This window comes from Pholcus phalangioides, unplaced genomic scaffold (genome assembly GCF_987345545.1).
Source record: "Pholcus phalangioides strain wild (caught in Gottingen) unplaced genomic scaffold, Ppha-v1.0 ptg000009l_1, whole genome shotgun sequence".
Classification (NCBI taxonomy): domain Eukaryota; kingdom Metazoa; phylum Arthropoda; class Arachnida; order Araneae; family Pholcidae; genus Pholcus; species Pholcus phalangioides.
In genome coordinates, this window is record NW_028301602.1 from 21,232,843 (window position 1) to 21,304,931 (window position 72,089).

Consider the following 72,089-nt stretch of genomic DNA (forward strand, 5'->3'; position numbering starts at 1 on the left):
GTTACACCAGTCATGGTTTTTATGTGTTTTCTTTTTGTAGTTTTAGTTCATCTTTTACTTCAGAAAAGGTTATCCACGTTAAAAAATAATGAAGAAATATTGAGCTAAACTTTTCTTAAGGAATATTTTGTCTAACGTTTCTCCCAGTATGATCTCTATGCAGCTTAATCACTTTACGTTTATGTTTAATCACTTTACGATCAAAGGACATAATATTGCATCCAAACACCAGTGAAATGAATTCAAACAAATTCACTGTTTTCTTTCCTCTCTCCTGAACATCCCGAAGCTTTGTTGCAACCTTGCAATTTTTTTTATTTTGGTTTTTGTATACCCTGATAGTGATTTTTTTTCTCACATATGATGTATCTGTCTAATAGGAGTGAGAGAACAGGTAGAGTGAGGGTGAAAAGAAATCTAACTATGTACATACATTCTTATCTATTATACTGACTTACTCTTTCATTTGTTTTTTCCTTCCCTTTTTCTAACGGGTTAGAACAAGGTTACTATATTGCAGATTCATCAAACAGAGCATCCAAATTTCTTGTCAATTCGCTTGTAAGTGAAGGAGTTAAATCTTGGTGTTTTTCCCTCTGCCAGGTGAACAGTGAAGAGTTTTCATTCTACTGAACAACTTATTTTATTTTAATGTTAAATTTTATAAATGTTCCTGATCATATTAATGTAACAAATTTTCGACTCATTCAAACTTATTCATGTTCCGAAATTTATACGGAATCCTTAAAGGGAAAATTCTTATACGTGTACTTTTTGTTCACACAAAGTTTTGTCATCGGTTGTGGTATGTATAATAATATTTCAATTTTAAAATTATATAACACGCTTATATGCATGTAAGATACTGTAAGAGAGCTGTGCAAATACAAAACTGATACAATACTCTTGTATGAAAATGTATAGATTACATCAGGGCTGGACAAATTCTAAGGACTAGATCACCATGGCAACTAAAAAATTGGTATTGGCGCCTAAAATTTTCGTTGTGCAGTTACTAAATTGCTGACAGCACAGAATGTTTGGAATTTATAGCAGCATATCTGCTGACATGAAAAAGTGTCACTGGGCCCTGAAGAAGTCAAAAGAAGCATTATTTTAGACTTTTTTCTACAGGTAAAAAAAAATTTTTGGTGCCTAGATTTTTTTTTTGATTTGTCCAGCCCTGTATTACATATCAGTTTTTTTTCCTTATGATAATTTGTTTTTATTTTATGATTATAGTTCGTCTTTTGATATTATTCAGTATGTTATAATTTTATAAGTTATCAATCAAGATCACAAGAAACACTGTTTTAATATTTTAAACCTTTTACATGTTAACAAATATGCTGTGTGGCAGCAGAATGTATTTATTGACACTGAGTACTTTATATACTATAATAGTTGTGTATGTGTGGTGCCATATACCTGGTATTATTGTTATGAATGTCTTTTTTCCCGATTGTTATTGGGAATTTGTGAAAATATTGTTTTGATTGATCTATTTGTTTTAGAGTGGATAAAAATGTATTTTTTCCCCTTTAATGTTGTTATAATTATAAACATTATTGAACTATCATTTTTTTTATCCGATAAGTTTGTTTTGTTTTTTTTTGGCCAGAACGACCATTTTTTTTTCGGTGTGTAGTATCTGCATTTCAAGATGTGATCTAAATAAGCTATTATAAAAATTAATGCTATTTTTAAGAATGGCTAGTCAGGTTACGGCAAAAATAAAGTGTTGTACAGAAATTCTGTTTTGCGTTTTTTTTTAAATTCTAACTTGTGTCATTCTGTTCAGAAAACTTTATTATTTTAGTGCAGTGGGACATAATACAGAGTGTCCCATAAATTAAGTAGTTTGAAAATTATAGGAAACAGTTTATTTGAATGTGGTTTGTGAAATTTATACTCGTGAAGGGATGTATTTATGGTTTGAAGGAAAAAAACGAATTTTTTCAAAGAGGGTACTGCACGTCAATTTAGGCCAGAGTGATTGAACCCAAAATTTTCTTTAATATATTCTATGGTCAAAACGTTTGTTAAGCTTCAACGACCGATTCATGGCTGAGGTTAAACAACTTCACCAATAGTGCTTTATCACCAATGTGAACATCACAATGAAAATCTTATATAAGTGTTAATAACAGGAAAATTTTTGGAAAAATGAGGTGTTAATCGCATGTCCTGCATATTATGGGACTCTGATTTGCATGTTTACAGTAATTTTTGCTTTCGTGTGGCTCCCTCTCTCAATGAAAATGTAAACTAAATTTTTCTGTAAAAAAAAAAAAAAAAATCCCCCTTCATGAGAGTAACGTTTCACAAACTGCATTCAAATATACCAATTCCTTTGTTTTTTTATGAACTTTTAAACTATTACAAATTTATGAAATACCCTGTATTAGGTTCATGTACAAACGGTCCTACTCTACTCTGACTTGAAGGGCCCAACTAGGATGTTTGATTAGTTAGCTAACATATTATATATGATATTAGTTGGCTATTGCTTAAATTTTGTTCCTTGAGAGAATGCCCTTCTTGTTCTCATATAAATCGAGCCCAGTGTACAAAGATACATTTTTATTTATTTATTGTAATATAGATGGCCTCACTAAAAAAATTCACACACAACACTATATACGCACTCAGACTGTTAGGTACACATACTCGAACTTCTGGCACAATCGGTAGTAAATTGCCCACAGGGCATTAGACTGGAGTTGTGCTCAGTATGAATGGAAAGAAAAATTTATGTGAGCTTTTTCAAAAGGAAGGAAAAGTAAATGTGTGTGAAAAAATTCTTTTGTAGAATGTGACCACATAAGACGAGTTAACGGTCGTAAATTTTCTGTCAAATGTAACATTTAAAAAAATATTGATCTTATAAGCAAGATTGGTTTTTAAAGGAATTCTTTTTTTTTTTTTTTTTTATAAAGGTGAATTAAAAAGAAAAATCATGATTCTGAAATATTTTTATAAACCCCCAAAATGTTTCTGTTTGGGATTGCAAGTAATGGAAATATTTACTTTTCATCTGCACAAATTAGGAGAGACACCTGAATATATTAAAACTGCTCAGAGCAGTTTCCTAAACACCCATTCGGCCATTAACACACTTTTCCCAGGTACCAACGATGCTGAGACAGGCCTGCATAGAATAGAATCTCAACAAGAAAGAAGCTGACTGATAGTATATATATAAGTTTATATACTAAATACTAACCATAGAGAGATATGGCTAGAAAGATATAAACGTGAGAGGCTGGTGGGGGGCATAGGCAGAGATTGACTTGGAAGTCTGGGGGGGGGGGGCAAGGTCATTATTGCTGGGGGGGGGGGGGCACGATGATGATAATGTCACTTCGTATATACATTAGATCAGTCGACTCAACCTTTGATGCTGGGGGGGGGGGACAATGCCCCCCCCCGTATCTCCGCCCATGGTGGGGGGAAAGGATGATGATCATGCCAATTCATTTAATATATATTAATGTCAGTCGGCTCTGTCATTGGGGGGGGGGGGGCATTGTCCCCGGCTCCACTCATGGTAGGCGCGAATTTGGGGTGATATATAGGGAGTGGCAATAAGTTTATTGGATCATCCCGACAGACCAATTCCCCGCCATATAATTTAGCTCCCGAGAGGGGTGATTGCTTCCCTCCTCCCATCAGGGCCGCAACTAGGGTGGAGCAGGCGCGTCCAGTGCCCCGGCGCAGGACTGGAGGGGGAGCGGGAAATCACCTTTTTCAACTGCTCTCTCTACATCACTCGGGGGGGGGGGGGGGGGCTGACAAAGTATCTAGTTGTGGCCCTGCCCTCCCATTCTTTCAGTTATTCTAGAATTATTTCTTTCATCATCAATTCCAAAATTATTTCTTATTTAATGTTAGAAGTAATCGTTTTTCAATGTTGTCAACCTTTTTTTGAAAATGACCAGTGATGGTAACCTCGTCAAGCAAAATTTCCCTCGAAAATTTCCCTTTTGACTAAATTTTTCCCACACATTCCGAAATTTGTGCTGCCATCTATTGGTGGAAATATGTGGTCAATTATTTTACACTAGAAAAGCATTGTTTGGCATTTGTATATTTTTTTCAGTAAAAATTCTTTTGTCTGACCACCTCTCAAAATTTCCCACAAACGCTAATAAATTTCCCATATGGACCAATTTTGGCTAATTTTTCCCATGAATATGGGAAATTTCCCACGAGTTACCATCACTGTCTGGGGGTCACAACAAAAAGCTTCAAGGGCCATATGCGTTGAAGGCACCTCGTTCAGAATAAAGTTGTAGTTTGCAAATTGTTTTCTAGATGGCAACACAAACACAAATATTTCGAGATTTTCGCTGAAATTTTTCAAGGATCTGGCAACTCTGATTTTCTCGAAACAATCGCAATTTTCAATCGAATTCATCGTATGTATGCTATAAAAATCTTAGCAGCATTTGTGAACCAACATCAAGTTAAAATTGTAAACAAAACGAATGGTGCCCTGAGCAGCAGACCTGTGAAAGCCGTCGATTATTTTGTATACCCGAAGAAAAAGAAACATGGCCAATTCTATGTCTCCGAGTACTTACATAAAATCCGTGCTCCACAATGGGGCGGGTCGCTATATATGCCAGCTGAAGCGTATGACTATAAAGTTCTGTAAGAATCATGGCTCATGTAACGGGTTGAGGGAGTACATCGAGAAAGACCTGATGGACTTCGTGCGAGAGAATCCCGGCGTGGTTGTATACCTGAAGCCACGTTACATCAGTATACCGAGTATAACCGCCGAATACTTGAACGGCCAAACGGCTTACGAATCTTTCCCACGTAAGTCGAGGGACGAAATCGTCAAATGGGTCGAGTATCTTCGGATGAGGTCCGGTCTTCCGATCGCCCGGTACATCAAACACCAGCAGACTTACCACCCGAGCATCCAGGGCGTGTGGACACCGTATGTCAACAAGCCGTCCTTGCTGAATGTGACTCCGTTGCCAGATCAGTCGCTATCCGAAGCCAAGACGTTCTTCCCGTCGGCGACGGAACAAGTGCTGGAACTCTCTAAGACGTTTGGTGTCGGGGATGAGGAATCAACTGGATCGGATGATGTGGCTGGCGAGGATGTGAAAAGTAGTGAAATGAAAGGATGAATCATTGGAGATGGTTATGATGATTGTAGCGAATTATTATCCCCTTGGCCTTTGATATCGTTAAAACTTCACCCTTATCCACTCAGCTGTAGCTATTAACCAGCTATGGTTCTCGCCCCTCCCCTCCTTAAACAACATTGATTTTTTTTTTTTGCAATGGGACTTTGTAATAGAAACCCATGTTTTTAGAAAATTTGGAGTCTTGTGTTTAAATATGATACACTTGTCAATGCACAAATAAATATTAAGATATATTTAAAATAAATGGAACAGATGCAGCATAATTCAGATCCCTTGGCGACTTACTTTTTTGATGCTAAACACGTCTGTGGCCTCGAGGAAAAATTGCCAAGGCTGTGACTGATTACGGACACCGGAAAAAAACTACCAGCGTAGAAAACATAACAAAAGCGGAAATCAACAATAATATTACAAATAAATTTTCTCAGCATGAAAAAAATAAAACCCGTACTCTCTTCGAAATAATCCGAGCACAAGTCACTCTAGGTATCCAGACTCTTTAAAATAATAGTAAACTAAAATAATGATATTTCTTTACGATACTGAAAACAGAAGGGCAGAAGTTATAAAAAAATAAGAATAAATATATTGAAAAAATACAACCTGACGGAAACATAATCCTAGTGAGACAAGTCAATGACACGTTTAGGCAACAGAAAATGAAATGATGCTATTACACAAAAGGAGACACCATTTCAAGTGCCCGCATTCATTGCCGTCGTAGCGCATGGGCACGGCCCGGGCTTCAAGAGAAAAGTTTTGTGATTAAAATTAGATCTGGTTGAAGTTTTCTAGAATTTGCAAGGCAGTGCCTCAGAAAAACCACTTGGCCCCGGGACCAATGATGCTCTTAAGACTGCCCTGCCCACATTACTAGCGTCACTGTGGCGATCTGGGTTATATTGCTTTGGTGGTCTGGATTGTACTGCATCTGTACTGAGGGGAAGTGGTTCAAAATGTCAAAAACTAATTCAAAGTGATCAAAAACCATATTTAATGAGTCTATGAAAAATGATCATTTCATCATTTATTTTTGAGTTGATGTATTAGTGTCATAGTGTGTTTACAAGAGTAATAGATGCAATCTTCATTCTCTATCCCAAAAACAACAAGATGGGCCTACAGAAAACAGGATACACATTATATACATGGTGAACATGGCATGTTCTGCCAAACGAAATGAGGCGATAGACGAGCCAAGTTATAACATGAACATCCTACCGACTCTGGTCTATCTCGAACTGTTTTCGAGTTACGGTGGACTTCGGAAAAAAAAATGTGTTTAGTCGGAAAAAAAAAAAAATCTGAATTTGTGAAGTTTTTGAGAGATCTACATGCAAACTAAGCACATATTTGGAAAGAGAAGAAAAAAATTCTATAACATGACACCAGTTTCGTTGAAATATCTAGGTTTAATGGTGAGTTACAGTCTCTGAAAGATTGATGAATTTCAAAATCAAATTGTTTCCAAATTTCTTCACCCCTAATTATGCAAACACCCTTCTAGCTACAATCGATCAAATTTACCAAAATATTTGTCCACTGCACCAGAGGCGCAGACAGCAGAAAACATTGGGAGGGCTGAAAGTTGCTGCTTGTGTCCTGTATGTATATGGAATTCAAACGTGTACGCAGGAGAGAGAAGGTGCATCATATGTCTTTATTTGGGGAGAGCCTTCAAGGCTCAAAGTGCTTCAGCCTGTAGGTTCCTGTGCCTATGCACTGCACCAGCTTTAGAAAGCCTACAATAAACTATATCAGTGATCCAGTTTAGGAGAAATTTAGTCTATTATGTCTATTTAGTTAGAAATTTAGTCTATTGTTTGCAATAAATCACTGAAATCTGCATTCGTTTATGTAATTTTGGTAGATTTTGTTGACTTTTTTCGATTCTCAGCTTTTGAAGCTCGCCATTAAATACAGATCTCTCTCCTGTAGATAGAGGTAATGCCATCCAAATCAGGGTTGGGTTTTTGACGTCGAAAATGATGGCAAGTATCAAAAACTGGTTTAAACAGTCAGAAATCTTAATGGATGCTTTTGGATAATATTTTGAACACAATAGGTTGATAACAGGATGAGTAACTTATTTTTTTGTGTGTAACGTTTTAGTAAAATTTTATTTAAATTAGTGTTTAAAAATGACAATAATTTATTACAATAATTAAAACAAAATATTAATTATAATTTGCAATTTCCAATATTTCAACATACAAAAGAGTTTGAAACAGTTAATATATAATGTTATGGTCCATTTTATCTAAACTACTGATTACCTGTGCTCAATTTACTAAGCAAAATGAAGCTGTTTATTCAAAATATATGTGATAGGAAATCACAGGGTTAGTTTTTGATCTCAGAAAGGTACTCAGTATTAAAACAGTCAAAAACTTATTGTCAATGTTATCATTTTTACTTTTTCACTTGGAATAAGTTATAAGAGCTGTATTTTAGCATCATATGCAATCAGCACTGCTAAATTAAAGGACATTTTAGTCCTATAATTTAGTAAATTGTAAAGATTTATCTTTTGGATGTAAGAGTCACAATAGACAGGGCAAAATGCTAAAAAAAATTTGTGGTGAACAAAGAATCATGGTGCATGTATCAGAAGAGCTGACTTTTTATCACAGAAACTCCAGTTATAAACGAGACATTTTAAACATCATGCTATCCGAAAGGTTAAATACATATGTTGAAGGTACTAAATGCATTGGACTCAGGTCATATGCCGGTGGAGATAATTTTGGACTTTGATATCTTACACACGGCCATAAAAATGAAAAAAAACTAATTTAAACTTAATCAATACAAATTACAAGAATGTCCCATCTTGGTTCCAAGTTCCTTCACTGAAGAGGAAGCAGAAAATTTGGTTAAAGCGATAACAGAGTTAGTACAAGAGGCAGTGAAAGAAGCAACAACTAAAAAAATAGCAAATCCTAATCCACTTGGTCTTCCTATGTGGTTAAAAGAGGAGATAGAGATGAAAAACTGATTAAGAAAAATTTGGCAGCGAACGAGAGATTCCTTTTACAGACAACAATATAACAGACAAGCAAGGGAGGTCGAAAGAGAAATAAGCAAAATGCTAAATCAATTTTTTTTTCGCAATGGTTAGAGGAAGCCAGCCTGGAAGATGGTAGTCTGTATGAAATTTTTCATAAATTAAAACACAGTAAACAGAAAATGCCTCCCATCAGAAATTCATCAGGCAATTTAATTTTCAATAATGACACAGGAAAAGCAGATGAATTTGTTAATGTGTACAAAGAACAATTTTCTCCAAATGAGACTGTCTCAAAACTTTTTTGACAAAACACATTTGGAGGTCCGGAATTTTTTGTCAACAAATATTCCTCTAGATGCAACAGCTTTTTTTTCTTACGATGAATTAACATCCAAATCAATTAAACTCTTAACTCCCAATGGAATGGTATTATATCCATACTTTGAACTTGCCACTTCCACTTTGAACTTGCTTCTTCAGCTAATATATTGTTCGAAAATATCGTAAAAAAAACCATAAAAGTTTTACCAAAAGCTGAAAAATCTAGAGAGGAAGCTAAGAACTATAGGCCAATAACTCTTTTAAAAAAACTTTATGTGGGAGGGACGTGAAAGTGATGAGCAGCCTTATGACATATACTTGGAGTGTATAAATGACAATAAAAAAAATTTTCACTGAATATTTTTCTGGACTCTAACCACCAATAATGTTTTATCTACTTTTAACTTAATTCATCATACAATGATCAAATACCATAATTATTCAAATTTTGTGCAATGTGTATGTGTTCGGTTTCAGAATCCTGCTCAAACATGTTCGTGGAAGGTGAAGCCAAGAAAAAAAAAATTGTGTGCGTGTGTATATACACTGCTGGCCACCCAAATTGCAACACCAAGAAAGACAAGAGATATCACAACAATATTTATTTTGTAGATAACATGTTGACCAAGCATCAAATGATTAAATTTAAAAGCTGGCAAAAGTTCAAAAGCTGGCTTCTGTGAAGTGTGGTTCCTGCCAAAATCAGTAGCCAGAGTAGCCGCCATTGTTGGAGATCACCGCTGCCACACGCCTCGGCATTGATTCAAAGAGACTTTGGATGTGTTCTTGGGGTACAGCAGACCAAGCAGCTTCCACGCGTTGCCAAAGTTGATCTGGTGTGGCAGCTGGGGATATAATCTGGGTCAATCGTTGAGAAACCATGGACCACATGTTTTCTATCGGCGAAAGATCCGGAGAGCGAGCTGGCCAGGGAAGCAATACCGCCCCATACCATAATACCCGGTGCAGGACCAGTGTGGCGGTACATAACGCAGCTGTTCAGCATCCTCTCTCCACGATGTCTCCAGACTCGAATCCGACCATCGTGGTGTTGCAGACAGAAGCGTGACTCGTCAGTAAAGACAATTTCATTCCATTGTGCCGTCCACATCCTTCTTTCATCGCACCATTGGCGGCGGAGACGTCTGTGGTTCTGCGTCAAGGGTAGACGAAGCAATGGACGTCTTGCGGACAGACCACTCTGCTGTAAACGGCGTCGAATGGTACGCGCAGACACTGGATGATGCGGTACAGACAATGTGCTGTACTATGGTTCGTGATGTGGCTGAGCGATCCGTCACTGCCATATGCACAATACGCCTGTCATCACGTGAAGTGGTGCACTGAGGTGGATGCGATCGAACACGTCGGTCCATCGTACCCTCCTGCATCCAACGATCACATATCCGCATTACAGTTGTTTAGTTTCGTTCAACACGACTACCGATTTCCCTGAAAGATAATCCACAATCTCGGTAGGCCACTATCCTTCCTCAGTCGAACTCGTATACTTGATCAAAAGATGATCGCTGTTTTCTACGAGGCATAATTGATCGTTTTTTTTGAAAAAACCACAAGAAAAACACAATTGCCGTACTTCAAATCGTCGAAATCTCCAAGCCTTAAATAGCGCTTTGAAGTGGCGCCACAGGCGCGCGTGATGTGCGTCTGCGCTGAAATTCTAATCATTTGCATATCTCACCTCCGCTAATGCATGTTGTAAATTTCATATTATTTGCATGCTTCCTTCAGGGTCTTGCATTTACGGTGGCCAGCAGTGTATATATAACCATTTTTTATTTCCTTTTTAAAAATAGTTTGGTTTGAGTTTTACATAATGTATCATGATATAAAATTAAAATAAAGTTTCTAACATTGTAATTAAACCAGATTTTTTAAAGAAAAACTTTGTTTTTCGTCTCCTGATTTTTTTTTTTTTCAGGATAATATAAAGTTCATAATTTTTTATGGACTGAAACCATTTTCCCCTCAACCTTTCAGTTGTAAAATTATTTTTAAAAAATAACGCGAAGTTAAAAAGAATGTAATTAATTAAAAATAACTTGAAAGAAAATCAAATTTAAATGCGCAAATGCACTGCTGCAGTAATATTTTTATGATTCGACAGTTCCAGTTCCAAACGGATTTTCATACCTCTCACAAATGAATGGTGCTCGGTATAAGGATTTCCTGTGGTGGCAATTTCCCGTGCGGGCGATAGATGTCTGATAAATATCTTTGCTGCCATCTTCTATAGAAAATATAGAAAGTCACAGAAATGAAACTAGTCATCAAATTCGGATGTTTACAGCAAACATATTTCATGCACCAGCTAGAGAAAATATAAATGGTTAACGTTTTAAAAGAATTGCTGCCAGACAATATTCTGACTGCGGTTCTCAACCTGTGCACTTCTCAGGGGCTCCGCGGGAACTTGAGAAAATAAATCAGTAAATTTGATAAATAAAAAAATAGATCTACAGGAGTCGGCTCTGAAAATTATTCACAAGGGCTCCTCGAGTCAAACAGGGCTCTGCCGTAGAAATGATTGATTGAAAAGGGATTAGTTAAAAAAAAGAACGAGTTAAAAAAAAGTTGACAACCGCTATTTTTAGGTGAGATAATTTATTCAGTTAAAAACACAAAAACATTTTTAAGGAGCAAAGCTAACATATTCTACAGTGTTTTTTCATCCAAAAAAAAAAAGTACTGATATATATTTTTGCAAGAAAAGTGATATTTGTTATAATCGGGCGAGAATAGACACGAAGAGGGAAACATTTCTTATGTGTACAAGATCGTTGTTACAATGTCCAGAATCCAGCCTGCATCATTCTGATCGGGAGATCTGTTAAAGTGTAGGGGGATTGTGTCAATACTAACATTTACCCTCAACCATTCGAATAAAAACTGGGAGCCAAACAAGGATACGCTCCTATAGTTCAACAGGTACAAATGTACACTGTCCGTTCTACAATTTCCAGTACAAAGAACAACTCTCCGTGTAAAGGAAACAATTATTTTCCGGATATTATGCTGAGGTGAGCTCGGAAAGAAAAGTCATCACGTCTCCGCCGGGACTCGAACCCAGGCCCTCTTGCATACCGGGCAAGCATGCTACCATCTACACTTGCCCGGTATGCAAGAGGGCCTGGGTTCGAGTCCCGGCGGAGACGTGATGACTTTTCTTTCCGAGCTCACCTCAGCATAATATCCGGAAAATAACTGTTTCCTTGATATCTCTGGCTGAGAAAAATGCCATCTATATCTCTCTCCGTGTAAAGTTTCCTTTTTTCGCCAATTCCAACCTGACTCCTCTAACAGCGTTTTCGCTATTTATACCTCACCGTAGATTATTGTTTCCTTTGTTGCGGATTCTAACCATGGATTTGTTTCATTGTTGTCTGTTAGATTAGTTTTCGATCTTTTTTCTTTCTTTTATTTGTCTCCTTCAACAAAACCCTATTGTTTATTTTTTTTTCTCATCAATATTCAGTTTCCATGTCTTTCGTACTTACAAACATCGCTCTTGAATCTTCCAATGTACCATTGACTATTTAGTTAATCCCTTGCAGATCCGTAGCAAGAAATGTATTTCGGAGGGTGCCATGCATCGAGAATAAATTTATTATTTTTCCTATTTCTCCTCTAAGGTGCCATGCCATACAGGCACGATCCTTACATTTCTTTGCAATTTGTACTCGACGCCTTCAATGTGTGATCGATAATTGCAAAAAAAAAGAAGTCTACATTTTCCCCAAGCTTGTGTTCTACACCACGCTAAATAGAGGAATCTATTTTTAGTAACGATTCCAAGAAGGCGTTTTAAATTTTAATATATGAAAATCAATTTTGCATATATATAGGTATATATATAAAATTGATTTTCTGTGGGTGTGTTCTCTATACAAATCTACAATTTTGATCGATCGTCACCACAAATTTGCATGTATACCAAATGGGACTCGACTTGAACTATCGGCTACTTTAAAAGTTCGTAAGAGTAGGGCAAATGCCCAAAATGGGCAACAATGGTTTTTGGGCCTCAACAATCACTTTCGGAATGTTTATTTTAGTTTCTGTGGTTCCCTAGCAATGCGTTTTAGGCATGCTATGTGCCTTTACAATGATTTGTCACTTTTTAATGCGGTACCATTACCGCTCAACACTAGAACGGCTGTAGCAGTCATTTTAACGGTTTTCGATATTGAAAACACTATAAACTCAACAGTATTTGACGGCGTGACGCAAGCGTAATTTTTGGTGACTTTTTATTATTTTTGCATTTCCTTTTGTGTACGAAAATTTGAAGATATTGAAGTTTTTTCTCGGGGGGAGATATCGACCTTTATACCTAGAACGACCAAGAGCAGTCATTTTGACTGCTATACGCAAATTGTTTTCTTTTTGTGGTGATGGGCGTTGATATATACTTTTGTTTTTAGGTTTATTCCCAGACGGCACACATAACACAACATATATTCAGGAGTAACATACCCATTAGAAAAATAATAATAATGCTATATATATATTTGTTGCATCGTATTACTAGGCAATCGAAAATGTCTATTGGCAGGGACAGTATGTATCCACAATCAAAACACTATCATATTTAGCTACAGTATATCCTCTGTTATTAAAGTTCAGGAAAGTGTTTTTTGTTTTCCCTGATCGTTCACCTGGCATAACTCTGCGTGCCACCATCTGTTTTGAAAGCTTCCTAGGAAACATAGGTTCATTCAGTGTGTAGAAATGGCTCTTAGAAGGATGTATTAGAACAAAATAATGATATTTCTTATAATAAATCTGAGGCCGAGGAGATTTACGATGCAGACTCTTACAACGAAGATCATAATTTATATTATATTCACACCCGAAAGAGTAATGTAGTGATTCCGGAAGTGACTATTCTCTGAATCAGATAATATTGATGAAAAGAAACATTTTTTTTAAACTGTATATCCTTTATAAATTTATTTGTGACATGAAATTTTAATAATGCCCTAAATTTCAATAGCATAAATTTACAGTGGCATAGTAATATATGTTGCCATTCATAGCATGTGCGAACAACTGAATACTGTCGGCCCGTATTCGCAGGGGTTACGTTCCGGAGATGACCACGGATAACCGAAACCATAGAATTTTTTTTGTATATCTCGTTTATTGAACATCAGGAGAAGCAGCGCCGTCTTAACGCATGGGCCCTCAAGAAAAGAGGGGCCTCACAAAAAATGAAATCCGATTGAAATTTTTTGGAATTTACAAGGTAGGGCCTCAAAAAAACCACTTGGCCCGGGGGCCCATGATGCTCTTACGCTGGGGTAGGATATGTAAAAGAGGGTGGAGAAGTTTTCTGAAAGAACATTGTGATTTCTGTTTGCCGCTCCTTCTTCATATCATCAAGTATATTTTGGAGTTTTTTTTTTATATAAAGCTTCCTCTACTAATTTTTCTACACGTGAAGAACGTACTATAGACTGTCTTGAAAATAATCTATTGCTGATTTGAACTTGCGAAGCCCTTCCGCTATGTTACACATGGTGAACTGTTCTACATTATCTTGATCTTCATCTGGTACAGCTTCAGTAGCAGTCACTCAGCTGCATCAATTCCTCTTCGGTTAATGCCTCTGTGAATTGCTATTAATTTTTTTAGCTGTTCAACTTCTATATCCATATCATTGAACCTTTCTCCCCCCACTTGTTTCGCTAACATGACAATGTCTTTTATAATTTCTTTGGAAATTTTTTATTTTCGTCAGTGATTTTTTACATTGCGTAATCCAAATCGTTTCTCAAACCCATGAAACCAACCTTGACTTGCATAAAGTTCTGATGAAATAGACGTTTCACCAGCTTTTTCCTTTATAGAGACAGGAGTAAAAGTTTTTTTCCTTTATAATATATATTATGGAATACCTTTTCTGTGGCAGTCTTGACCCAAAAAACAGCATTTTATGCACGAGGAAACACATGTATCCCGTAGGCAACGCAAAGTTTTCGCTGCCATAAGTGCAGCTACAGCCTCGGCTGTGATTGAATTTCAGATTCCTTTTTCTTTGATATATCTCACCGTAGATTCCATAATGGCGAGCAACAATTGATTTACTTTCTTCCAAGCATTTAATATAATCAATATATCAAATTTTTTTGTAATTTTCATTTTTTTTTTTGTCTTTTCAAAACATTATCAGTAGCACTAGAAAAATGAGCCATCCTAAACACGTACAACTCAAATTTTGTAAACAAAACACGTGCATGATTATTTCTGAGTGTTGGCAACCCCCCTTCCCCGCTGATATGGGGGTCGACTGTAGTGTGAATAAAAAAAGACCGTGACATACATATAAGGTGTGCACCAAAATGGAGTAAATGCAATGTTTTTCTTTCTCTTTCATGGTAAATCTTTCCTACAGTTGCCTTCTGAATTTTTATATTTAAAGTTGGAAGTCATTTTATGGACACCCTGTATGCTTAAGAAAACAAATTTCAAAATTAACCATATGAGATAGTGCTTGTGATTTTTTTTTTTATTGTAAAAGTTTGTTAAATATATTGCACTAAAAAGATGCAGCAGCATAGGTGGAGATAGACTTGGAAGTTTGGGGGGGCACGATGATGTCAATTCGTATATACATTAGATCAGTCGACTTCAAATTTGACACTATCTCCGCCCATGAGCAGCAGTCAAAATGACTGCCAGTGGCCCTTCTAGTGTTAACCGTACATACACATTCCTCTACTGAATTCCTTCCAAATCGGCACGTGTTGAAGAATGTGTGCTCCGAGTGTATGTCTTTCTCTAGCATATTTATGTTGTTGAGTTGCTCTTGTTTCGTGTTCATGCTGCTATCTGTTTTTCATTTTTTGAAGTAAAGATGAAAATGCTTTAGAAAAAAAACAAGGATCCCAAAATTTCTGAAATTTTGTAGGAATATTGATACATCTCTCTAAAATAAACTGAAAATGTGAATATCTAACCATTTGTTAGAATTTTGAGTTTTAAAAGATTGAAAAAATTTCAAAAATTTGAATTCAACATTTAAAAATATTTCCTCTCCATTAGCCAATCAAATTTATTTCAATATATATATACATGCCGAATAAAAATTTCTACAAAATTTCAGACTTTCGTACAGTACTTTTTGTTCATCTTACGGATGTGCTGCAAACCATCATAAATTAGATCAGAGAAAAACATGTTCAAAGTTAGCTCCTTAGGGCATAAGCTTTATAACAATGAAAGCAAAATTGTAATTAATCTACACAAAAGTCGTGGCTTAAAGCACATTCGCACCAGTAGATGGTTAATGCTAGATAGGGAAGGGTATGTAATGCAAAAACTGCATTGTGGTTCTCTAGATGTTCAAAGTTTATATTTTGGATACTTTTACACCGTCATCCATTACTTCTGTTTTACACTGAAGTGCCAAAAGTCATGGGATACCTCTTATAATCGTGTGGGACCTCCTTTTACCCGGCAAAGTGCAGCAATATTAAGGGGGGGGGGGGTATCCCATGACTTTTGGCATCAGTGTATTTTGGAAGAATCGATTGATATGAAATTTTTCGCACTTGACTTGAAAAATTATTTTCAATTGCATGAAATATTTTTTAAACTTTTTGAAGCCTCAGAGGTTGTGACACCCCTTAATATAGCGTCTTTCAGAATTATGATTCTGCGTATTCAGAGTGAATGGAGCACACCATCAAGTTTCGAGTGGGTCTCTAGCGAGGATAACTCTCATCAAGCTGTTAATCAAATATAGAGGTTGTCTTGTGCTAATGCAACCTTTATCTCGTCAACTATGTCAGAGGTACAATTTCAATTTAAAAAATGCTGAAAATACATTAAATTATGCTACTAGTTTTGAGAAGTTAAAATACGTCACAAAATAAAATTTTTTATATGATCTCTTGTCCTGTAACTTCAAATTAAAAAATTGTTGCCCTGTATCTCTCTCCTGAGGGCAATAGGAAAAAAAAATATATATTCAGAGTTTTTAAGTACAAAATATTCATTGAGATATTTGAATTTAAAAATTAGGGAAAAGAGTGTTGCCATTAGTTTGTTCTTTCGTAATTTTTCTCAATTTTTGAATACAAGTATCTTAGTGAATATTGCACTTGGAAACCTGGAATTTTTTCTGCGAGCCTCAAGAGGCAGGACAAGGGGACTATAAAAAAAATTTATATTTTGAGACACTATTTTCACTCTTAAAACTAATACAAGGTAATTTTTGTGAATGCTTTTGAACATTTTTTAAATTTGAATCGTAGCTCTACAAAGCCTGCGTTAGCGCTTACAAGACACCCTTGTATATCATGTTCAAAAGTTCTGAAACTTATTTTATCACAGAAGAATGTGTGCAGATAGAACCTGCTTATTTGGTGTTTCCTTCAAAGTAATTACCCTGAGCAATTATGTATTTTTGGCATCGTTCATAAAAAGATGTAAATACGGATTGCAAGCCTTTTTATTGTCTCACATCTTCCAATATCTTAGTCGCTGTTTGCTATACTTTGGAACCTGAGAATCATTGCCCTTTAAGCCAATTCTTTACCTGAAGAAAAAGGTACACAGAGCAAGATCACGGGAATAAACTGATTGTAAAAGTTTCGGAATGTTTTGACAGATAATCTGACACCAGGAGGGACCTACGAGTCCTTAAATGTCTGCATAATTTGGTGTGACAAATGCGTCCAGATCATTGGAAAGCCAAGTTGTGAGGGCTCATCATGATAATACGCTGGCTTACAGGCCCATGGTATAAGATTTACCTGTCGAACACATTCCGATACTTCCCCAAACAGCTTATTCCCTTGATCTTGAAGCCCCTGTGACTTTTTCCTTGGATAAAGAATTTGCTTAAGGGCAACAATCCTCAGGTTTCAAAGAAGAGCAGCGTAAAGGCACTGGAGGAGAAGGCTTACAATCTGCATTTACATCTTTGTACGAACAATGACAAAATTCATAAAATTGTACAGGGTAGTTACTTCAAAAACACCAAATAGGTTCTATCTGCATTCATTTTTTTTATAATCAAATAAGTTTTGGAACTTTTTGAATGTAGTAATAGTTTTTTTTTTTGACATAATAAATTGATAGCACACATAAATTAATACACAACAAAAAAAACATGCAATTTATTTGAAAAAAACTAATCAAGGCACTCGTGTATGGCAGGCATAAGGCAGTGCTAAAAAAAGTGCACTTTCATTAAAAATAGACAATCGTTTATTTCACTTCGACAATGAATAAGTTTTGAGGCAGGAAAATCAGATTTTCTGAGCAGTTTGCATGATTTTTCTTCTTTTTTTCCAGATTGATGTACATATTGAGAGTGGGGAAAACATCAATATTTGTTTAATTTTTCTTTTCACATTTCTCTTCCTCATTCATGCGATATATAATTTTGAGCGAATAAATTGATTGGGAAAAAATATATAATATGCTTCAAAATATGACATGCTAAAAATAAACTGACATTTATATAAATTTCTTTTTTTCGCTACCCTTATTTAAAAACAGATGGCACTAAAAGGCACGAAGGAATATAAAAAAGGGGGGGGGGGATTAGGAGACAGTTGTCTTGGCACCACTTCAATAGTACATTTTTTTGCAGGATCTCAATCCTTTTTGGCAATCCTTGGATATAACTGTTGAACAAACAAAAATACATTTTTAAAAACGAATATATATGTTCAAATCTTTTAGCTGCTCATTTTTTTTTTTTTGTAAAAACTTTCATTTTCCACAAAACAAGAAAAGCCAAGCATAAAATGCTTTTTTTGTTTACATTGGTTATAAAAAAAAGAAGAGTAGATCAACTTTACCCAAGAATATTAAAAAGTCACCAAAGAATAAAGCAAGTACACAAACTTCTAATGCATTTCAACACATACACAATGAATGTTGTCTTCAGAGGAAAAAATATTGAACTACTAATCATACTGACAGAAGATCCCACTTGGGTTGGATATCCAAATCTTAACTCATGGTTGCTCAGTGGAAAAGGGTACGCTTGTTCAGAGAGGCTGCGTGTAAGACTAATGCAGTGTCCTGATTGAGTGCTTGCGAAAAAAAGGCATCCGATTGGTCTATTCTAATTTTCTCAGAATTCCTGCTCGTAATGAATCTAAAGGGCTGTTTACACTGCTTTAGTTGGCAAGTGATTTAGTGGGTAAGTGAAATAAAAACGGTTCTATTTTTTCCAGTTAAGTAGACCTATGCGCATGCGCCAGTGGGCGTGACCTGCTGCTCTTGGAGGGGTTTTTTTGCTCTCTCACGGATTTCATTTTGATCTCATGCATGAACTAGTTTCGCTAGAATTCCGCGGAAATATTGGATGGTGAAGTGGCCAGAGGAGACAACCTTCAAGTTTGTTGAAAAATATCTTTGCCATGGACGTTTGTTGAACTATAGAAATGAAAACTACCTTAACAAACAAGCTAAAAATTAATCAATGTTGGAAATAGTAAAAGCTGTGGAATATTCAGTCGACGTGCTGCCAGGAGTTGAAAAAAAAATTGAAGGTTAAAAAATATATCGGGTGTGGAAGATTTATTATATATTAAAAACTGGACGGGGATATTTCTCTCATCCAGAAGGAATTTGCTGCCATCTATTGTAAAAATACATAAACAAATATTTAACAAAGATAGTATGTGCATTAAAATGCATTTGCATTAAATTTAAATAATAAAATTTCAAATAATTATGTTTAATGAATTTTTATTATTTAATTTTAACCCTTAGAATTTCCTACAAATGCCAAGAATCTTCTCACATAATTTTTTCAGCTTACATAATAAATAATATCTTTAACTTCGATTAAAATATCACATAATCGATATTTACGTCAATAATAACAATAATAATTATGCAGGGCTTAATATTTATGAAAATGAATATTATTTAAATGAATCCCACACCAGTTCCCACACATTTTCCATTTGTATAGTAGAACCTTAAATATTTCAGAATGAGCTATACACATTGTATCCACCATTTCCTTTATTATTTTATACTTTGTGTGTGTGTATTTCCTAGCATATAATGTAACCAAGGACCAGTAAAATGTCTGAAACAATTCAACAAACATTCAACAACACTCACAACATGAACAAAGTAACTATGGGTTCTGTATTTTAAAGGACATTTCTGTATTTTTATCTGTTTCAACTTTAATTCAATTATTGATTTTTTTCTTCTTCAAATTATGAAGTTTATTTTGTGAAGGGAATATACTTTTACCAAAAAATAATGAATGAAGATAATTTTCAAAAGCTATAAATAAATAAGGGGGAGTGCACGAGCATTTCGGTCTGCAGGCCACAAACTGGCATATACATGCTGGCCAACCTTTTACAGAACATTCCTGTTAATTTTGACATTCTCACTTTTTTTTTTATAAAAATGTTTTTAATGAAGCTTATTTTTGTTTTTATTTTCTTAAAGGCTTTATTCTTTACTGAAATCGAGGATTAGGATAATAGTCGTAACTATAATTATCAATCTATTAGTTTATAAAGTTATTTTTTGGTCCTAAATATCCTTATATCCATCTTGCATATTTGCAAAACTAACAATTTTTTGTGGATTACATTGCGATTTGCAGAAGCTCTTTCCATCATCGGTGATTTTTCTGTGATTGCAGAGATGGCAACTTTGCTTACACTTTTGACATCTTTTATGGCAATAACTGGTTTTTCCAGTATTTTTGTTTCATCAAAGAAATACAGTCAGCTTAGGTACATATTGTTATGCATATATATTGATACTTTTCTATTGCAAAACCTTTCTTAAGCCAAATTATACTCCTTGGTGGGCCGAAGGTTGTACACCCTTGCTATAAATTATATATTGTATCACTATGACACTTACGGCTACAACTAATATACATATGTTTATCAACACTTTTTTCAATAACATTACATTCAATTTTATTACAATTTCCAAAAGCCATTAATTTACCACTCATTAGTAATTTTTTCAGGCATTTCATAAACAATTGGTGATTATGACAATGAATGAATTAACGCCAGAACTTTGCCACTAGATTTATACTGTTGCTGAGATCTCTTCTTTTGTGGCAGAGTCTGGAACACTTTATTTTGTGTGGTGATTAAAAATGACAATGTTTTTAGTGTCGATTGTAATGTATTTTGCTGTATTCAAGATCTCGATTTTTCTGAATGAATATGGACACCTACAGTCATGATGAACGTGTTTTTTTTTTTGTGAAATACATTTTTGTTTACTGTGATTTTTAGCAGCACTTTGGTAATTTTAGCACCAATTAGCAAATTTGTTGAAAATTGAATTTTTTTGGCTTTCATTACCGATATCCCGTATTTTGTTGGAAGACATACAACATTCAATTCGAAGAGATGATTACTTTAAGTATAATTTTCATTTGAACCTATAAGAATATTACGAGTATCAATTAAAACAATTGAATTGCGATTGTCACTGACCAGAGGTTGAGAAATGCTGTTTTATTGAATTAATACTGTAAAAAACATCCTTGTATATATCCCATTGTATTGCAGCTAAATGACATGAAAATAAACCATACATCTGCGCACAATTACCAGCTCCCATGCTTGCAAAACAAACATTCTCCCCCCCCACATTTCCAGCCAACAATGCATTAAAATAAAAAATGTATGAGTAACAAGGGCAACTGATCATCAAAATTTGAATAAATTCATTCACTCACCCCAAACAAATTTCTAGGAACATATCCTTCTTGATCATTGAGCCTGGACCACCACCACTCGCTTTCTTGTTCATCGCCATTCCTGAGGATTTTAATGCTGCTTCCTTCTCTGAACGATAGCTCATCGGGATTGAGACCCTCATAATCATATACAGCGAAAACAATACCGTCATTCACAATGCCCATGCTATCTTGGAGACCTGAGGGTAGGAAAAAAAAATTGATGGTATTAATTTCTCACTATTGACATTAAATGTCTAACTGCACCCACAAATCCATAAAATTGATGAAAGCTGTAATGAAAGAAAATAATCTCAATCTTTTCTTTTTAACTGAACAAAAATAAATCTGATGCCTTTGGAAGTTTGCAAATTTTTAGCTCCAAAAAAAAAAGTTAAGGTTTGTTATGTCTAGCGACTTAGTAATTAAGATGCAGGGTTAAAATTTTTTCCCCGAGCTAATAACATTTTAAATTTTGTTTTAATGCAACTTCAGGTTTTTTGATTTAATGTTCATATTTCTTAATGACCTCCTTCCTTAATGAGATACAATATACATTCTAAGGGAGTGTTTCCCCTGGGGGTAATAGGAGAGTTTGGGAGGCTGTAGAAGCTTTGGATTTAGCATACATCCTATGGGTTGGATTGAGTTGGGGGGGGGGGGTCAATGAGAATAAAATTTTTTTTTAAGAGGGCGATGAAGCAAAAAGAATATGTTCTAAGTTCTATGTTCTAAAAAAATTAATGCATTACTCACAAACAAGTGAAAATTGGATTAGAAATTTCTATTCAATTACATTACAAAAAAATGTAAAAATGATTTATTTAATAAATTTGGAAATATTAAATTCGGATAGAAAATTTACCAGTTGTAACTTACATATTTTAGTGGAATGGATTGCAGTCAAAAATAAATTCAGATAAACTTGAGAGACAGAAATTACGATATTAATTTAAAAAATCACCATAAAGGTATTCGGAACAGCTGTCAAATCCTTCATCCTCTTCTTCACATTTCTCTGCAGCAGTCTCGTGATCACTGAGAGTGGTGGCGAAAATACATGCTCCTCTCTCTACTAGAAATTTCACCATGGGCAAATTGTTACATGATGCAGCACAATGCAAAGGTGTCCTGAAAAAAATTTAATTTAAATGATGCATGATCAACTTTCCTTTGTTACTTAAGAAATTTTATATCATAGGCTAGAAAATGCACAGTTCTGTGAATGTGAAATGCACTAGAAAACAGGACCGTTTAAATGTTGAGTTTTTTGTTCAGCGAAGTAAAACCTTGATTACTCAACATAACTGAAACAAGTTTACATAATAAAGTCTAAATCACAGGATAATCATACATGCATCAATTCAAAGGTCAAATATCCTCTAAACCAGGGATGCACAACCTTTAAAGTTGCCTAGAACAGATATGCGATATTGCTACTGCTCGCGGGCTAGAAACTGATATACAAGTATGTATAGTAACCATACGATTTTCATTTTATGGGACGTTGCCTCAATTTTGATGTCCCAACTCTTTTAAATATAAATGTCCTATTTTTATGCATTTTTATTCTTTATTGAAATTTAAAAAAATTACAAAAACAATCTTAATTCTTAATTAAAAATCTTGGCCTATAAAATTATCATATAATCAATAGTCATTCATATATTCATAGTAAGTCATATATTCATAATTATAAAAATCATTTATTAATAAATTCATTCAATCATTCAGCTAAATCTTTATAGCCATAAATATTAATTGTTTGTTAATAACAACTATATATTAATAGTCATGAAAAAACTGTCGTATAAATTCATTATAGTTATAAATAATATTAATATTTCAATTATGGCTATGTGGTAAGGTAGGTGCTTCCTGAAATTGTTACAAAATCTTTCGGAAAAGCAGGCTTTTCTATAGGAGAAATCAGTGCAAAGTTTGAATTTCCAAATGATGTATGCAAGCTGCTTTCTATGATTGTAGTGCTGAGGACAACATAAACAATGTACAAACTGAACCTGACATATAGACACACTGATTGAAAACCCTCTAGAGCAAGCAAAAAAAAAAAAGATTATGGAGATGGAATGAATGTTGTCGTTTCCAGAAGAAAAAACCAGTGTATGGTGAAGTTTTATAACATTTATATACAGATGCTGTCAAAACCTTGAACTGCAGAAATTTTGCTTTATAGCAGCATAATGACTCAGCATTTTTAGTATGATTTCTGAAACAAAACTGTTTACTGAAAATTAGGCAGCAAATGGTATGAACTGCATACAGAAAACTCTGTCATTGACCACTGGAAAAAATATAAATTTATTTACAGTACTGCTTTTATTTTTTTTTGTCTTAATTGCAATGTGAATATTTAATGCATTTAACGGACTGCATATAGTGTAATGTTGAAGTAAATATATGCATTTATTTTTAATAAATAATGTATCATATCAAGTGATAAATATTTAATTAATCATTATATATACTTTCTATATTATAATTATTTTATCTATTTTTAAATTTTATTTTTTTACTTAATTTTCAATTAATTTATTTTCATTTTATTTAAATTTTTTTTGAAATTGTTACATAATTTTACACATTTGTCATCTGAACCTCTATTAAGGAGAAACCTGTGTTCAATGGAAAAAATCTTGTCCCTTAAGATTCCATTGAAGACAGGTTTTACTGTATTTCAATTATAGTCATAAATAACAGTTATATAGTCATTATTCATCTCACATATTTGTCTAACTAAACACTTCTTTCTCATATTACAGTTTAATCTATGATTAGAAGTGCTTCCTTTCGCACAATTGGTAATTTTTCAGTTATAAATGCCTAATTTGCTTACTTTTGACAACTTTTTGGCGATGATCCTATAAGGATCCTAGCCTGATTTACAAATACAAAGGCCACAACAGGCAAATTACCCAATGAGGTGGCTGAAAAAAATGCCCATAAAAAATATGGATGCCAAATATAACCAAAATACAACAACCCAATATGAAGCATATACCACAAAAGAAATATTACCCAAATTTTTATCATGGAAGTGGGGTTAGCTAAAGTATATATTGTGTTGTGTGTATGGATATTTTTCTACCGGAAAACCTTTCACTGGCCAGAGGTTGTGCACCCCTCTAAACTAATTATAATCAACTATGCATTCAATATGGAAAATTCAGTTATCCTTTGCTTTCCTACTTTGCATCACATTTCTTTTTAAACAACATTTTTTCTACGAGTTGAACTGTTATTGCTGTTCCAACCAAGCAATGCCCTCTGAAAAATCATACAAAGTAAGCACTGTTGTCACTGAAATGTGAACTAGCATGGCCTTTAAGAAGTCAAAAGTCTTCATTTTCATCAAGGGAGAATTTTAGACATCTGTGGATAATTTCCATATTCCTTAAGAAAAATAGACATTGGTTAACCCTCAAACTGCTCTCATCAAGAATTATGGAATACTAAATTGCAGATGATTCATGATATAGGGAAGGAAAGGAGATTTTTTCTCATAAATACAGAAAGAATTTTTTCAGACTATTTGTGCAGCTTAAAGGTTAATTGAGTTTTTGATAAATAAGGGTCTGATAATAGAGCTCCTATACTGCAATACATCTTTTTTTGCACTTGAATATATATGTAGTGGATCCCACTGACAATATTTTTCAAAACCATCATGAAAAATGCAAGCAGGAAAATGCTCCAAACAGGTTCTTGTATGTGTTAGTAAAAGTTGGGATCCCAAAAATAAATGGTACTAAGTGGGAAAACATTCTAAGTGAGATCGTTATAAGCGCGATCTACTGTGCTAATAATTTCAGCTCCTTGTGAATGTTATCTGCTGATTCTTACATGGAAAAATGGAAACTTATACCAGAAGAAAACTGTGTTTACAAACTCTAGGACAAGAAAAAGAGGAAAATAAGAGTTATAACAAACTTACCAGCCATCACTATCTTGTGCATTCACATCACAGCCAAACTCAACAAGAAATTTCACTACATCAAAGTGACCAGCACAAATGGCATTATGGAGGGCTGTGATACCTTCATCATTAGCTGCACTGGGATTAGGAACCTGTGCAAGATGATTAATAACAATGAGAAATGATAAATACATCAGAAAAATATCAAAAGTTTAATCATTATTCACAGGGAAAATACTGAAGCGAATAATTACCCCCCCCCCCCCATAAAGTTTCATTATAGTTTTTATGCAAAACAAGAACTTGTATACAGTTGAGTCCCAATTTAACAAATCATGTGGAGACAGACGATTCCATTTAGAAAAGTTGGGAATCAGTGATGATAAATACACTTAACTGGTACTAATAAAAAAAAGATTAATTTAAGGTTCCACTGCACATGGAGAGTAATAAGACATCCATAAATTTTTTTATGGGTATTGTATAATATTTTATCATGTATATACTTTTTATGATTGCATTTCTCATTGGGTTGCTGTATTTTTGAAATGTGATATCCATATTTGTTATGGGCATCTTTTTCTCAACCACCTTGTTGGGCATTTTGCCTGTTGTGGCCTTGTATTTGTTTTGCATTGTATTGTAATAAAAACATGTTAAAAAACCATAAATACATGTACAGTAGTCATTCGATAATCCATACATGTGCTAGTCTGGTTCATTTCCTTCGTGCATGCAACAGGAAAACATGCCACTGCATCTGCACAGAATTTTATATTACTTAAATGGGCTTTTTCAAATAACTTCCAGTAATCCAGCGATTTCGGTAATCTGGCCAGGGTTGGCAGGTTTTTGACGCATGGCAGTTTTGATGGTTTAAACTGTCACGTCAGAAACCTCAAATATTGTTTTTCAATATAAAAATTTCCATTGGAAATACACGTTAATTGCATGTAATGTTTAAAATGGCTATATATATATAAAATGTGTTATACAAAGAATAGGCCCTAAATATACTTAATAACGATTGTGAAATACTTTTCTATTCTCTACAGAATTATTTTCTACAATATATGTTTAGGAAAATATAAAATTTGAATAGAGCACAGCATAAAAGCTAAAGGAAAAACTATGGAACTATTCAATTCCAGATGATTCTCGACCTTCCAAAATTTCTTCAATTGCTTATATATGTGTATTAATATAAAAAACATGCTGTACTCTTTTCATAACAAATAGGTGTGTTAAGAAATGTCATATATGTAATGTTGATTTCTGTTATTATTAAATTATCTAGATGATTGCCGATACTTAAAAGAATATCCTTATTGTGCATAACAGTAAAATATATTTAGCAATCAAAATACTCAATTGTCTGACTCAAATATCCTTTAATTTAGAGTGCTGGCTTGTATGGCGCTTAAGAAACTCTTGTAACTCATTCTTAGTGCAAAAGTAAGAACAACTAAGCTTGACTATGATATGGTATATTTACTGGCATTTATATGATGCAACGTTTTCTCAACTGAAGCTGTATTTAAATGTGCAAAACAATGCTTTGGGTATATTAAGTCCAGCCAGCTCTGATTTGATTGAAAATACTCTTTAAAATTCTGAATTTATACAATCTAAGGTAAGAAATTTTTAGGTAAGAATAAATTCGTTTAGTCAGTGTATTGACAGATGCTGCACGAAAACTTTTAATATGGAATAAAATTTTGGGCAGATCAGAAAATTAAAAATATCGAAATATATATTTTATACAGATTAATTATAATTCAAAATATAACTCTAATCTACCTGAAAAAAGTGTTCTTTTAATTTATCTATCAGGTTGAAAAACTATTTGACAAAATTGACAATAAGTTTTTCACTGTTTCAATACTGTGTTTCTGAGGTCAAAAACTAACCCTGATCCCTTATCACACATATTTTGAATAAACAGCTCTATTTGACTTAGTAAATTGAGCAAAGATGATCAATAATTTAGATAAAATGAACCATAAAATTATGTATTATCTGTTCTAGAATCTGTGCACCGAAAAATTCAAAATTGCAAATTATAATTGGTATTTTGTTTTAACTATTCGCAATAAATTAGCATTTGAAAATTAAGCATTCTAATATGCAAAAAAGGTAAGTCATCATGTTATACACCTGTTGTGTTCAAAACATCCAAAAGCATTCATTTAGGTTTTTCGACAGTTTGACACTTGAAACCAGTTTTTGACGCATGTCGTGCCAAAAACCCAACCCTGAATCTGGCACACCCTGATTCTACATGCATTGAATTAGTGAGATTCTAGCCCATTGTATACTGTTTTATAAGAACTTTTCTGAAAAAATTCTTTGATATTCAATTTAATTTTCTGAAATTTCCCCGAGTATATATGCCTTGTTTTGACTAATCACATTAAGACTCGAGTTTTCTGATAACATCTGAAAAAAATCCTGGTTGTATGCATGATGACCAAATGTCCCATTTGGTTGAACAGGACAACTCCATTTACCTTTCCCAGGGGTAAGGTAGATACAGGTTTCAAAATGTTAAATTGTGCATTTTTTATATTACTTATTCTAAAACCAGATTTTTCCCCCCCTTTAAACTAAACTTCCAATTTTGTTCAAAAAAATTGTGAGTTCCAATGCAACTCTCTAATGTGTATCACAAAAATTTGATATTTTTTATAATGTACGTTCTAAGGAACTATATAAATGTGGTCACAGTTAAAAAACCTGACCACGAACTGATGGACTCACGCATTCCTTCACTGAGGAAAAGCCATTGCAAAAGCCACATTACACGTATATGGATCATAGTAGCTGTTACGGCCGAATTAGGACATGTTGAACCAAGTAAGGAAATTTTTTATCAATAACAGAGCTTTCTAACCTCCTGTATAACTTGAGTATGGTTTAACCTTAGCTTCAAAATATGTAAAAAAAAAACTTTCGGCAAGAAAAAAAAGATAACAAACCGTAGTCCTGATAACTATAAAATTTTTCCCCGTGTTATGATATTGGTCTGTTCCGTTCTTAGCAAAAATTAATTATAACAATACCTAAATGATAACATTATACATGATTCTAATAAGCTGTGACAACAGTATTAACATTAGTTAATGCATCCCCTGTGGATCAGAAAATGTGAGAGTGAGGCATTTCTAAGGAAAAAAAATGAGATGAAATAATTCACCTACTTCACGGGCAGTTTTTTTAACTAACTCAAGTTCCCCTTCGAGAGCTGCATCTAGTAGAAGGGCCAAAGGATCAAAACTGACCCTCCTTGGACTGCGAACAGATCCTTCAGTTTTGAGGTTGCCTTTCATTCTTCGGAAAGCTGCACTCTGGTGTAAAGGTACATCTTTATCACAATTCTTGACCTCATTCTTGAATGCTTCAGCAGAACCTTCAGAAATAAATATAACCACCTATTGATTACAAGCTTATAATTCAGATTCAATTACAATAGAATAAATTTCCAATAAATTTTTTGCATATTCAAATAAAAATATAACAAAGGTGAAGAATTAGAAGCCAATTTTCCATTTAACAAAAAGTTTATAGCCTCACAAAAAATGTGCAGTAGGGTTAGATATTTCATACAAGCAATTAAGAAATTTAATTTGAAAGTCAATATCTTAATCTGATTTCAAGTAACTACGAAATATTCCTACCATATTAATGAGCATCCTACATTGATTTCACTGGGCAAACAGCAATTTTGTTCAATTGCCCAGCTAAAATTTAATTGCACATCATAACTTTCCAGTTTAGAAAATGCAAGTTGAGATTTTTTGAACAGATCTGAATTCTGGACGAAAATAACATACCAGGGGTTTTGAACCTTTCAGCATCACGGGCCAGATTGAAAAGGCTTGTGTGTGTGTGCCACCAACTCATACTGAGGTATTCATAATTGTAAGAATTCACACAGATTTAAAGGATTTCTCATCTAATTTACAGCGACATCTTGATTGATGGCCAAAGAGGACCATCCCCACGATATAAAAAGGGATCACAATAATTCAATACTTTTATTTGTTCTGAAATTATTTCTTTCATTCATTATAAATTTTGATTAGTTCCGAAATTCATTTCTCTTTTCACCATTTCTGGAAAAATTTGATTAAATTACTTCTTTCAATCTGAAATCATTTTAAATGTGATTCTGTAAATATTTATTTCAATAATTCTGAAAAACTATTCCTTTTCAATATTTTAAAGTTACTTCCTCCTCTTTCAATTTACCTTGAAATTATTTCTGTCAATGAATCTCGAAAGTATTTCTTTTACTTAAACTTGGAATTATTCCTTTCAATATACTTTATTTTGAATAAATCTATTGAAATTATTTCGAATAAATATTGAAATTTCTTTCAGTAATATTGCAGTATAACACTCAGTGGTCTGCTGCTTCAACCAAATAATTTTTTTTTAATTTGATCGTCGTTTAATATTTATATTCATAGGCAGAATTTTCTCGAGGGGTTTCAGATTTTTTTTCCCTTCTGAGAATATTTCCTTTAGATTTTTTTCCATGAGGGGTTTACATTTTTCCCTGTAAAATAACACTATAATCTTGGCATGGGGTGGGGGTAGAACCCCAACCCCCCTCTGTGTACGCCAATGCTTTTATTCATTTCCTAAAAATGGTTAACATTTAGTTAACTTTTCCACAACAAGAAGCTTGGAGGGCGACATTTGGTTTATGGGCCATGCATTGAAGAGTCCTGTCACACAGAGATATAAAAGAAACCTAAACCTTAAAAGATACATCTTTCAAAAATTGAGTTTTTTTTAGTTTTAAAAGAGTTTTTGCTACTTTTTAGTAGCAAATTTTTATCTTTGGAAAAACATGACGTCAAGCTAGCTGTCGCCAATTATTGCCAAACATTAGGGCAAATTATTTACCATTACTACACTGAAATCAAAATTACACCAACAAAAAATCGCCATCAGTCCCAAAAAAAACCCCATGATGTTGGCTGTTTAAGGAATTTTCTCTTTTCCTCGCAGAAATGATACGTTTCTTTGTGATTTGGCACAATAGCAACAATTTGCTTTGTGCATGTGGCATCATTTTGGGAGAAGAAACACTGGCAACAGAATTACACTACATCTGACATAGTGTAAAATGAAAAAGGCTTCCGTATCTTCAAATTCCTGTCATCAATTCTCATTTATCCAGTTTTTAAGCTATTCAATTTAGCCCCCCCCCCCGTCAGTTTTCTTGGTGTTTAAAAAAAGTGTTCAGCTCCTTGGTGTTTAAAAAAAAGTTTTGGGAAATATCTGGAATGAATCAAACAATTTTCCATATAGAAACCTATGGGAAATTAAATTTCAGCTAACAAATAAAATTCTGAAATGATTTATCTTTGCTAGCTAAAGTATCACTGTATTCAGGAAAAAATTTTAGTACAAGGGTCTACGATGCATGGCCCCGGAGGCCACATTTGGCCCTCTGAGCTTTTTGTCATGGCCTGCCCATCATTTTCAGAAAATGGTTGGGAAAACTGAAAGAAATAATTTCGGAATTTCCAAACTATTTAAAATTAGTAAAAAAAATAACTTAACTTATACAAATCAATGAGAAATAATTTCTTAATTTCTAATAGAAATTTCATAATCAATAAAAAAATAATTGCAAAATTATTGAAAAAAAAAAAGGATTTCAAGATATATTGAGAAGAATAGTTTTACAATTACAAAAAATGAATAATTACAGAAACATTTAAAATGATTTCAGATTAAAATTAATCAGAATTAATTTAATCAAACGTCCTTTTAAAATTGGTGGAAAAAAATTATTTATGAACTAATCAAAATTAGTCGTCTGCAGGAAGTTTCAATTCAATCAGCGGTGCCTTAAAGGTTGTAGATCTCTGACCTAGCAGATATATTTCTAAGGAAAAAAACACCATATAGTCTTTCTAAATACTTCATACTTAATTTAACTTCGTGTAAAACAAATCTTTTCCAGAGAAATAATAAAAAATAATTCAAAAGGAGAAAAAAACTAAACTAACTTTGTATTGGAACACACTCCAATGAATCACATGGCGAAGCAGAGCCGCTGCTGTTTTGATCATCAGGTTTAGCTGCAACTTTGAATCCATTCTGCACGCAGTTTTCGTCACCTTTGTCGCTGGCAGTAGAATCTATGGATTCCAGAGAATCTGGCGGATCACCATCTAACTTCACACCATTACTACTGATGTTAGCCGATATTACAGGAAAGTGGTGCTGCGGGGAAACATCAGAATCTGAACTGGACATGAACCCGTGAGCATCGATAGAATAGTCCTTGCCAAGCAAAGAATCCTCCGCTTTCTCCATGCTCAGAGAACCTGGGTCATTCATGGCACTTTTGAAAGAAGCTGACAAAATATTTGGTTCCATCAGCCTCTTGTAAGCCGTTAAAGCTGTATTCTGCTGGACTTTTAATTTCGGAGGTTCTAAGCCAGGAGTCTTCCTTATAGTCAATGGTTTTGGCTTGATTGGCAACTGCACATGGAGAGGCTTGCGTTTCACTTCAGGATTTTTTGTTTCGGTAGGAACTAGGTTTTTGTGAAAATAAGTTGATAATTCGCTCTCGGGAGGTGAGCCTTCAGTTGGAGTCAATTTCAATGCATGCCTAAACAATGATATGTTAATTAAGATATGTCAGAGCATATATGGAAGATACACATGTGCAACTTACTGCTTAAATTAAGCAAATTGAATGTTATTTAATATTGGCCTACACATCAAATACAATGCAAAAGATCTCACGACTTATATAATACTTGTGTTTAAAAGTTAGACAATGGACGTCCAATGAAAAGTGGATGAGAAAAATAGTATTCCAGAATTATTAAAAGTTTATGTAGAAAGTGTATGAATTCACCATCAGCTTTTGGTGAAATGCATAAAATTTAAATTGAAAAATATGTTGAATATCTTAATTACATAATTATATACAATAATGAAATTTCATTTGATAGCAGTAGAATCAACATATTCTATTTTAATATTGAATGAAATTTCATTCAGGTTTTCCAATAACCATTATCAAATTAAAGCTAATGCTGTAGACATAACTATTGATCTAAGTCAGATGCATTCCCAGAAGGAAAATCTGAGTCAATTTCAGCTCAAATAATTGGCGGGGGGGGGGGGATGTTTATAAGTGAGCAGATATATTTCAATTTGAAAATAGCTAAAAATGAGGGAAAGAACAATATTAAGGAACAAATTTGAGAAAAAAAATTCACAAAAATGTGAGATTTTTTAGTAGCAGTTTAAACTTGTCTACATTCTGTGAGATGTAGACGATGTCTTAACTTTCAAATGAGCAATATCTTGGTGAATATTACATTTAGAAGCATGAAGTATTTTTTGTTGGAGTAATAAAGGAAAGGGTCCCAAGATGATGTCTTCAAAAAGTTAAAAAAATTATCCCACTGATTCTACTCATTTAAATATTACATCCCATCGCTGATTTTATATATGTTTGTAGGTGAGACGAATGTACTTTTTTTTCATACTTTCGTACTTTTATGAGGATGTCACCTTGGGACCTTTTCTTTGTAAGTAGAGATTTTTAATTTAAAGTTAGAGGACATAAGAATCAGCACACACATGGCCTTATCAAAATAAATGACACATTTAAAATGTGCCCAAATTTGAATACTTTTTTTTCCTAATTCAACAAATGTTTCAAATCAATGACCCTAAAACAGAATATGCCAAAAACAGTGATATATTTCGCAGAACAATCAATGCTACTACAGAACAATCCGGAAGAATTCAAGAAAAGTGTTGAAAACACTTGCGGGAATTTTTACCACATAACAATCCAGTCAACTGAGGGCATGTTGCAGAACAATGCAAAACACTCTCCTTTGGAAACCAACAGTTCACAAGTTGTTTGAGCAGAAAAATATACTTAAATTATCACCATTGAGTGAATGTTTTGGCAATATATTCTTACTTGTCCATCATTAAAGTGAAACCTTGCTACAATGATACTCAATGTAATGATAAATTCCTTTAAAAGGGTATTTCTTTGAATCTCTTCTGGAATTGTCTACAGTCTATGTTAAACTCCTCTCAATACAACGATGCCCTTTACCTTGGTAAATTTGTCTATAGAAATATTTTAAAAATACTGCAACATTATTTTATATATCTAGTATGGAATGAGCTCTTTTAAAAACATTTAACTGAATTTTATTAATTAACTAATTACAATTTTTTTTCTGTGAATACTGAAAAGTGCATTTTCTGGTGATACTAATAATGCCCATAACATCAATTTAGTGGCATGTGATAATGCAGCCACTCGATTTACAGAGTGTCTAGTTCAAATATCAATATTCTTGAGCAGTTTCTACACTTTATGTAATAAAGTTGGAAAAGACAAGAAAAGCATATAAATATGGGTGGCCAAATTTTTGTTTAATATTGTGACCAGATGTAACATTACTGATTACTGTTTGAAATCAGACATTTGATCCAGATACCTCGTAATGATAACCCCTTTACAATTTTTTTTTCTTGATCCACAGAGTATCGTTATATCAATATTTCACTATATATGATTGATAAATATGTACACAAACATGACAATTTGTTTTAAGCATGTTAAGCGTTGGTGACAGACACGATGCTTGACAAAAGGCATCAAATCAGGCAAAATTTGTTATGAAAAAAAAAAAAAACATTTTGGTTAATGTAACAATAAATAAGCTGTAAAAAGATTAACACATACTTATGCAGGGTACACACTCACGAAAAGCATTAAAAAGTGTTAATGAAATACCAAAATGTTTGTTAGCTGGAATAACACTGCCAAGAGGGATTATGCACACACACACAAAGGGTATGCTTTTTTTTTCTCTTTTAGATATAAATTTTTACCTTGACACACAGCGATAATACAGGAGACGCCGTTTGTAGTCACTAGGGAAAAAAAGTAATAGTTCCTTAGAAAGAGACCCACCACCAACGAATAGAAACAGCTCCTTAATAGGATATTTACAGAAGTAGTGAAAGTATTTTCCTAAGTTTCACGATCGAAAAATTTAGAATTCTGAATGAGCAACATTTAGAAAAATAATGGTTAAAATATATATGTTTTAGAATCTGAATTACAACACAGTATTCATCCAATGATTTCAAATCAAATTCAAAACTGCAGTGGAACCTTGTTCACACGACATTCAAGAGATCGAGCCAAAATGTACAAATATGTAAGTCTAATAACTTAAGACTTTAAGAAAAAATGAATTCTCCCTCCCTCAGACATACAAAATGTTATAAAATTCAATGTGTTTAATTGCATCTCCACTTCTATTATAAAAAATATCATTTCAATCATACTTGAGGAAAAAAATTGAATCACATTTCAAATCACTTAAAGAAATAAAATTTAGTAGAACATTATCTTTGGGACACAACATAGGGTAAAAAATTACAACAAAATAGTCTTGCCTTGAGAAAATTTTCCATCTTGAACTCATTTCCCATTTTTTTGGCGGTAGATGATTTACAACCAGAGGCTTGGTCTTTTTGTTTTTCTGCTTTACAATAATTTCCAAAGTTGACACAGATATTTAACTGTTTTGCAAGATCAACTTCTATCATTAATTCAAAATTCCTGTAGAATTCTTCCAAAATTGTTTTTTTTAAAGAGAAAGTAATTTCTCGACATTATGAACAGCTGATCTGACACACCCAACAAGCAAAGCACAGCAACAAAAGAAAATTAGACAGGAAATGGTCAAAAGAACTTGCTGTGTGTGCCTCTTATCGGCAGACCTGTACCCTCCAATTGCTTACAACAAATGAACTTTTTATGCTCTGGGAGATAACGCTAAAACATTGGAAGAAAAAAAATTCTAAAAGGACATATGGTCGTCAAAAAATTCAAACGTCTATGGGGTTCGTCACGTCTGCACATTCTCAGAAACAAGCAGTAAACAACTCACTTGATGATCACACTAATAGTCATCACTCACTGGATATTTTCATATACGTCAGCAATCACTAAAATTTATGGCCTTTGCGGTGACGATATGAAAGAACTGTTGCAGCTATGTGTTTTCAATGCATACAAAAATTGTGCGCTTTCGATGGATATAAATGAAGTGAAAATATCAAATAATTGAGGTTTTGCATCAAATAAATTAGTAATTTTAACATCCAAATGTATAGGAACCGATTGCAATCAAAGCCAAACATTGTACAAACGCGAAAATTGCACAACTTAGCAACATATAAAACAAGGTTCCACTGTATAAATAATAAGTTTCTGTAAATTTTAAAACAAAACAATTTTTTTTAAAATTATTCCGTAACAGTAGCTTTTAAATTACTAGACTCTGGTAATAGTCATTGGCTGCAGTATCAGCTACAAGAACTAAAAATAATGTTTAAAACATTGAACATTCAACTGGACACTCCAGTTCACATCAGAGATATTGAAGCATTCCCGAAGGATGGGTGATTCTGGATTTCAGAAATATATTAAAAAAATAATAAAATCCCTTAGAAAACCATAAATCAACTTTGCCATTGGGATATAAATAATAATGAATCACATTTTTTCGATCTAGAAATTATGCGCTACATAGCATTCAAAATATATGATTGCTGTATAAAATCGTAATCGCTGTCTTGATCACTAGATGTTTAAAACTATAATAATATAATAAACGTGAAATGGAACTTTTCCCTGGTGAAAACCCCATGTTGAGTAATATTTTACATCATTGAACAACATAATTTTTATTGATAAAATCGTTATTCCAGCAATCATTACAACTGGTCAATACCTTCTACAATTTATTACATTGTGAAATAGGCTTAACATTGTTAAACGGCTCTGGACAGGTCCTCAATGTTGTTTTAATTGTCGGCAGATTTTTTGTCATGTTACAATATTACATTATTGTTTATGCAAATTAGGATTATGATTTCCTGAATTATTTTGGATAAGAAGTTTTGGAAAGCAATTTAGTTCATTGTGATAAGTCATGGCTTTATCATGCGAAATTACAGTAAAATCATTTAGATATTTTTCAATAGGATTTAAAAATCATTATTGCAACATTAAAGCTCATGTTTGGACATGACTTGCACACCATCAACTGGTATATCTCATCTTCATCCACCTCTCCATCTTCTCTTTAATATGGTGTTAGGTTTCGAAATAATTAATTTGTAAACCAAAATGTAATTTATTTGCATATATTAGAATTACATACCAATCGAAAAAGGAATTTCGAACATAAATTGAATTTCAAGGATTTTATTTAGCTCATTTTGTTCATACAGGGTTAATTGGCAGATTTTAGAATATTTTATTTTTAAAAAAAATTGATAGAAATTGAAAAGTATAAAAATGCACAAAAAAATCAATAAATCACAGCGGGATTAAGCTTAATATCTTGTTGTTGGGACTGAGCAATATGAACACATTTGTGTGAAGTGGGAACTTCTTATACCAGAAATGTTTTGATTGAAAAAAAAAAAAATTAGTAAAATAGGAACTCTCTGGAAACGAGACATCAAAAAACAGAATCCACCATACATTCATATTTCATACAGCACTAATTTTTTTTTGAAGGAATACAAAAAAAAAAAAAAAAATTGAAATTAAGTACCTGGCAGCACATTTTTCTTTACTTGAAGATTTACTTTGCAGAACGGAAAGAGCCAATGATACGTCAGATTTGTCATCATTACTTCGTTCTTTGAGAGGAGTTTGGCGAGGTGGAGGGATAGGCTTTACAGGCAGAGTTGGTTTTGGTGGTACGACTGGTTTCGAGGTAGTGATCTTTCCAGATACACATTTGTCTTTGACTTTCTTAAGATCAGCTGGTCCCTCAATGCTGTAGATGCTGGTAGTTTTCCTATCTAAACTTCCCTGTGCATTTGAATCAGTGACGTCAGATTTGCTTTCATTAGCATTATTGCTTCTACTTTCTACATTGCCAGATTTCTGAACCTATGAATACCATAACATACTTGTTAACATATAGTATTTTAATATTGCTTTTCAACTAAATTTGCAATAAAATGATTAGCTTGATTATTCGTTTAAAAAAGGTTCACTTTCTTACTGGAAATGCAAAATCGTTGCTTTTATAAGAATAAAAAATTAATACAGTGGGACCTTCATTAACGAGCAACTTGGTAACAAGCGATTTTCATAATGAGAAAAATTTTAAACAAATTTTAGCTTGATTAATGAATAATTCTCACAGCAATTTCACTTGTGCTTAAACAAGTGAAACACACTTGTTTAACAAACAATGATTCATATTATGAGTAAAAATTTTGTGCTTTGTTTACTCCGTTACACATGATCACAAATGAACAGATGGTTCACTTCATTTACAATCCCACAGTATGCGTGTTGGCTAATCTCCAGAGCGCAGTCTCCAGTCAGCATGCAACAGAATAAACCCCCTACAATTTCAGAATAAACCATTTTCACATCATGCATTGCCTCAAAATCACAAATAAAGCCTGGAATGGATGTCACCAAGAGAACCTCCCCCCGCCACTGTTCTTGAAAACTGGGCTGATCGAATCATTGAATGTGATTTTGAGGGTTCATCTCAAGAACACTAGCCACCAGTTGTCAAACAGATTGTGTCCTTGGAAAAGACGATAGGACTGGAGTTGGATGTGAGAGTATGACATTCAAGAACTAATGGAGTAATATAGCCAAGAGTTGGCCACAGATGAACTGACGAATCTTCTCAGTAACAGCTTGTGAACAGGATCTTGTTTGAAGAAGAGAGAAATGAGAAGGAATCTTCCAAATGAGATTGGACAGCTCCCATGTTTTACACATCTCTAAAGTTTTATAGAAAAGAATCACCAAGTGAAGCTGCAGCGGTGAGAGAGCAACGAATCTATCTAACGGTAATGCAATTTTTCATTTCTGCGAAATCAACAAAGCATTTTATTGATATGCACCGTGGAGCCAACCAAAAATGGCAAGGTACATGCAAGAAAAATACAATAATTAATCACAATCAAAACAATATAAATGATTATTGAGGCGGGAGAGACAAAGTTATAGGGGAAACCACCTGCGGAAACAAAAAAGTATGGTATTACAAAATGGGCCAATATTAAAAGGTCAAGAGGAAAAATTTTCAAGCTTCCACAAGACAAGCATACAAATTTGAGTGATTATGTCACCTGGCTTTTGTGAACGGTGCATTCATAGAATGCTCAAGATTATGACACTCATTATCGAACCAGGGAGATTTCAGGGCTTTATGATTGAAATCAGTTATTTTGGAGTACATATGGGAGGCAAGAGCAGCATTAATTATGAATTTTTTAAAATTATCAAAGAAACAGTCTATATCATTGATTGCACAAACCGAAAAGTAATCCAAAGAGAAGGAAGCTAGAAAAGCTTCGCAGAATTCAGGGACCCTTAGATCAGACCAGTGAAATTTTATTGCGTGGTTAGAGGAGGTTCTGGAAGGGGTGGATCCAGTGCAGGGACCCACTATTGGGAAATGATTAGAATACGAGCATTGAAGTACTTCAAAATCCCTAATGTGTGTGGATGCAAAGGAGAGGGTGAGATAATGTAATCTATTACACTAGAACTCTGACTTCGGGTGATGAATTATGACAGGTGAGTTTGTAGTGAATGATTTTGGTCGCGAATGAACCATGGGGCTGTGCCTCAATTGATTAGTAGGTGCGAAATAACTTTCAATGCCCCTATCACCTTTCAGATTCATACTCAAAAATCAGGAAAGGAACAAGCAAAGAAAGTGGAGGAATGAAGAAAAAACATGGCCAAATGGTAGGAGATCGGGTGTTGCCATCAAAAAGGAAGCAGCATTAAATATCATTAGCTTGGCTCCTTTTTCAAGTCAAATAAAAAAAAAAGATTGCAGTGAGCCAGCAGAAAACAAAGTAATTATTGATTAAATGCCATTTTTCTCATTTTTATGTGAATGAATAATTATGGAACAAATCATTAGAGTTTCCATAATTTCTTATGGGAAAGCTTGATTCGATATACAAGTGATGTATAACGAACACGTTCACAGAAAAATTATGCTTGTAAACCGAAGTTCCAATGTATGCTTCTTTCAATAAGGGTTAGTATGCAAATATTTACATTTCTTGGTATGGAAATCATGTGCTACTCCATTTTAAATAAAATATCGCCCCCCCCCACCAAAATTAGAAGCACAAATGTGTAATTTCCTTGGAAAAAAAAGAATGGGGGACATGATATTTGAATGTTTACTCTCTCTACCATGTTCTATGGAAGTTATTTCAATAAAATGTTTGGTAACATGTTTCAATGGGCATACACACATTCATGTTTCAGGTGAAACTGACACTATTAAAGTTTGATGAAAGATCTTTTATAAATCTTAAAAAAACAAAACGAATAAAGCCTATTGGTCTCACATTCGCTGGAATATTACCAATACACTTATTGGTTGTATTTTCTAAAATAACTATTATAAAACTTATCGTGTAATTCCAGCCATTACACACTAGACTTGTGAATAATAATTTCCAAATAAAAACATTGCGCTCTTACATATAATTTGTTTCACAATAAGATTAACCAACACTAAGAAAATTGACATACTTCCAAACTAGCACTAACTGATGCATATGGTTTTGGCACAGTGTTTTCATTTCTCCCTTGATGAACCGGGAGACCTGCAGCTTTGACAGTATTGCTATTACTATTGGTGTAATTTGTGAATGGTCTTGGTGCGAAATTCAGCATATTTTTCTGTGATGGCAGAGGTGGAGGCGGCGGTGGTGGAGGATGAGGCAAAGCCATGTTTGAATCTAAAGAATTTTCCGAAGAGCAAGAGACATCATCTGATTGAACATCTTCAAGATTATGTTTGCCTTTCAGTGAAAACTTTGTGTTATATGGTAACGTTTGATACTTGGGGTCACTCTTCTTCAATGAAAATTCGCAGAGGTCTCTCTGATGCGATCCGCTCAACTTGGCAGACATGTCATCTTGAGTATGGTCAGGTTCTAATGTCTCCCTCTGCATGGGTTCCACGGTAGCCACATTGGATGTTTGATATATGTGCTCCGTAGGTGAAGAAGCATATTGTCGCGCTAGTGAAACGTTATGAATCTGATTGGATAACTGCTGGTTCATGAGCCTTTTTCGTTGAAGTCTTTGCGTGAGATCAACAATTTTCCTGTCAAGTTGCCCCATGTCATGCTGCTTTTGCGCTATCATTTCTCGTTGTTCAAATATCTGCTGGCTTTGATGTTCTGATACTTTTGTCTGATACTGAAAAAAATAACATTCAGAATATGAAGTCCAATATCAATCTAAGGGAAAACACAGAATGAACTATTAATATGGGGAGGGGAAAGCTACCAACTGAGAATGACAATGAAATTTTCTAAATTCTGTACAAAAACCACACATAAACTATTGTTAAAGGGATTTTCGAAAAACAGATTTTTTCTTATTTGGAAAAAGATGACATGATGCTAGTCATCACTAAAAAACTGTGCCTGAGTGACATGGTGGTAAGATGCTCGTCTACCATCATGAAGGTTGTTGTCAGGGTCCCGGGTTCGAACCCAAGGGAGGATATAGATCAGATATTTTCTCTAAAAAACTCAAGGCGACCACTGATAGACAACGCTTTTACTTCCAACCCATCTCACTAATGGCAGTAAATTGCAATATAGCGGTATGGCCAGAGTTGGTGTTTGGTGAAGTAGTAGTCCTCACTAAATGGCATGAAGTTCCTAATCATAGACCAACAGTAGGTTGAATTACCATGCATTAACTGCAGTGTAAATGAGAGAGCCGGTCTCCCATTTGAAAAAGTCTCTCCACAGAGAGCAGGCAGACCTACTACACGATACTTACATAATATAAAAAGGCAAGAGTTGACCGTCTTTACTTCAAAATATGGAAGACAGATGGCTGCACCAGCAAGAACATGAAACAATCACAACTTGCACAACATGAAACCTTAGGGCCACACATACTCAGAACACACACATTCTGACATGAATTGATTCGTTAAAAATTCAACTAAGAATGTGTACGAAGTGCATGTATGGTTAAGTAAAAGTGGACATTAACTACTCAAATCAAAATCACGTTGACAAAAAAAAAAAATTGCCACGAGGATTAAAAAGGGTCATCACAGATACATGTCATCAATCCCACTGCTGAGAAACATGTCTTGATGTTGGCAGTTTGGGAAATTTATCTTTTACCAGACAAAATGAAGGATTTCTTCATGATTTGAGACAATGGTGACAATTTATATCATGCATGCCACATTGTTTTGGGAAGGGAAAGCAGCTGTTTTCTTTGGAAATTTTTTTTCCCAGATAATCAGGTGCACTAAACTTTACCAACTGTCACTTGGAAATTGAACATTAAGGCCAATGCAGAGCTTTACAAATCCAAAAATAACAAAAAAAATGGTGAAACTATTCAAATTTCTTGGGAGCCAAGCATAGTTTTTTCCTCAAGAAAAATGACCATGAATAATGTTTACAGGACTCAATTTCCATGTTAGAAGATCCAATGCCACAGTATCAGAAGGAAATTGTGTCACTCCAATTTACCAATCACATACAGAAAATCTGAGGCGCTAATGATGATTTACCAATTGCCATGACAACCTGGGATTTGCCAAGCCCTGATAAACAATACACCAAAAAAAAAAAAAACACAAGTAGGCTAAGAACAATAGTTAAAAATATGTGAGTGAGAATGACATCATTGCAAAATGAAATACAAACCATTAACTCTCGACGAAGATCGTCCAATTTGATCATGGAGGGAGGCACTCTCGGCATTTTGTGGTTCTTTGTCGTTCGTATATCATCAAGCTGACGGGTAAGCTCTTCCACTTTACTGACAGCCACATTAAGCTCTTTTTCTTTCTCACTAAATAAAGCTCGAATTGATTCAAGCTCTGCACCTGGAAAACATTTTTGAATTTTATAAACTATAATTATGCTATTGAAACATATAATATTGGTCTCCCAGAGCCAGTATCAATTTCGGCACCACTCCCCATAGTTTTAAATGAAAAACCAGCAAACTCAATGCCCGAGACACCAGACCCATCTGCCGTTCCCCAGTTGCGGCAGTGACTCGACCAGATGAACAAGGAAAAGAAGCCTTTCACATAAACTTACTACAGTAGAAGATTGTTACAATACAGTGACACCTTGGCTAATGAAAATATAATCACATCAGTTAACTAAAAAAAGATTTTCCATAGGTTTCTACAGAAATTAGTTTAATTTGTCTCAGGAACAGCCGAAAATTCGGAGATAAATTTCATAAAACACTAAGAAACGCTGTAGAAAAGACAAATACAGACGGAAGACTGCGATAAGTAACTTCACAATTGGTTGAACGAAAATTTAAAGGAAGATGAAAAACTGATTTTTTGCTTTTATTTCATACCATGCATGCATTTGGGTTTATGAGTCATAAAGAATATCCAGACTGTTCAGTTTGGTATTAAGAGTCTTACCAATTACCATGTACACTGAAATCATTCAAGCCTGAGGGTTCTTAATTTTTTTTTTCAATGCATTTTCTCTTATCTTAATTTTAATTGTTCATTTTACATGAAATGGCTCAAAACCTTTTTGAAGGAGAGTTATAACTGGAAAGAGATTCCGAGATGGAAATAAATTTATCTTGCTCGAATAACAATTACTCATTGCATAGCTGTCAACTTTAGAAAATGACAATTTGAAATATTTTCATGCGGATCCAAATTCCATACAAAAATAAATGTAAAAGGGATCTTTTAAAATATTTTAGGGATTTTTCAATTAGTAAAAGGGAAATTTTAGGGATATTTTTCCACTGCAAAAACAGTGACACAGTGCAAGCCATCACTTATAATGAACTAGTAGATTAAAGTCCTTTGGTTAAATTACGAAATATAATATAAATATAACACGAAATATAAATTAAAAAAAAAAAATCTCACAAACCAAAAAATTTCCGTCAGGCCCGAAATAGGACATATAGATAAAGCAGATACATGCAATCATGAAAATTTCAGATCTCAAAAGGCCGGATCGATGCTTGCGGATTGGCTAATTGTGTTTTCTTCCCAAAATTGAAATCTTTTGTGATATGATGAAATTGCGACAATTTACACAACGATTATGAAGCAGCAGTTTTGTTGGGTAAAAATTCTTGGGAATACTTTTTCCCCCTAAATGTAGAGATTTTTTACAATCACAGGTGAAATTTGGGAGATATAAGAATTTCTTGAGAGTCCGTGAGATAGAGTAGAAATTCTGGAGCTTCTTTTACCATCACATCACCGATAATGCCACTATAAAGACTCCAGCGAGCATAATTAACAAACAATTTTACTTGGTATCAAGTAACCCAGATTATGAAGGCTTGAAGCAGAATGTTTTACATTGTTCTACAACAAACCCTCAGCTGACTGGACGTGTCCTGCAGTAAAAATTCCCATTAGAATGTTTTCTACAGTTCTCTTAAAATTTCTAATGATTGTTCTGTGACGTACATCACAGTTTTCGGCATATTCTGTTTTCGGGTTAAGTCATTTTCACCTGGTCTCCACAGGTGACATCATACTGAGGATTGACTGCTTTTATAAATTTCAATAATTGACAATTTAGCTTTTCTGCAATGTTTTGTATTTAAGATACCAATTTCCTGCAATTTTTCTCAATGAAATGTAGTCACCCTATGCATCAATCGATTGGATGACAGGTTATTTAAAAACCTGAGTGTTAAGTATTTTTAACTAGAATAACAGCTAAAAAAAGAACTTTATGATAACGCATTCAATGGAAAAAATAAACAGGCATTTTATAGTTTCAATTAACTTTTTTGATAATAGCAATGTTATATGATCATTTAATACGTTTGAACTTACTCAAATTGTTGTTATTGGTCTTTTGTTGCTCAACTTGGCCATGCAGTGCTCTTAAATGTTTCAACTTCAGTTCCTGGGTCTCAACCTTTTCCTTGAGATTCTGTAGCTGCATCGGATCCACTTTCAACTCTGTCAGATGATGATGGCGCGCTTCCTGTTGCTTCAGAAATTTCAAGCGTTGCTCTTTCGCCACAAGCAATTGCTGCTGTGCTTCGATTTGATGTTGTTGCCTGGCAGCCATCTGCCGCAGCTCAGCCAGTGTCATCTCTGCCTCCTCTGGAAGCTGAAAATCACAAATAAATAGTTTGTCAGAGAAACATTCAATCTTCACTGGTAATTTATACTGTAAAACTGGATATTATAATTACTTCTACACTTGCACTCTAGACCAGAGGTGTATGCAAGGGCATCCCCCTCCCCTTCCCATTTGAAGCTAAAGATGCCTGCCTCTGATCCATTCAAAACTAGAAATGCTGCCTCTGATCCATTTGAAGCTGCAGATGCCCATTCGCAGATGAATATGCCTGCCTTTGCTCCATTTGTGGGTGGTGAAGATATCTGCCTGCTTCATTAGTAACTGAAAATGTCTGCCTCAGCTGCGTTTATAGCTGAGGATGCGTCTTGGATCAAGCATGAATAGATCCAGAGGAGGGGAGCGATCGCCCCTACCATGAATAGAATATTGGTAAATTCGGAGTGTCCCATAAAATACAGGACGATCCAACCAACCTACATAATTCACACCTCCTGACACATCGTCCGAATACGCTCCTGGTCCTAAATCATATTTTTTAAATATAGTCAGTGGCATATTTAGGCGGGGAGCCCTTAGCGGGCTTTAGCATAGAGAGGCAAGTTCAAAGGGGCAGCTAATTTGAGGCATGAATGGCTAAAAAAATTAGTAGAATGGGAGAAGGGCGGCAAATTTTATACAACCCTAAATAAATCCGCCTCTGCTGAGTAGTGCTATCTTAACACCTGGGCCTACCCAGGCACCTCAAGAGAAAGGGGGGGGGGGTATATTACAAAAATAAGATCTGGTTAAAATTTTCAAGAGCAAGAGTTTAAATTGATATGAGCAAGCACTTCTAGGTAGGCCTCAACAATAGCAATTTGCTCAAGGCCCCTTGATGCTCTTAAGATGGCTCTGCTGCTGGGACAGTAAGGAACTACAGGTCAGTGAATAGCCGCTGTGGTGGTCGAGTGGTCATAGTAATGAACTCTCATTGCAAGGACCCAGGTTCGAGCCTCACTGTCACCACAGTGGTGGTCAGCTGAAATTGGTTTTCTGTGGCTCCAGACTTTGAGGAGCAAATGCAAGCAGATCTCCCCTTTAAAAAGTCTCGTCACAGACTGCAACAGTCCTACAAATAGTACAACTATTCAGACATTAACTTATCTTTTGAAATATAGATGGCAGCACTGAAAAATCACACACAACACTGGATATGCAATCAGACTGTTAGGTACACACACTTTCACCACAATTCACTAGGTAGCAAATTACCCATGGTGGCAGACTTGAGTTGTGTTCGGTTTGAAAAAAAAGGTCAGTGAGTGACCTAGAGAAACTAAAAGCATGTGAGAGGACAAAAGAGTGCCTTGGAATGTGAGCAAGCATGTGAATGAACAAAAGAATGACCTACACAGAAATGGACCAGGTCATTGAGTGAATAAGAGTGTACATGAACATGTGAATTGGCCAAAAAAATGATTTGCCGTAACTAGGATTTTTGTATCATCTTGCTGCCCCACCGATTAAAAAATTCAATAATTTTACATTGGTGTTCTGTGTTCAGCTAAAATTTGTAGCCCCACCTATATTTTTTCCCCCTCTAGTTACTGCCCTGGATAGAGTACATGCAAATGATAAAAAGAGTGGCCTATAAAACAAGAAACCATGTCATTAAGCTACCAAAAGAGTGACCTAGAGTGTGCAAGCATGTGAGTAACCAAAACTGCATGCAAGCACACATGTGAATGACTAAAAGAGTAAGAAATAGTGTGACTTAGAGACACAGGTGTACTTGCAGGAGTGTTGGGGGGGGGGCAAGCGGGTTAAAGCACAGGGCGGCGAAGAGTAGCAAGAAAAATTAAACTGGAACATGGGCAGGGTGGCAAAACCCTAAATGCCCCTCTGAATATACACATATTTTTCGCAATCGCTTTGCGGGCAGGATAACATTCTCGCGAGGGCCACAAACGAGCTTACGCATTCGTGTTTTAAATGCATAGAGAAAATTCATGCAAGCATTAGTTGTATGCATGCATTGTTTATGCACGTTTCGGTAGCGTCAACTTGACCTACGGATACACTAATGTAATTCAATTGCTAAATCAATATCCCCGTCAAACTTTTAATTAATTTTACTTTAAAATTAAACTAGAAATGCACATATATATTATTAAACAACAAACTAAAATGCAACTTACCAAGACCATTATGTTATCAACTTAAAAAAAACAAACAAACAAAACTTCAAAATAAAGCCATCGCGCGCAAAGCGTAGAGCGGAAAATGAACGCCCATCTCTTGTGCGTGTGGACGCTGCGAAAATAATAATAAAATAAATTAAATGACCACTAACAACTGCTCATTGTTTTCGCTAAATTGCAATTATTTTTAACTATTGTCAACGCGGAAGCATTGCCTGTGATCGAGCTGGTATGCAGCACAAAAATATGCCGGGGGGTGAGGGAAGAAGAGGGAGTGTCGGGATCGTTTCATCATCATCATCATCTGGCGGGAGGAGGAATAATACGATCCCAGACTTACGATTTTATCGTAACCATATGTGTGGTGCGTCAATGTACGATATTCTTTCTTTATCTTCTGAAGATGAGATCATTCCCAGGAACAGTTTCATGAGTTACTCATCATGTGATAAGCTGCCAGTGAAATTTATTCGTGTGAGTTCCAAATCAAGAGACACGATTAGACATTATGTCAATAAAACACAGTGATCCGTTGCTGTCAGATTTTTCCATGGGCCCCCCCCCCCCCCACAAGGGTGGGACTGACAGGGCTCTGGCCCTGGGACAATTACCATCATTTCTCATTTCTTCATGCTATAAATGCACTATATGGAAGGGGTCCAACATATGTTGGTTGCATTTTGCTATAGGGGCTCTTGGCAAATACTCCCACTTTCTCACGCGTAAATCAGGCCCTGATCGCAATATCATGGTCCCCGCAAGAGTGGGGCTTACAGGGCCCCATGTGAGGAGGGGAACGATTCCCACGCTATAAATTTACTATGAAGGGATCCGGTCTGGGGAACACAAAAAAAGATCTCAGCCTAGGGGCTCCCTACTCTAGGCAGGGCCGTCTTAAGAGCATCATGGGCCCCCGGGCCAAGTGATTTTTGTGAGGCCCTACCAGACAAATTCCCTAAAATTTCAACCAGATCTCATTTTTGTGAGGCCCTTTCCTCTTGAGGCCCCCGGGCCGTGCCCATGCCTTAAGACGGCACTGACTCTAGGATGTGAGGGCCACGACCACAATGAGCGATGAACAACAATCTGCACATGCACAGTTGTAGTGAGAGGGGGACATTAGGCACTGTCGCCCCCTGGGATCATCATGAAAGTTATATCTGACTGGGAATTGCCAGAGTAAACATGCAAATTGGGAGGCAGTCATTTATAACCGAGGTATAGGGAGAGGGCTAAAAAAATATTTCGCCCAGGGGTCCATCTCTCTTAAGTGAGGCCCTAACTCCGGAGGGGGGGGGGATCCACCCTCCCGAAATGTTAGAAAATGACTGATTTATATGAAATGGTATGCTAAAGTCGAATATTGTTGTGTTACCTGTTTGGTTCCTCCTCCCTGAACTGCAGTTGTTCTTCCGCCGAAATAAATTTCTGGTGACAACCCTGCGCTCGTAGCCCCCCCCCCCCCCCCACGACGGTGGGGCTGTCAAAGCTACAGCCCTGGGAGCCTGGCATTGTTTCTTTCATTTTTTGTTTTTTCCCATTACAAGTTCACTGTATCGTGGGCCCCCGGGCCAAGTGATTTTTTGGAGGCCCTACCGGGTAAATCCTAGAAAATTTCACCCGCATCTCATTTTTGTGAGGCCCCTCTTTTCTTGAGGTGCCCAGGATGGCCCATGCGTTAAGACGGCACTGCGTGAAAGTCCTATCTGGGGGCCCCTGCTGCAAGATGCGAGGAGATGGTCATGCCTGCGCTGATATCACAACTGGGAATCAGTGCCGTCTTAAGGCATGGGCCCACCCGGGCACGGCCCGGGGGCCTCAAGCGAAGAGGGGCCTCACAAAAATAAGATCTGGTGGGAATTTTCGAGAATTTGTTTGGTAGGACCTCTGAAAAATCAATTGGCCCGGGGGCCCATGATACTCTTAAGACGGCCCTGCTGGGAATAGAACTTGGGCCGGCATGCTTATCACTCGGCTACATTTAAAAACCGACGTGAAATCGCGATTAGGAATCCCGACTGGTACGGTCACCTTTAGAACATGATAAAAAATATCAGAGCGAAGTTATCAGTATGAGCAAGACGAACAGAATCAGAATTTGGCGATACTTTGAATACCTTTCATTGGACAAAATTGTATTGATTGGCACTGCGCATAACTTTTCGATCATTCTTTACCAGACGTAGCCTCTTTTTCCCGTGACGAATAATTTTCATCAAACACTTGTGGAAAAGAATAAAAAAAATCGTTTAATTTGAAAATTTTTCATTATTATGAGCACGCGGGGCCCGATGGGGTTGGAACTGTCACACCAGGACTGCAGTGTGCGTTCTCGGGGGCCCCCTGAAAGGGGTTATTATGTAAAATAAGTGTATATTGTTCTGGAGCGCTGCATTGCTTTATTCTAGTTACGGTTCTGGCCGAAACCAACCTCTCGATGAGTATAAAAAAACAAGCCTGCCGTCAAGGGCGTAGCCGGGGGGGGGGGGGGGACTTGGGGGTCTGGTCCCCCCCCGAAATGTGAGAAAATGACCGAAAAAAGGGAAAAAGATGACCAAATCTATTGTTCTGTCACTTTGGTCCCCCCCCCCCGAACGAAATTTCTGGCTACGCCCCTGCCTGCCGTTCGGAATCGGCGATAAATTGTAGGTCCCGGTCTAATTAGCCCTCGTGTGCAGAAAATGACCGTGGTGCGACAAAAATGATCAAATGATCAAACGAAACTGAGATTTTTTTTGTCGGGGCAAACGAGATTTTGCGACGAAGTACACTTTAAAAAATTTTATAATGGCAGTTTCGGCCTTGCGTGTCACATACCCTCAAAAGATGATTCTTGATATTTGGCTCAACAAACTCTGTTAATAAAAGCTTTCTAAGAGAGCCACCTCCTGTTTCTAAAAACAATTTGGGGAGGTGGCTAATTAATGGAAGTGCAATAATTTTTCACCTATCAAAAGGACACTTTCCACAGGGCCGGTTCTCTAAGAAACTGGCTGGCCATTTTAAAGAGATTTTATTGCACACATTTTCAGTCTTCACATTCACTCATATTTTCAAATAGAATTTAGATCTGGGCCTGATTTCTGCAGCCAAAATTAAAGGGGTCGCAAATTCGTTGTAATTAATCATTCACTGACTAACATTTCAAACCTAAAAAGAGCTGGTACTTTTTGCAGAGAAAATTTATTTGATGAAATATTTAATTATGAATATATTATGTTTTTATACAGTGAAACCTGTCGAAGACGGATATTCTATGACACAAAAACTTGCTTGAACAGAAAAAGTCCCATTGATAATTAGTGCTATGGTTTATAGAAACGTCCTCTCCACTTGTCAATACAAGATTCTTCGAAAGACAGGTTATTTGTGGAGATGAAGATTACAAGGAAGAAAATTCATCACTGCCCCCACGGGAACTCGAACCCCTGTCTCTCGCTTGCCGGACGAGTGCTCTACTATCTAAGCTATGGAAGCAGATATATATATGCTCCAAGGTTGAAATATTCTATGTTGAAAGGCACCGTACATGGACGGCGTCAACAATCAACTAATAGCTCGTGAATGACAAAGGCCAACCAGATGGCCATATGCATATAGAAACGTCCTCTCCACTTGTTAATACAAGATTCATCGAAAGACTGGTTATTTGTGGAGATGAAGATTACAAGGAAGAAAATTCATCACTGCCCCAACGGGGACACAAACCCCAGTCTCTCGCTTGCCTGACGAGTGCTCTACCATCTAAGCTTCATCTACACAAATAATCAGTCTTTCTATGAATCTTGTAGTGCTATGGTGTAAGGGCATCTCAAGGAAAACTCTCTGTACGTGCCTGACTTATTTTGGACGTGTCCCCTTTGCCACGTTTTTCTTAGCTTTTTTTTTTGCCCTTCCAACTTGGATTTATCACCCCTCTTGGAGTGACAACCCGTGCGGTCCAAGAGCCGTCTTGGCTTTGATGTGAATTCTTATAGAATGGATTTAAAATCAATCTAAAATGTAAAATTACTTTAGTCTCTTGATGTTCTACTTCATACAGGTTTCACTGTTGCTGGAAAGATGAATTCAACTTGATATTATCATTAATTTTATATCATTATAAAATTTAAAAACTTATTTTCATTCCCAATGTATTTGAAACAAATGTTTTCTTCAGTCAAAAGTTCCATGTACATCAGTGGTGTCCAACCAGAGGCTTCTTTGCCACCTGGAATAACTATTATATGCGGCCTATGAACAATGAAACTAAACCGGTTTCCAAATGAGCATTCATATTTTTATATAGGTATGTCACTAAAATTCCAATTTGGTCTTGGGAAAATTTCAAGTGTCTTTTACTTTGATCTTTTTATTTATTATCATGAAGGAGAGGGGGGAAAAAAACCACTCAATTCATTTTATTTTTGACCAAGAATGTAAGTTAGAGTTTTTCGTGGTTTTTTTTATATCAGCCACTATTTGCATCTAATTGGTGTCTGGAACAGATTTTTCTCTTCCTTAATGTGGCTCAGACAACCCAAAAGGGTGGACTTTTCTTCATACACAGTGAATCATGAAAATAATTTGAAGAAAATAACTCTTCTGTATAAGAAATGTATTATGAGAATTTTTGCCACAAAACATCTTCAATTAGCAGAGGACATATTGCGGAATAGCAAAAAATTCTGCTTCGGAGAATGCCACAGAGCGAAACATTAAATACAAATACAAGAACTTTTGTACAAGCAATTTTACTTGAATCATTCAAGAATAAATCTCCATACGAACATTTGAACAAACTAAAATGTGAGTGAACTTGATATACTAATGATCATTTGCATCATGATGCATTCCTGCTAATAACATGCTTCATATTTACTTTGCTCTTCTAAGTGGAATAACATAATCTAAATTATTTCGGACTTGATATGGTTCATACGGATCATCAATGTAATATTTCCTCTTCTTGTAATTATCGGTGACCATCTTATCAAGCATCATACATTGGCTTCTTGTGCAGACAATGTGCTGCGCCTCACGCCAATTTTGACCCTCACTTTTCTTGCGCTTTCCTTTATGACAGCCACCAATCCTTCGAATCCACAGCCCATTATCAAGCCTGAAAAATCGCCTGAGAACTCCACCGCTACACCTCTTACCACCACTTTTTAAATTGAATTTTGTGATTGTTCTTGAGCTAACAGTACTAAGAGACTCACTTTTCAATCTTTCCCTGAAAAGTAGATAAAATATATTAAAAAAAAATTGGGGTGAAGAGAAATTTTACAACAAACTGTTATATGAAACTTTTAGGTACTGTATACAGAGTGCATAGAAAAGTCCCTTTATAACGTCCCTCAAATAACTCGAGAACTGTTGATCCTAGAAACATACTACCAGTTGGAAAAAGTACCAAATAATGTGAGGATCTCAGATATGCTGTTCATATTGCAAGGGTTGAATTAAAAAACTGAAGTAAAAAAATTAGATTATTTTGTCATCTTTTTTCAAAAAACCAAATCTAGAAGTTTATATTCTATTTCTACTGAGCACAACTAAAAAAAATGTTTAAGATATTTTAAGTGAATGTTTGCAGAGATATTTGAATTTGAAAATTCGTGAAAATGAGAGAGAGAACTGAATATGAAGTTCATAATGAGCTTGTCCATTATTTTGCGTGGTTCTTTCCTTCATTTACAACGATTTTGGAATTCAAAGTATCTCAGCGAATATTGCACTGAAAAATGTGAATTTTTTTTAATGGCCTCAAGAGGAGACAAGGAAACAACTTTCTAATTGGGTGTTTAAGACAGGGTGTCAGCGTAAAAAGTTAATTTTTTTTATTTTAATAACTAAACAACCCCTTACAATATGAATGACGTATATCTTACATCTACATGTTATTTGGGTACTTTTTCCAATAGGAAGAATGTTTCTAGGATCAACGATTCTCAAATTATTCCAGGATAATGGGACTTTTCCATGCGCCCAGTATACTTGCTGATAAGTTGAGATTTTTTTGTTTGAAAATTCATTTTGAAATTTGAAGGGTCGATTAATAGATAGGTCAGTTTTTACACAAAAACACCTAGATGTCTGTTGTGGTTTTGGTGGTCCATACACAAGTACATAAAATACTTCAGACAAAAGCATAAATTAACTTATTATTTCTTTACTGTCAATATTATAGGGTGATTACTGAACTCCACTTGCTACATTTTACAGACAAACCATTGATCCTAGAGGCATATTTTCAATTAGAAAAATTATCCAAACAACATGTAGAACTCAGATATACATCATTAATGTTGCAAGGGGTTGTATAGTAACTAGAATAAAAGAAAATTAACTTTTTATACGGACACCCCCTATCCCTAAAAAGAAAAAGATTAGAAGGTGATTGCTCTGTCCTTCCCTAACAAAAACATTTCCACATTTCTAAGTGCAATATTCACAGAGATATTATAGAATTTAAAAATTAGAGGAAAGTTAGGAAAGAACAGCATAAACATGAGCGGAGATATGGGAGGGGGCATTGCTCCACTGCTTCCCCCCCAGCGTAAAAGGCAGAACAGACTGATCTAATGTATATGCGTATGTATGAATCGACATCATCATTACCATGCCTCCAGCAATCATCATTGTGTCCCGCAGACTTTCAAGTTTATCTCCACCTATGAGTATAAATAAGGGATGGAAGCATTGTCTGTTAGTGTTTTTACTGTTCTCTTCCAACTTTCCTCCGATTTTTGAATTCAAATATCTTAGTGAATATTGCACTTAGAGACGAGGGAAATTTTTTTTGGGCATCAGGACAGGCAGGGCAACAACTTTTTAATTGCATTTTTTATATTAATAACTATACAACCTCTTGCAATATGAATGACGTATCTGAGTCCTACACGTTATGTGGATAATTTTTCTAATTGGAAGTATACTTCTAGGATCAATGGTTCGCCAGCAAGGGAAATTAACCATCAGGCACACTGCATATTGCATTCCATTAAAGTATTTCATGAATCAAGTGCAGCATCCACCAAAATAGATTTGTAAGCTAGGCACTACATCACTGTATATACCATACCTTTCTGATACAAAAATTAACGTTCATGCAGTGGTTACTTGGTAAGTCGAATTCTGGTAAGACAAACATCTATTTAAGTCAATGTTTTCTTGGGGCCTTAGACCATTGAATGCTCAAATTAAATGTTTTGAATATTGACCACAGAGAATTCAACTAATAAGACTTCACTGCAATCACTGAAATCCTGTACTACAAAAACAAATATTTGCTAAGAAATTATTGCTAAATGCTTAGAACTAATTACTTAAATGCAATTTAAATTAAATAAAATTAAATATTACATGGTAATGCTCATGGTAAATTCCTAGGAGACTTTTTAAAACAAAAATTCATGTAGATGGCATAGACTAGAAACATTGCAAAAGTCCAAAACTATGTTTTTGGAAATGGAAGTGTTGTAGCAAATAGGCCAAAGAACACTGATTATAAAACACTATTATAAAACTATGTAACAAAAAAAACCCTAATTATAAATTAGATAGTACAGTCATGACAGCAAAAAAGTTTGAAACCATGTTTTTTCAATATAAAATGAATTATTGGATGAAAGGCCACAAATGACAACCGGCTGTTTTTAAAAAAAAATCTAGAATCAAGCTGCAGATATAATAAACACGGAGAGAGGAAATGATCAAATTTAATAGAAACTTGATAATTTTAAAAGAACTTACAAACAAGTTTCAATCAAAAATCTGAGGTTGATGAAATTTTATTTTGTACAAAAAAAACAACAAAAACACAAACCATCTTTATATTTTAACCATGCCACCATAGGTAAACCTCTTTGCTCCAGAGGTCGGTATACATATGCCTACCTCATTTTCAATGCATTTTAAATGGTTTTAATGATTCTTTTTTCCTCAAATTAAACCTTACAGCAGCAATCTCGGAACGCATTTTGACCTACAATAAACAGAAATAGATAATTTTTTTTTTGTCATTTTTGGCTCAGGCGTGAAGAGGGTATATCAAAACCCTTGAAATTATTACTGATATCAGACTTCCAAGATTGAGAATCACCCATGAAGTTATACGAAGAAAAGATTTTTTATCATAACAATTTAAGAAAAAAGAAATACAAAATTTATATACTGCAAGATTCCTGGGACGATACAAAATCCTCTTGATAATACATGGTGATCTGGTATACCAGAGAAACACAAATGACTTCGGAACTGTGGGATTAATCCCCAAGAACCTGTGGTTAATAAACAACACATGAACATATAACAGATTGAAGTATTAAATTTAATAAATTATTCATATCAGTAAGTTATAAGAGATCAATTGAAAAAAAAAAGAATCGATGTTCCCATTTTTTTTCTTTTGAAAATTAGAGGATTTACAAGCCCTCTTAATGAGAAATACTGGTTTTAGTAAAGCATATATTTAATGATTAATAATTTGACATAATATTTAAGTGATTTTTTCCCCCAAAAAACTTTGCAGAAGCCACAAGAAATCTCACGTTTATGAGACAGATAACAGATGGCAGTAGCAATAATATTTTTCGATTATAAAAAAAAAAACTAGAAGAACAGTTTCTACTGACTCTTTCACTTTGACCCACATGCTACTACTGCCATCACAATGTGTTCAGAATAAAAGCTTTTTTTAATTTTACAATTCATAGTTTTCTGTTGTAATTTTTTAACCTAATATTAAATTATCAATTATGCTTACCATTGTGCCCATCCCTTTAAGCAACATCTTAGCATCAACAAAACATGAACTGATGTAGCGATCAGCCGAACTCACTGATGACATGCATTACATCTTCATTGGCTAACATGAAATTTGGTCAACACAAAATAATTTCTTTGGTCACTTTAGATTCTTCACTTGGATGGTGAAGTGGAATCAACCAAGACTAAAGCACTGACCTGCCGGCACTCGATACAGGAATTATTTCTGTCTCGCCCTACTGGATTTTGTACTGCCGAGTGGGAAGACGGAGTCAGACTCTAAAAATATGTCTGTATGACCTCAGGTGTATTTATGTAGAACAGGGGTGTCATTATGTAGGACAGGGGTGTCATTATGTAGGACAGGGGTGCGTTGATGACTAACTGCATAGTGACTGGGATGTGATGGGTTGCCATAGCAAACCTGGACATAATTATCATGTAAAAATATGCCAACTTAGCGATGATCATGAATCATGCCTTTACTTTTTGGACTTTAGCCAGGGATCTGCACCCACTTTGCAAACTACACAGTTCAGGCAAAAGCCGGAAATTCAGAAATTGGCCAGGTCAATTGAAAGAACAATTGACCAATTTGCAAACTGGCTAATTTTGGGCTTTGGCTGAAACATACATTGGTGTCACTAATAATACAATATCTGGATTCATGAAATTAAAATGAGGCGAGAAATTTCAGAACAGCTATAGTATAATCTAGGGGTGTGAGGCTCAATTGGACCTTGGGCCATTTATCACAATTATTCCTCAAGTGAGCTGCCAATTATTAAAAATTAATAATTAAAAATCTATCAACTAATAACAAAAATTTAGTAATTGGTAATTTAAAATTTGTTCATTAACACAGTTAAAAATTTATTATAAACATTTAGAAACGGTTCAATTGAACTCAAAGGGAAGTCAAAGAAGAATTATAAATCAATCATAAAATTTAGAGTATTCTCTTCTAAATAGCCTTTGAGCAAATACAAATTACACAAACTTGTCAGGGCATGGAAAAATATGAACCATTAGCTGATCTTTCCCTTGAAGTTGGATATTTGCCATTCAAATGTCCTGTAATACAGTAAAGCTCGTCTTGACAGTGACCCTGCCCTCTTTTATGGCCAAATAATAATTTCCCATTTGTATAACAACAGCATGCATTCCAAACCACTGATTAACTGCCGCCACTCTATTAGACTAATTTTTTTGTCCTGTTGGTATTAGCAAAAGAGAAGTTTTACTCTAATATTGCTAAATGTAGCACTCGTGTCTTATCACTAAGAAAAAAAAAAAAATCTTGATCTTCCATTTCTAGGAACAGTTTTACCTCTTTTAACAGTAAAAAAAAAATAAAGAAAAGAAAACTTTTCAAAACAATCACAAGACAACCAACAAGTTTTCAAATTTTTGTGCCCAAGGTGGCCCTTCGAACTTGCTCTCCAAGTCTTGAAGAGAAACTGCGGGAACAAGAACTGCTTGAGGCCTCGGGACTGTATCAAGTTGTACATCTTGAGAACTGTACTCTTGCATTAGAGAACGTAACTTATTTCCAACTCTTTTGCAGCAGAGGGCCAGCTAATAAATGATGCAACAGAAATATTGCAGTTTAAGAATGTCTGAATATATTTCTTTCAATTTTGCGGTAAGTTTTGAAGCAAAATTTACATTTGGCAGCCATTGCTTGATAACAGTATAATTATTCATTCATTACACTTCAATCACTGTGAGAAAAAACTCATAATACCACCTTAACGACAACCACAGTGTACAATTCAGCAAAACACAGGTAATAGCTAATGTTGACTACTTCTTCCCAAGAATCTACAGAGAGAGGATATTGAAATATACAAGCACAAAAACAGCTATAATGGAAGAGAAGAAACTTTGAAATTGAGCAGATCCTGGACGCCAGCTCTCAGAAGAACGAGAACCTTCCCCTTCAAGATCCAGCACCAGAATGGCGACAACAACCAATCAGATAGCTCCACATCTCTCGGCCAATCAGGTTCTCCCAGCATAAGAACTGTTTTCAATATGCTGCCAGCCATAGAATCCACTGACCAATAGTGTATGCCAAGCCACTCATGTACGCAAATACAACCCGAGACTCCGGAAAACTTGACTTTGATCCAGTTTATCAATTCTCCTGATGATGCCAACCGCTAGTGTTGGGGAAACGTTGCAAACTCAAATGGACGACGGTCTTCGAACCAGAACAATTTTCTTTGAAAGATGGCAGCGAAAACTTTATCAACTAAAAAACTCAGTTTAAAAAAATAGATTGCAGATGGCAACAAACAAGCACATAACAAGCACTACACAGAAACAAACTTCATGGAAGAAGAGACTTTTTTGACCAAACTCAGAGCTTTTTTAGTCCTGAGCATTGTATTATTGGCCAATTCCTAATATACAGTATATTGTTTTGTCGCCAAATTTTTATATGCGCCAAAACAGCGATATATTACCAACATAATTTAACTATGCTTTAGGACTCCCAGGTCCTAAAACATAGATGGTGCCTGATTTTCTTTTCCAGCTTATTGTTACCATTTCGTTTTTCTCAAAGCTGTTTTTTCTTTTCCTGTGGAGTTTTTTCATGCTACTTCCTGTGTTTTTCCCATATGGATTTAATGTATCTGCACCATCTACAATTTGAAAAGCCAAGAAGCAACTTCCGTATGAAGATGAGGCCTGAGTTAATGGGCTTTTCAAATCATTTTTGGGTGTTCGGGCAGTAACCGTAATGAATGCACCTTGCCATAGCCTTTCTGGTGTTCCAAGGTCAATATATTCAGGTCCTGGGGCCACTCCTTAACGGCGCGATGTGGGTGAACTTGGTGGCGAAGTCGTTTGCATGCCACGCCAGTACAAAGTACGACCTACAGGCGTTTATTGTTTTAATAACAATTATTATTATTAACATATTTAATATGTATAATTTTTTTTATTTCCACGTTTTTAATCGTCTTTTGGGTAACCCTAGCACTAAAGCGGGTTTGGCCACTTCGCGAACTGGCTGGCCAAAGCCCGGAATTCGGATATCGACGGGCCAATGTTTCATCAACGAAATTGGCTAACTCAAGAATTGGCCGATTTCAGGCTTTGGCCGCAACATATATTTGTGTAACTAATGGCGCATTATCTGGATTCACAGAAATAAAATGAGGAGAAAAATTTCAAATGAAGTTACCTGATAGTATTTTCTTTCCCAAGTCGATGATTTTTCCCACCTTGAGGCTCATCTCATCAACATGGGGGAATCTAACAACTTTAGTTCAAAACGGAAAGCTAGAAAAATTGAAAAAGGCAATGGATTCAACAAGAAAATACGAGTAATACAAGAAATTTCAAAAAGTTATGCGTAAAAACAGTGAATTATAAGCTATTACGGTACACAAATACTACAGTGATCACTTTGCTTTGATGTAAACAAACTTCCAAACTTCACGAAGTGTTGCCAAATTACTGGAGCAATAATTTGTGACTTCAAATAAATCTTATCAGCTTCGGTCGACTCGATAGAAATTCAATCTGGCACTTTTGCTGCCATCTATTACCTAAAAACAAAACTATACTTAAGGTTGAGCTTGAAGTTTTTATCGTTGTGTGCAGCAGCGTATTTACAGGAAACGGAAAGAGAGAGAGAGAGAGAGGGGGGGGGGATTTTTTTTTTCGGAGGGGCGGAAAATTAAAGAAATTAATGATCAAGAAACCTGAAGTACAGTGCGGGAGAAGGGCAGCATTGCTAAAAATGCACCTTTGCCGAGAGAACGAGGGGACCAAAAGAGTGAACGAGAGAGTATGCAAGTATGAGAGTGACCTAGAGAGCGTGCAAGCATGTGAGCTGCCTGGAAAGTGGTCAAATGAGATTCAGATGCCTTTCTGAAATCCTGATGTCCCTATGTAAGGGCTGTAACTAGAACTTTTGTCAGGTGGGTGGGGTGTACCCCACCTGACAAAAGTTCTACTTACAGCCCTTCGTTTTACAAACGAATAAAATCCAGGGCCCCCCCACCAATTACCCGGGACACCAATTCGCATACTTTTGGTGGGGCTCCAGACTGGCTTTATCTTGGGCTTCCGCTATCGCAAATTCTACAACAGAAAAGAATGAGATTCATCCAGGTCCCCCAAATTGAAACCTGTAAACATGGAGCCCCCGACTTGGAAGTTTGTCGGTCATCCCCCGGTGTGAGTGCCATGAAAAATTTTCATTTGTATTCGTTTTACCAACGAATAAAATCCAGGGCCCCCCCAACCAATTACCCGGGACACCAATTCGCATACTTTTGGTGGGGCCCCAGACTGGATATATCTTTTGCTTCCGCTATCGCAAATTTTTCAACGTTAAAGCAGCAAGAAAACAATGAGATCCATCAAGGGCCCCTGGAAATGAAAACTTTTTACTTATACGTGAAATCTCCCCCGGGTACCCCGACCCTGTGTTCGGAGCACTGCTGTTGTGTGCATATTATACATACCTCTCGGCATGGACCCCCCCCCCCAACAAGGGCAGGGCTGACAGGGGCCACAACGATTCTTATCACTTTTTGATTTTTCACACTATAAATTAATCACAGAGGGGCCCCTGAAAAGCTGGTTTGGGGGCTCGAAATCTGAATTCCAGCCTGAAGGCTCTGCTGTAGGATGTAGGAGCCTCTCGGTACATGCACATAACATGGTCCCGATGGGTCGAATGGGTCCCGATATGTGCTACAGTTAAATGAATATTTGACCCAAAATCGTAACCGACTTCCGTAACACAAAAACGTAACAGATTTCCGTCACTCAAAAACTTCACCCACTTCCGTCACTCGGGTGCTTAGCAACAGGCCCTTTTCGAGTTTGTGATTTTATATTATAGAGTAGATATCTATTAATATCATACAACATTGACTTTTTCCATGGGGCACATTAATCAAAATTTAGTCTTGAATTTGAATCGAAGAATAATAACAGTTGTATTTTTAATTGATAGGTGGTAGAAGTAGTTCCAGCTCAATGATGCTTACATGTAATATAATACACAGGGTGTCCTGTAAGTGTTAATGCGATTTTTATCTCATGAACCGTTCGTCGTAGAGGTATGATTTTAATTTTAAAAATACTCAAAATGCGTTCAAAAAGATCCTGTACCAAATTAGAGAGAGGATATACAGTGCCACAAAATAAAAAAAACTAAATTTTTATACGGTTCAACTGCCTACGGTAACTGCCAATTCGAAAGTTGTTGCCCTGTATTTTCAAACCAAAAAAGAAAAATCCCATATTTTTATCTACAATATTCACTGAGATATTTGAATTCAAAATCAGAGAAAAAGGTGGGGGGGGGGGAAGAACAGCGAAACAAACGGACGCTTCCTTCCCCTATATAAGTTGTTCGTTTCCTCTATTTATGTTTTTCTTCTCTTCGATTTTTGAATTCGAGTATCACACTTAGATGAAATCGGGGTTAAGCTGAACCCGATTACCTTTTCCAAATAATTTAAATAAACCAGAAAGTTGAACCCGATTACACTTAGAGGGTGTGAGAGTATGTGAGTGACGAAAAGAATGATATGGAGATAGAGGCATTTACGGATGGAGAACCGAAGTGGGTTATAGCCCAAGATGGCAAATCAATTAAGAAATCAGTGGTCAAAAGAATTAGACAAGAATGGATAGAGGGCGGTAAAATTTAAAAATCCCACTCGGATGTCATATGGAAATAACTGAGTTGAAAAGTAATGTATTTTTTAATTTTTTGATGAGATTCATTTCATACAATAATGAAGATAGTCTCCAGTGATTCTCTTGGCGAAGTTTTCTGAAAGAACTGCATAATATGTCTGTCTGTTACCATTTCTTCTTTATTTCGGCAAATTCGTTAGAGCAGGGGTATCCAACGTAGAGTTTCTCGCGGAACCCTCGATGATTATAAGGCTGTTCAGCAGAACCCTTGATCTCAGTTTATGGGCCCTACTGCAGTATGGGGGAGGGGTATAGGTCTCCTCTTCGTGCCCGATTGAACTCATGGTTTGGACTCAAGAGGATGCAGCCCTGTCATCCTATTGGAGGCATATTCACGAAAATGAAGAGCTTTTAAAATAACCATCACCAGAGCTCTCACGCAAGAACTCAGGCATGTGCTTTAAATAATCATGGTGCTAATCATAGGGTGTTTATCTGAGCTGTCAGTTTTTTTCCCAGTATAAACTCAATATTGAGTTTAAAGATCCCAGTCTAAGGGGCCTGGCTCCAGGAGGGGAAGGGGGCACAATGAGCACAGAGATGCTCGCGGGGAAAGGAAGAATTACATGAAATGTGCCCTTAATCTCTGTTTAACGTTCATATTTTATAAACATATTCACCATGAAACAATGGCGCTTTCCTAATTCACTTTTGTCCATAATAATGAACAGGTAAAAATAAAATTTCATCAGAAAAATATGTCTTATTAAATTTTCAGTGCAGTACTATGCGACATGTGAAAAATATACAATGAATTAGAACTTCTTCCGCCATCTCTCAAATAAAACTGTTACAATTTTCAATTGAAATTAGCAGCCTGTTTTTTATTAATGTACTGTATCAAAAAAAATAATGTAGTATATTAAAAAATGTTTTAAAAATAATAATACAAACTAAGTTGTTGAATTTCCTTTAAAATTTTAACAGTTGATGTTTGTGTGCAGAAAAATTTGTTGTGTTACGTTCAGTTACAATAATTCGCGTGTATTACTAACGTCATTTTACTATATCTAAAAATCAACTGTTAAAATTTCACAGCAAATTTGTTGTGCGCCGCTGTGGTGGTCGAGTGGTCATAGTGACGGACTCGCATCACGAAGATCCGGGTTCGAACCCCACTGGCACCACAGTGGTGGTCGGCTGAAGTTGGTTTTCTGTGGTTCCCAACTTCAAGGCGCGAATACGAGCCGATCTCCCCGTTAAAAAGTCTCGCCACAGAGAGCAACAGGCCTACAACGTCACAAATATTCAATCATTACACTTCACTCACAATTTGAAGTATAGATGGCAGCACTGAAATATCATACACAACACTAGCTACACACTCAGACTGTTAGGTGCACTCACTTTGTTCCAGACTCTGCCACGAAGCTGGGCTGGAAGAGATCTCGGCAACGGGATAAGTCCGGTGGCAGAGACCCTGGCGTTCATTCATTCAGCAAATTTGTTGTTTCAATCTATATTATTGCTCAAAACGATTATTAATATCATACATTATTTTTTTTTATGTGCACATTATTCTTCACCAATTCTATTTTAAAGGATCATTAATAGTTGTGTTTTTTATTTGATAGGTGGCAGAAAAGGGGTTCTAGTTCTAGTTAAATGATGTTTCTCAATATAAATATCACACACGTAATTAATAATAACACGTAATAATAAATAACACGTAATGTAGTTATTTTTTAAAAGGTATATTTTGGCTAAGGCCAGCATTACACTATAAAAGTTTGATAAAAGTACTTTTATAAAAGTTGAAAAATGCAACCAATAAGAGCATTAGTAACATTCTAGCAAATGCAATCGATCACCTTATTGGTTGTATTTTTCGAGTTTTATAAATTAACTTTTATGAAACTTTTATAGTGTAATCCCGGCCTAAGAAAATTTTCTTTGTAACTAAGAAAGGTAACACTTTTTTATGGTTGATAAGTTTGCAAAATATGAACATTTAGAGTCTGAGAATGAGAGTACTTCTGTGTACACAGTTTCTGTTGCGCAGAAAAGAATTCCTTATATTTTATGAGGAAGTATGGTATTTTTTTCATTCCGCACAAATATCGAAATCCTGTGCGCAGGGAAACTACAGGCCCGTGCAGGTGAAATTAAAGAGAATGTGCCCACTATCTGGAAAATAAAAAGGATCCTTGGTACCACCGAAATTAAATTTTTTTTTCAGCTTAGCAGACCTTTTCCTCTCATTTCAGCCTGATTTTTCCACGGAATTCCAGCAATTGACAAGGACCACATATTTTCAGTCCCTCCGATGAGGGCTTTCCACTCACCCTTCGGATGCAGATTTATCGTTTTGTGGCCTGTGGGCTATACAGATTTTGCCGCAATTCATTCATCTATTCTATTCCAGTTTTCTTACTACTGCTTTCCCAAATATGGCCACCCCAGAGGAGGGGGGGGGGCTGATAAGACCCCCCCCTTCCATACCGTAATTATGTCTGTATGTCACTATCTTTCAGTCGTTAACAAGCTTTCACGCCCGGTCACTGTTTTCGTCCCTCGCTCACCAGGTCATTCTTTTGGTCACTCACATAATTACGCACTGTTTTGGTCACTCAAATACTTGCACACTGTTTTGCAGCACGCTGTGGAAGCACATTCTCTAGGTTGGTCATCCAAGGGATCTGGATTTTTTTTAAAACAAACACTATTTCGTTAAAATTCAAAACAAAGATCAGCTTGGCAAATATCAGAAACAAGAAAGTTTTCTTCTTTCAAAGCTCTCCGGGATCGGTGGCGATTTATCATGCTGAACTCCAGGGTTCCGCGGAACACCAGTTGGAAACCCGTGCGTGAGAGTATTGTGTAACAAGGCTTCCTCTACCAATTTTTCTACATCTCTTTTTACGGTTCTTGTGAAAAACGTACCTCATATGGGTCTACGTCATGGAAACACTCTATTGCTGATCTAAACTTACGAAACCCTTGCATTATGTTGCTCATAATGAACTTATGCTTATGATGAATAAGACGTTTCCTGCATTTGAAACTTCTTTGATCGCCTGCACAATCATCATTGAGTAATGTGTATAGCGAGTCATAGATGTTTGCACAACACCTGATCAGGGAGCTGAATGCTAGATGTTGAGTTAGGAGGTATATAAGAGACTTATTTCAACGCCGCGGTGTTCGAGGGCATTATTCAGCATCCAAAGAACTTTGAATAGTATGTTTCTATTGCCAAGGTGCCTTATGACTTTGGGAATGAAACATTGTTTGGAACTAATCCAGGAAAAGTGTTTCTGTAGTTCAACCTTTTCGATTGTTCATACAGAATAATTATTTTTTTGCTGTGACTTAATCTTTCCCTTCAATGCTTGTGGATTTGCAGATTTAATAATGGCGGTTATAATAGGCAAGTTATGCAATATATAATTTGCATACCCTTTTTTTTTATCGCACCATCAGAAAAAACAGCACTTTCTGCGTAAAAGACACGTGGATTCAAGGCTATATATTAGTAGGTCTAGCTACAGAAGTGTTTCCAAAGTGGGAAATATCGCTTCCAGGGGACGACATAAGTTTTGGATTTAGTATAGGATCCTATGAGTTGACTTTAATTGAGGGGAGGGTGATGAGAGATTTCTGAAGATGATTGAGATGATTTCTGAAGAAGGGGTGATAGAACCAGAAGTTTGAGAAACTGAGCTACAGCAACGGCTGACCGAATTTAAAGTTTTAATGTATATGACTGCAGATTCACTGATGCTGAATTAACGAGGAACCACAGCAATGTAGTGGATCATTGTCAACATTTCGAATTTTTCTTTCAAATTTTCCAATTCCACACAGAAACATTTCAATAAACAGTTTTTTAGAAACATTTCCAGAAGCAATGGAAAAACGTTTAGAATGGGTTTTTAAAACCTTTGTTTACCACATACAACTCATACTTTGTTCCAATACAAGAATTCTCAGTGCCATTGTCTTATCCTGCAAAATGGGAAAGAAGCCACGAATACGAAAATCGCGAATATGAAAATCGCGAATATGAAATCCGCAAACACCGAGGGTTGACTGAATGCAAATATACAGCGTGCATATGTAACAGACGTATAAAATTTTACTGTCGAACCATTGATCCTAGAGGTATATTTGTAATGAGAAATATGATCAAAATAACGAGTAGCACTCAGATGCGTCATTCATGTTGCAAGGGGTTGTATAGTTAATAAAATAAAAATACTAACTTTTTAGACGGGCAACTGTGCACAAAAACCAAATTGGAAAGTTGCTGTCCTGTCTCTCCCGAGACCAAAAAAAGTATCGCATTCCCTTAGATATTAGATCGGTTCACCCACTTTTAATGCCATCTTTTCCCCAACTTCCCTCCGTTTTCCGAATTTGAATATCTCGGTGAATATTGCAATTAAAAGCATGGGATTTTTTTTTGTTCGCCTCAGAAGAGACAGGGACATAACTTTCTTATTGGGTTTTTATGCACAGGGTGACCGCATAAAAAGCAAAAATTTTTATTTGAATAATTGTACAACCCCTATCAACATGAATGACGCATCGTTATTTGGATACTTTTTCTAATTGGAAGAATGTCACTAGGATCAACGGTTCACCAGTAAAATGCCATACGCCCCCTGTTACCAATGAACCCTGTATATTATTATAAAAAACCCCAAACTTTCTCTTCATAATGTTTCTTCGAGAAAATTTCCCCAAGCTCTTTCAAACAAAACTTATTTCATAAGCATAACCAGCGGGGAAATTAGTTGAAAATTTTCCAGGAAATCGGGTGTAAATAATTCCTTAGTGGGTTGGAGAAGAATATTCACAGAATTATCGGAACCTCGCCCACTCAGAACATGCCAGAGCCCGCTGTAGCAGAAATGAAGCGTGAATTTAAGCTCGGATATCTCAGATAATTCAATGAAACACGCGAAGCAATGAAATGCGAAGAATCACGTCTTCTTAAAATTCACGAAATAAAACACTTGGAATCTTTCCATTGATCGTTGTTTCAGAGTGAAATATCGAGAGACACATCGATATTCGAGAGCTCCAATCAGTCTCGTTCCGAATTGGAGAAGTCTGTTGTCGATGTTCCACGGTGTCTTCTACACCAGAAGTAATATCTTCCGGTGTAACTCCTGCGGAGACGACTCCATTTCACAATAAAGGATTTGATATGCTAAATAGAATAGAGTGATTCCAAATACGAGTGAAATAGCGTGAAAATTCATTCAGTAACAGTTATGCAAATCGTTAGCGTTTGTTGAAACATGAATTTAATACTTAAATATAAAATGCGTCGAAGCTTGTATTTTTTTCCTGTATATCAAAGAAGTTATTTCGTTGTCTCGAAAACTAGTAAATGCGAATTTTGGGGAAATATTTTCGTGAATATTTATGAGAAGTGAACAAAGATTTTCTTTTTTTGGAACTTAAAGAAGCTGTTCATTCAAACAATTCCAATTCAACTATCAAAGCAAAAATTATAGAATTTTAATTTTATTTTGAAGTTGTTTCAGTGAAACTTACTTAAAATGCTGAAGAGAAAAGGATTTCTTTGTTATACAGTATCATACTAAACTGCACCAGTTTGTGATTCAGATAAGAATATCGATTTAGGTTTTCCGGATAACTTCAGAATTAGTTTTGTTCATTCGAAGCACTGAAGTCAGTCGAGTGTTAATTTTGATTATGCGAGAATGAAGAACTAAGTTTTCTTTGTCATAAATTTTCCAGAACTTCTGGGTGGGGGGGGGGGTAAGCATATCTTATAGGAAAATTATTGTACACTAGCTATAACACCCGACGCTGCCCGGGTTTTCTACAATTTCTGTGGGAGGATTGATAATGTGGCAAACCATTATGAAGGAATAAACATAATATTGGAAAATATACATAATATTGGAAAATATACATAATGTTGGAAAATATACATAATGTTGGAAAATATACATAATATTGGCAATATTGAAGTGGCAAACGATTGTAAAGGCATATGCACGTCTGAAACGCATTGCTAAGGAACCACGGTAACCAGAGTAAACATTCCAAAAATGATTGTTGAGGCCGAGAAACCATTGTTGCCCGATGGTTTTTCACCCCCTTTCGGGCATTTGCCTATCTTCGAAAAATATAGTAATGCTTATGTGCATTCCCAATTATTTTTAAAAAGAGAAACTTATGTTATGTAAATAATATATGTGAATAATTCAAATGTGAATGCCCAGCACTGTGAACAGAGGCTCTGTTTGTTTATTCCTGTCACAGTGAAGGCTCTGTGTTTTCATATGCGTGTGTATACATTGCATATTCTGTAAAAAGAAAGGGAAGCAAAAGTGCTCATAGCACTGTGGACGGAGGCTTTGTTTCCTCGTTTCCCATGACAGTGGAGGCGTTGTATATATTTTGCATGTATTGTGCATTTATACAATTCGAATCTTCTACCTCAAAATGCCGACTTCATCTTCTTTCTTGCCACACAAGTCTTCTCCTCACTTATTTTGAATTCCCAAGCTGCGGTCTCCAGCCCTTATGTGCCACTGGGCACACGTGCAATATTTCTTCCTGGAAATTGGGTTCAGTTATCAATTTTAGCCAAATGGCTTGTATGTTACATCGACTTGATAGCTGTCTTCATAGGGAGTACGACGCGAGTGATTTAATACTTGCGAGCACGGGACAAGGGGGGGGGGCACTACTATTAATTTTTGCAAATTTTCCGACACAACCCTGCCTCTTTTGAGGTAACGGAAGTTTCTTTGCATCAGTCTGGGGTTGTGAGCGGTTTGATCTATCTATCTTTGACAAACTTTTAAAGTAGTTTATCGTTCAAGTCGGGTCCCATTTGGCATATATGCAAAATTTGGTGACGATCGATCTAAAATTGTATAGAGAACATACACACATAGATAGAAAATCAATTTTATATATATAAATTTCAAATAAGTTGCTGTGACATAGTATAAGTCATCCATATCCCGATCCAGAGAAATGACACGAGGGAAAAAAAAGGTTTTCGTGGAAACGCTGCTGCTTTATATACTCTGCAGCCTCGTATAAGCCGCATGAAATTTTCATTTAACCCCTGCAGAGAGAGATATCTCGCCTTCTTAAAAGCGTCTCATTTTGATAACGAAAAGCACAGATATTTTGTAAATTTTATTTCTCAATGGAACGAATCGGTACATGTCGGAATGCATGTTCTGAGTTTTGTGTGTGTGACCCCTAATGAATATATGTTTTGATATATGCGCTTGTTTCGTGTTCTTGCTGTGGTGCAGCCATCCGTCTTCCATATCTTGAAATGAAAATGGTAAATCAAGGAAACAGTTATTTTCCGGATATTATGCTGAGAAAAATGACTGCTCGGAAAGAGAAGTCATCACGTCTCCGCCGGTAGACGCGATGACTTTTGATTTTATTTTTGTTTTTTATTTTTGACACGATGATAATATTCGGAAAATAACTGTTTCCTTGATATCTCGGGCTGAGAAAAAGCTATCTCTCTCTCTAAAATGGTAAATGCTTGAGTTTTCTTATTATGTGAGTATCATGTTGTAGGAGAAAAAAAAAAAAAAAACCACACCGAACAAAAAACAAAAAGAACACTAATATTTGAATAAAATATAACTTTTATGGAATTACTGATTAAACATTAGACATAACACTTAGTATAAAAATAATTTTTAAAATTGTATATTCCCTTTCAGACCCAGGTAGCTCAATTTAGTTGGGTCGTTGTTTTTTCTCACTGTAGAGATTAATTTATAACCTTAGTGAGTTCGTCCCTGACTTCGAAGATTGTGGGTGTTTTGTTGTTGAGGTCAGGGTTAAACTCCGTGTGGTAAAAAAAAAACCGATTACCTGCAGCAAGAAAACGTAAAACCGCCCGTTTGTGAGTACCAGGCCTGAAAGGGGTATTAAAAAGAAATGTTCATAAAAATTCGTTAGAATCCTTATAATTAAAAGTCAGAATATAAAGGGGGGGTGGCTAATATAAAATTAGCCACTCGGGTTGAAAATGAACTTTTAAAGCTGCATAAGCCATGAATTTATTCAGTAATTTACAGTAAATTCACCATCATACGATAACAAAATCTGAGAAAATTTTGTCGCGGGAGGAAAAAGGAAACTATAAAACTATACAAAATAAGGATTTATTGATTGAGTTATTTTCTAATGCAGAATCTTCCAAATTTGTAGAAAATGCATATTAATGTACCCTATGGCCACCCTCCCCCCCAAAAGGGTGATCAAGGGGCGATATACCTTACTCTAAAAACACTGCTGTCATAATTTCTCTTGGCAAAACAGATTCTCTTCTCGGAGAAGTAATACATCTATTTTAGAGTTGAATTGACTACACTTCTACTAGAAAGATAAAAAATTTGAATATGCTCTAATTCCAAGTAAGTTTCAAGTATTAATTTCAAAATTTTATGAAAGTTCATTCTTTCAAGATTCCTTTAAAACCTCAATTTTTTTAGTTTCTTAGCTGAATTCAAATCGAACTATTTAACCTTAAAAATTTTCATAACAAAAATGTGCGTGTGAAGAATCTCCTGCCATCTATTTCGCAATTTCGTAACTGTATATTAACTGAAACGAATTCAGCAGGATATGCTTGGATACGCGTACTCCTGATTCTAACAAGCAAACAGGCTATTTGAAATTTCAATTAGGCCAGGGATGTCGTGTTCCCTCATTAACTGAATGGTGGGTCGGGGGGGGGGGGCAATGGATGAATGTAATGTTTCCTAATGGAAGGGGTGGACGAGTTCGGATACGTGTAAGTCATTTGACTAACCAAATCTCTAATGATCGTTATAAGCTTCAGAAACGTGATATAATGGTTATTTGCGACCACTTGTGACAGCTGTTGTCTTGTTCGTCGAGCGGATTCCAAAGTGTCACAAGCACCCTAACGATAATACTACTTCAAATCATATCATTTTATTATTCTACAATAGCTATGGTGTGTCTAGCTCTGTTAGAGAAAATCCAACCATATCATTGAAACATAAAGGCTGGATGTGGAATCTAATTATCGTATTTCAGCACTAGTTACTTTACCTCTACAGAAATAAATCATGGAAAAGATCATGATTAGTGAAGGAATGATTACGAAGGGGTATATGAATAGTCATTTCAGAGTATATTTCTTATCCTTTAGTTATTCGATAAGCTTTACAATAAATTTGAGGATAAATGACAAAGGTTTGTGATTCAAAGGAAATTTACAAAAATAATATTAAATTCATAATTTCTAAGCAAAACATCTTAATATTTTGACTGGTGATCAACAATACATGCTTTATTTGGTGTATAATCCCTCAGATGAGACAAAATCTGAAAAAAATTAGTGTCCAAAATACGTATTTTAATTTTGGACATGGGGGAAAAAAAATTGGTTACCAGAAAGGTTGATCACCAGCAGCAATGAAACATAGTTCTCAGCGCAACAATGGTTCTTCGACATAGCACAAACTTCCATTGAGTTTTTTTCGAAAATAAAGATTTCAACAACTCTTCGTGTTTATGTTGCATATTTTACTGTTTTTTCCATACTGCACGTGCACATCTCATATCTAAGCAATGTTTCACGATAGCGTACACTTGCACAATGTTTGACGACAACGTACATTTGAACAATGTTTCACGACAATGTAGACTTGAAAAATGTTTCACGATAGCGTACACTTGAACAATGTTTGACGACAATGTGCACTTGAACAATGTTTGACGACAATGTGCACTTAAAAAAAATTTTTCACGACAATGTACACATGAACAATGTTTGACCACAATGAACGCGTGGACAACGTTTCATGACAATGTACACCTGAACATTGTTTCACGACAATGTATACTTGAACAAGTTATTTTTGACAGTGCATTTAACAAAAGTTTTTTCTTAACAACTTTCACATTGATTATAATTAGTTTTGCGTTTCTAAAATAACATTAGTGCGCCAAAAAAAAAAAAGGGATACGATCAGCATTATATATTAATACTATTCATTTCAATAATGTTACTTTAAATAAATGACATTTAAACAATATATTTTTTATATTAAAAGTTCTTATACTTTTTGACAACGCTTCAAGTGAATTATTCTCTATAATGAATATTTATTGTAACAATGTTTTTTCGACAATGCATATTTATTGTAACAATGTTTTTTCGACAATGCATATTTATTGTAACAATGATTTTTCGACAATGCATATTTATTGTAACAATGATTTTTCGACAATGCATATTTAACAGTGCTTTTCCGTCAATGCATATTTTAACAATGTTTCTTCGACATTGCATATTTTAACAATGTTTCTTCGACATTGCATATTTTAACAATGTTTCTTCGACATTACATATTTTAACAATGTTTCTTCAACATTGCATATTTTAACACTGTTTTACGACAGTGCATACTTCTAGTATTTTCTCTACAATGCATATTTTAATGATGCTCGCCCGGTTTCGACAATGCACATTCGAAGATTTTTTCTACAATGCGTATTTTTGCGATGTTTCTTTGGCATTGTATATTTTAAGGACGCTTCTTCGACAATTTCTATTTCAACAACGCTTTTCAACGATGCATAATTCAAAAATGATTCCAACAAGAAGAAAAAAAAATCCAGAAATAATTGGAAAAATGAATTTTTTATGCTATTAATGAATTTTATTGGACTAAAATTTCTGTGTTGAACTTTTAAACGTGGTACTTTTCCGTTAAAAGGGTCTCCAATTTCAACAGTTCAATATTATTAAGCAAAAGCACCAATCATAGCCCCGTGTCCCTAGGCTATGACGTCATAGACCGTTAACGGAAAAAAATGGCATTGCTAATAAGAGAATTTTGATTGCTATTTAACAGAACAGGCTATATATATATATCACAAAGAGTTATGGTTCGCTAAATTCTTTAAATTAGTTTCATAGAGTGAAAATTTTTTAAAATAAAAAGATGAAGCTATTAGAGAGAGTCGTACTAAAGCCGGGTTTTCCTAGGAGCTTTCTCCAGCGTGTCCAGAGTGAAAACTATGATTGGTCAAAAAACCTGAATTTCAGGTTTTTAAC

General features: G+C 35.4%; 3 protein-coding genes across 9 annotated transcripts; 1 reads left to right on the forward strand and 2 right to left on the reverse strand.

The window, feature by feature from the left end:
* Window positions 1–4,477: 4,477 nt before the first annotated feature.
* Window positions 4,478–10,405, forward strand: mRpL43 (mitochondrial ribosomal protein L43). The gene has a single exon (XM_089235764.1). The coding sequence runs from the start codon at window positions 4,557–4,559 to the stop codon at window positions 5,145–5,147; it is 591 nt and encodes a 196-aa protein (XP_089091890.1). The 5' UTR covers window positions 4,478–4,556; the 3' UTR covers window positions 5,148–10,405.
* A 7,215-nt stretch (window positions 10,406–17,620) lies between these two features.
* On the reverse strand, window positions 17,621–46,846 carry LOC149082253 (apoptosis-stimulating of p53 protein 1-like). 4 transcript variants are annotated; one of them, XM_089235765.1, is made up of 12 exons: window positions 46,535–46,800; window positions 44,102–44,384; window positions 41,958–42,139; window positions 39,799–40,473; window positions 36,815–37,158; window positions 34,068–34,109; window positions 31,193–31,800; window positions 28,364–28,572; window positions 25,182–25,315; window positions 22,191–22,357; window positions 21,227–21,426; window positions 17,621–18,161 (listed from the first exon to the last, which is right to left on the reverse strand). In XM_089235765.1, the coding sequence occupies exons 1-12, from the start codon at window positions 46,541–46,543 to the stop codon at window positions 18,132–18,134; spliced, it is 2,883 nt and encodes a 960-aa protein (XP_089091891.1). In that variant the 5' UTR covers window positions 46,544–46,800; the 3' UTR covers window positions 17,621–18,131. The 4 variants fall into 4 exon arrangements, with proteins under 4 accessions (XP_089091891.1, XP_089091892.1, XP_089091893.1 ...); XM_089235766.1 differs by having other exon boundaries at window positions 39,817–40,473; window positions 46,535–46,792; XM_089235767.1 differs by lacking the exon at window positions 34,068–34,109 and having other exon boundaries at window positions 46,535–46,846.
* Window positions 46,847–51,250: 4,404 nt separating this feature from the next.
* Window positions 51,251–58,762, reverse strand: mRpL35 (mitochondrial ribosomal protein L35). Of its 4 annotated transcripts, none has more exons than XM_089235773.1 (4): window positions 58,709–58,762; window positions 58,485–58,582; window positions 54,696–54,801; window positions 51,251–51,752 (listed from the first exon to the last, which is right to left on the reverse strand). In XM_089235773.1, the coding sequence occupies exons 2-4, from the start codon at window positions 58,534–58,536 to the stop codon at window positions 51,395–51,397; spliced, it is 516 nt and encodes a 171-aa protein (XP_089091899.1). In that variant the 5' UTR covers window positions 58,537–58,582; window positions 58,709–58,762; the 3' UTR covers window positions 51,251–51,394. The 4 variants fall into 4 exon arrangements, with proteins under 4 accessions (XP_089091899.1, XP_089091895.1, XP_089091896.1 ...); XM_089235769.1 differs by having other exon boundaries at window positions 58,689–58,750; XM_089235770.1 differs by having other exon boundaries at window positions 58,684–58,737.
* Between the last annotated feature and the right edge of the window lie 13,327 nt (window positions 58,763–72,089).

Excerpts from the sequence above, each read along its gene's own strand:
- mRpL43 (XM_089235764.1), top strand. The coding sequence starts at position 4,557 with ATGGCCAATTCTATGTCTCCGAGTACTTACATAAAATCCGTGCTCCAC.
- LOC149082253 (XM_089235765.1), bottom strand. Across the intron at positions 34,110-36,814 it reads AAAGAAAAATGTGCTGCCAG|TGACTACAAACGGCGTCTCC; the intron begins GTACTTAATTTC and ends TTTTTTCCCTAG. Across the intron at positions 28,573-31,192 it reads GGAGTGTGTTCCAATACAAA|GTTCTGCTGAAGCATTCAAG; the intron begins GTTAGTTTAGTT and ends TTATTTCTGAAG.
- mRpL35 (XM_089235773.1), bottom strand. The coding sequence starts at position 58,536 with ATGAGCCTCAAGGTGGGAAAAATCATCGACTTGGGAAAGAAAATACTA. Across the intron at positions 54,802-58,484 it reads GGGAAAGAAAATACTATCAG|GTTCTTGGGGATTAATCCCA; the intron begins GTAACTTCATTT and ends TATTAACCACAG. Across the intron at positions 51,753-54,695 it reads ATCGTCCCAGGAATCTTGCA|GGAAAGATTGAAAAGTGAGT; the intron begins GTATATAAATTT and ends TCTACTTTTCAG.